The sequence below is a fragment of the Mustela nivalis genome, assembly GCF_964662115.1.
Source record: "Mustela nivalis genome assembly, chromosome: 2".
NCBI lineage: Eukaryota > Metazoa > Chordata > Mammalia > Carnivora > Mustelidae > Mustela > Mustela nivalis.
This window is the reverse complement of record NC_139021.1, coordinates 33,789,141-33,861,056: the sequence shown is the minus strand read 5'-3', so window position 1 is coordinate 33,861,056 and position 71,916 is coordinate 33,789,141. Positions and strand designations below refer to the sequence as shown.

The window sequence follows — 71,916 nt, the reverse complement described above, 5'->3', positions numbered from 1 at the left end:
TCCAGGCTCAGCAGGGAGTCTTGCTTAAGATTCTCTCTCTCTACCCCTCCTCCCACTCATATGCGCTCTCTCTCCCTCTCCCTCTCTCTGAAATAAACAAATATTAAAAAAAAAAAAAACTCCACAGTCCAAATTATAATCATAAAGCTTTTTTTTTTTTTTAAAGGTTTATTATTTTAGAGAGAGAGAGGAGAAAACAAACAAGCCCCTGGCAGGGAGGGGGAGTAGGGAGTGGTCCTAGGGGCAGGGAGGGCGGTTGAGGAGAGGGATGAAGAGAGAAGGAGAGAAACAGACATCCCCCTGAGTGGGGAGCCCAATATATGGTTTGATTCCCAAAACCCCGAGATCATGACATGAGCCAAAATCAAAGAGTTGGACACTTAACCAACTGAGCCACCCAGGAGCCCTTAATCATTAATCTTTTAACTCGGCCATCTTGTCTCCTGATAAACCACTGTTTATTCTTTAATTAAGAATTAACACCAGCATAATTTTCCTCTCTGGAAATTTCTATGACTTTTCCCTCGGAGTAAAACTGGGTTTTGCCTTCTTTGTGCCCCAACTGCGTCTGTGCCCAGCTCAGTGGATGCAATATTTATTAACGTGCCCAATTTAGGTAAAGTAGCTGCAAAAATAAATGAGCATGAGCATCTGTGAATGTAAGTGTTATCTGCTAAAACGGCCCCCAGTAACCCTGTCTTCTCTTGTTCATACCCTTGTGTAATCCTTTCCCCTCAAATGTGGGCTATACTTATTGACTTGTTTCTTTTTTTTATTATTAAAGATTCTATTTATTTGAGAGAGAGAGACAGAGAAAGCGAGCATGAGCAGGGAGAGGGGCAGAGGAAGAAGGAAAAACAGACTCCCTGCTGAACAGAGAACCCAATGTGGGACTCCATCCCAGGACCCCGGGATCGTGACCTGAGCAGATGCTTAACCAACTGAGCCACCCAGGTGCCCCATATTGACTCGTTTCTAATGAACGGAGTTTGGCAAAAGGGAAATATTACTTCTGAGGTCAGGTTGTAAGAAGACTGGGGCATCATCTTAAGCACCTTCTTTCCCTCACTCACTTGCCCAGAGAGAAGCCAGCTACCATGTTGTGAGTGCCCTTATGGAGAGGCCCACACAGTAACATACTGATGACTCCAGCCAACAGCCAGCAGAGATCAGAGGCCACAGTGAGCTTGGAAGCAGACCTTCCCCGATACCCACCAAGCCTTGATAAGACTACAGCCTGAGACCCAGAGGAAGTTAGTAAATTGTCAAATTCCTAGAGCTATCCAATAGCAAAGACCAAATTCCTGTCTCTTTTCCACTTCTTGATTCAATACTCTATCTTCTGTGTCCTCTGTCTTCTCCCCTTGCTCTATATTTTTTTTTCCTTCAGATAATTCCTTCATTCTTACAGAATTGTTTGATGAAACTATTCATGACTCAAAAATTGATATCACTAGTTTTGTTCTGTTCTAAAATGCAGCTATAAATGGCCAGCTACTTTTAAGATATCTTTTCTTCTTTTTTTTTTTTTTTTTTTTTTTTTAAGTTTTACTTAAGTTATCTCTACACCCAATGTGGGGCTTGAACTTATGACCCTAAGATCAAGAATCACTTGCTGTACCAACTAAGCCAGCCAGGAGCCCCTTGGACACCTTCTCTAGGATGTCCTGTGTCATCTCAAACTCAAGATTTCTTCGTCTATAAAATGTGATCGTTGCTCCACGTGGCCAGATGTAAAAGTCTCATTTGTCTGTAAGATTCAAACAAATCTAGGCCCCAAACTAAATCCATCATTGTCTACTCCTTCCCCATCAACTGATCCTATTCCTTTTTTCTCTCAATCAGCCAGGTTCAGAGTTTTGAAAAAAAAAATTTTTTTTTAAGGATTTTATTTATTTATCAGAGAGAGAGGGGGAGAGAGCGAGCACAGGCAGACAGAATGGCAGGCAGAGGCAGAGGGAGAAGCAGGCTCCCCGCTGAGCAAGGAGCCCGATGTGGGACTCGATCCCAGGAGGCTGGGATCATGACCTGAGCCGAAGGCAGCTGTTTAACCAACTGAGCCACCCAGGCGTCCCCAGAGTATTGAAAAATTTTAATCCTGTCTTTCCATCACCTTATCCATCTATAAAACAAGGGCTACTTGTTTGTTTGTTTGTTTGTTTGTTTAAATTATCTTCGTCTTCCTAGTCTAATCCTATACCACATCGTGCTTAGGCAAAAAAAGAATGTAGCAAGTCCAATTTTTCCAGCCCCTATTCACTTTGCATGGACATTTCTCGCACTAATCTTCCTTAAATGCTGCTTTCATCTGCCCTCCATGGGCAAAAGCCTGTAATGAACCTCTGTTTTTTATAAATCATGTCTCGACTCCTCTGCTGACTTATAAATCTCTCCAGATCCCAGCCCCACCCTTGGGAGATAGCCTTCTAATCCCAACCTAAACCTTCAGCTTTAGTCTGGTTTGCCCAAGGGCCCTCAAGCGATCCGCTACTGTCTGCTTCTGTGAGTCTGTACTGTTATTTTATTGCGTACCCAGATTCTACCACCCAGTGTCCCAGCTCAAGTCAAGCATCTTGTTCAGATCCCAGGAGGCCTGTTGTTCTGTTACTAAACTTGACCTCACAGGTCTCTCTGGGCCCTTCAGGCTGCTATTTCTCACCAAACCATCCTATTTGCATACTGTATAAGTGCTTAAAATGTAAATGTCTCCAACCATCCGTCTTATCCTCTACACTGGATCCCAGACTTCCCTGTGCTTTCCTGCATTCATTCCCCTGCCGCTCCTTTCTTTCTCATGCCCTTCTGCTGCTTCCTTTGGACCCCCATTTCATGGTGGACAAGCCCTTCCACATTGCAAGACTGTCTCCCATTGCTTGTCTTAACAGAAACCTGGTTATTTTATTAAAAAACAAAAAACATAGCTTCCCCTGCCTCAGTTTTGAATCGAGGGGTATTTGCTCTACCAAACCTTATATACTTTGGAGTCGGGAAGCAGAGTTGGCCTTTTCCCAGCTCCTCAGTCCTATGGCCAGACCATTACTCTGAAAATAAATAACAGATTAAGCCAGCTGGCATGCCCACTCCCTACCCATGCCTGTTTCATGTAACACATTCTTGCCACTCCCATGATAATTAGAAAAAAAAAAAAGGCATCTAGTTCATTATCTTCTTTTTCCTAAATTAAAGTTCCTATATTACAGCTTTAAGACAATCTTCATTATTCTTTCTCTTTAAGATGATACAGTAGTAGTAAAATTCCCCTATAATCCCATCTATCTCCACTGCATTCCAGTGATGACCACCCTTCCGCCTCACTTGTATCATTCTGAAACTGCAGTCTTGAATCTCCTTGTAAAAAAATACCTCCGGAGCACCTTGGGCTTCCAGCATTTTTACTGCTCAACTCCAGAGACCTTCACCTACCCTCTGCACTAGAGTTCTTCAACCCCTTCCAGCCACCTCTTGCCACCCCCATACCCGCTTTTCAGGTATAATTGCCCAATCTTTTTTTTTTTTTTAATGGACCTGAAATTCACACAACTTACAATTAACTATTTTAAAGTATACAATTCAGTGGCATTTCGTGTATTCAAAATGTTATTTAAATACTACCCAAAGTAATTTACAGATTCACGTGTAATTTCTATCAAAATCTAATGGCTTTTTTTTTTGTTTTGCAGAAATAGAAAATAGAATTTCTAAAATTTATATGGAATCTCGAGGGCCCCCAGATAGCCAAAATAACCTTGAAAAAGAACAAATTTGGGGGACTTACACCTCCTGATTTCAAAATGTATTACGCCGTAGAAATCAAAACAGTGTGGTATTGGCATAGGACAGAATATAGACCAATGAAAGAAAATAGCCCAGAAATAAACCCTCAATTATATGATTTTCAAATGATTTTTAAAAGGATGCCAACACTATGCAGTGAGGAAAAGATAGTCTTTTCAACAAATGGTGCCAGGGAAATGTATATCCACATGGAAAAGAATGAAGATGGACCCTTACTTGACGTCACAGACAAAAATTAACTTGAATGAATCAAAGACCTAACCAGAAGACCTAAAACTGTAAACGTCTTACCAAAGAAATAGGGGAATAGCTTCATGACATTGGATTTGGCAGTGATTTCTTAGCTATGAAACCAGAGCACAGGCAGAAGCAGTAAATAAATAGACTAATTTGATTTGATGAATATTAAATACTGTGTGCATCAAAAGACACTATAAACAGAACAAAATGGCAACTCACAGAATGGGAGAAAATCTTTGCCAATTATGTTCCTGATAAGAGATTAATATTTAGAATATAGAGATAATTTTTTTAAGATTTTATTTATTTATTTGACAGAGAGAAATCACAAGTAGGCAGAGCGGCAGGCAGAGAGAGAGAGGAGGAAGCAGGCTCCCTGTTAAGCAGGGAGCCTGATGCGGGACTCGAGCCCAGGATTCTGAGATCATGACCTGAGCCGAAGACAGAGGCTTAACCCACTGAGCCACCCAGGCGCCCATAGAGATAATTTTTAAAAGAAGAATGTCATCTTACTATTTTTGTGAGCTAAAAGATAATTAAAATGTAAAAGTTTACTATTGTCATATATGTGTACGTGTGTATTATCAAACAAAAGTATATATAAAGATCTATATTATATACATACACATAAAGAGAGACTGTAAACCTCATGAGATTTAGGATGGTGTCTGGCATGTAAAACAGTTTTTCCTAAGGCCTGGTGAAAAGGTCTTGGCCCACAGTAAGTTTTATGTGTATGTATTTTACAGAGAGGGACAGAGAGTACTCATGCGTGGTGGAGGAGAGGGAGAGAGACCCTGAAGTGGACTCCACACTGAGCTCAGGGCCCAACACAGGGCTCATTCTCACAGCTCAGATCACGGTCCCTGAGATCACGACCTGACGAAACCAAGAATCAGACTGAGCCACCCAGGTGCGCCTTGGTATATATTTTTAATTAAATGAATGAAAAGAGAGAATACTCTATTTAACCCCCCACATTACCACCGGCATTATTTTTCTATAATTCAGATCTGAGCGTGCTGTTCATGCTCAGAATTCTTTTTTTTTGTTTGTTTGTCTTGTTTTTAGTCTCTTCTTTTTTAGTGTATCAGGTGACTCCCCAAAGAGATTATTCTGTTACTATGGCATTCTGCCCCCTACCCCCACATTAGGGAATGGAGAAAGAGGGAGCATCAGGGACTGGCAGACAGATGGGGCATCTTGAGGTCTGGGAAGTATGGGTTTTCAAGTTTGTGGGTTAGGAACACTTTTCTGTAATGTGTTACTCCTGACAGTCTGGTCTCTGTTCTTTGCTTAGAATTCTTGCATGACTTCCTGCCCAGTGGTTTCAGAATCAAATGGGGACTTGGTGATTTTTTTTTTTTTTTGTCTTTTGGTGTTTTAAGATTTTATTTTTGAGTCATCACCATACCCAGAGAGGGGCTTGAACTTACAACCCCCAAATCAGAAGTCTTACATGCTACTGACTGAGCCAGCTAGCCACACCTCATGTGGGCTGGTTACAGAGCAGGCAGACCTCCTTCCTTCTGCCCTCGGTCACCCTCCACACCTCTCCTCATTATGGTCCAGGGGAGGGAATGGCCTCAGCCTTTGCACACTTGATGAAATGGGGACAATATGTGTGCCATCTGGAGGATTGTTGACAGGACTGAACAGGGCACATGTGGAAACGTCCAGCATATACCTGAGGCAGTCAGTTCCTGGTGGTTTCTTTTCCTCCCTTTGCACCCTGCTCTTCAGCCACACTATAGTTTTTTTGCCCTCTCAGAGCCGTAAGTTAACTTCACTCCCGTTTTTTTGCTCTTTCTTTTCCCACTACTTCACGTGTGTCCTGCTGATCTCCTACTTCTCTCTCTAAACACTAAATGAATACTTCAAGACAAACCTCAAATTGCACTTACTCAGTGAAACGGTTCTGCTCCCCAGGAGATGTAATCCTTTTTTATGCTTCCATATCATTTTGTAAAACAGCTTTTAAGAAACTTTAATGGACTGTCTTATATTATGGTTATTTGTGAACATGTCTTGTAGACGTATGTGTCTATCTTCAGAGCCCAACACAATATTTATTAACTTGAATTGATTTTTGGAGCAGGAAATTTGGGTCTTCCATTTCATAACTGAAATACATCATAAAATCATTCCAAGTACACTCCACCTATAAATAGTTCCTCTCTTTATGTGATAACAACCAGAGTGGTAGTTAGTACCCTTACCACCCCCACAGCTCTCTAGAAGCTGCACAAGATAATGTGAGATAATGTGATTTGTAGAGATGGGTGGTGATGATGGTGGGGGTAGAGAAGCCCCCAGCTGACTGGACCAGGTGGGCACACACCTGACGCAGGAGGAACCAATCAGTGGCTCAGAAATGACGCCCATGACCCAGGCTAATTCCCTCATCCCCGGAGAATTTCAGTGTGTGTTGCTGATTGTGGATGGGTGCTGGAGCTTGGTGGTCATGGGGTAGGTCCCGGATGAGCATTCATGTTGTGTGTCTCACAGGATGAATGAGTGAAGAAGGCAGGCAAGATGGAGGAAAGGCTGAGCTGACTCAGAATCAGAGACAGACACAGGGAAGAGCCACTCCGTTCCTGAGGGCTTCCCCTTCTCTGGCCAATCTGAATGAAGCCCAACACTTTGTTGTCCATCCTTGAATCCTGTGAGATCTGCATAGGCTCTCAGGAAATAACCTGTCATATGTTGAGGGACTGAGGTCTCTTATAGTCACATGCTTCCTGACTGCAAAAAAGAAATTGTTTGGCTGAATCAGCTCCAGCTATAATGGGTCCGGTCACCTGAATTTATGTCTCATCTTTGGCCCTCCCTTACTGGCTAATTATGACTTTGGGCAAATGCTTTGTTCACTTTGTGTCTTGGTTTCTTTAACAGGTAAAACACAGGAATTTCCTATAGTACTTTACCACTTGCCACTGATGCACCTTCCATACGTTATCTCAGATGAATTTTTTTAAGCTTCTTAGAATATAAGCAAAGAATTTTCGCCCACATTTTACCAACTTTCCCATGATCTCACAATTAAGTCCTAGTGAAAATGGGACTCAAACACCAGTCTTCCCGACTTTCTACCCAGATCACCATCAGCTGTACCTCAGAGAATATAAACAGTTTCTCAAAAGGATGATAGACTGCAGATTGACTGAATGAAAGACTAAACAAACAAGGAATAAACTGTAAGATCTCCCTCCTGAGAATTTTTGTTGGAAGTCTTTCAAGTCATCAAGGGTAACAGTGACTTCATATTTACATGAGTCCTATTTCAAAATATATTGCTACTGAGTTCAATAGTCGGACCTCTAGATGGACGACCTATGATTGTGATAAAGGGCTCTATTTCTAAAAATATGCATGATATTCCCACCCGTGCTTCATGAGGATTCCCGTTAATCTCTAGAAGTTTAAGTGCAAGGCTGTGGGCTCAAGACGGCAGGTAGACCCATGGGCACTACCTGACACTTCCCCCACTTGAAAATGCGCTAGCTCGGGTCACAAAAAACTTCCAGGACTAAGGATATACCGCCTGGTTCGGTGACCCAGATCTTTGCACTGTCCCCAAGCCCTCGGACCACAGCCTGACAGGTCCCACCGCAGGCAGCTCGCTTCCTTTCCTTCCCGTCGCCCAGGGCTGCCTGTGGGGCTGATTTTGCTCGGAGCACGCCGCTCCCTCGTGGCTCTGGCCGTGGCCGTGGCCCGGAGGAGGCCGATGTCTGCCGCTGCTCAGAGCTGCCTGCACCGTTCCGCGCGCACCGCGCTGCTGAGTCACACCGCTCTTCTTTCCCAGCTGCGGCCACCAGACCACGTGGCTTCTTTCTCAATTCAACCCGAAAGCACAGAGCACGTTATGCAAACGAGGTGCCAGCCGGGGGACCCGCAGCCCCTTCCCTCCCTCGCACCGAAAAACACCCTGGGGGTTCCTTGCGTAACGTAGGGATTGGCCAACGCTGGGCTTGCTTCAGCAGCAGGTATACTTAAAAAAAGGAGAGGGGGGATTGGCCAACACAGCATGTTGTAATACGCCTGTGTGAAAAGGAGGTGGAGGGAAACGGCAGGCGGGGGATGGGGGGAGGGGCTGGTTCCCTGCGGAAAGGGCTGACCCTCCGCTGACCTGGTCAGTACCACTCAGAGAAAAGCATGGAGTGTGTAGGTTGGAGAGATCATAACGTTATAAGCTCTTGGGCTGTAATGATAGCTACCATTACAGTGATCTATAATGATGTTAGTGACACTGATGCCTTTCCACCAGACCTCCTGTTAATTCCTTTCTGTGCTCTGTGTATATAATACACGTAGATCTTTTAACATAGTATCTGACACCGAGTTAGTGCTCAGCGAATGGCAGGTAGAGCAGTAGTATTATCTCACTTATCCCGAAAACCCCCAAATCTTTGCTAAGCCTTTGCTCTTTCATCAGGCATTTCCACAGGAAAGGTTACTGAGCACCTACTATGTAACAAGCCCTATATTAGGCTCCAGGGGCACACAGAAGACTAGGTCCATGCTCTTCCAGACCTGGGTTCCAATTTGGCCTAACCACTATCTTTCTGGGTGACATTGGGCTTTCTCCTTAAGCTTTCTGATCTTGAGGGGAGCCTGGGTGGCTCAGTCCTTAGGTGTCTGTCTTCAGCTCCCGTCATGATCTCAGGGTCCTGGGATGGAACCCCACCTCGGGCTCCCAGCTTAGTGGGGAGGCTGCTTCTCCCTCTCTTACTCCCCCTGCTCATGTTCTCTCTCTCACTCTCTCTCTCTGTCAATTAAATAAATAAAAATATTTTAAAAATAAAAATCATAAAGTAAAAAATTAAAAAAAAAAAAAGCTTTCTGAGCTTGAATTTGTTCAACTGTTAAATGAGTACACTAATTTCTATGCCAATAGGTTATTGATAGGATTCGAAATCCTAGCCAGGGAGCTTAGCCCAGCACGTTACTCCCACAAAGAGAGGCTTCTAAAATAATCTTAGCATCATTTAATATAGAACTTGTATATGTCATTCTTGAAAAAGAATACTAAGAGAAAATCGCTTTTCAGGCTTATGCAGTAATTAGCAGGACCTGAGATTTGAGCCCTAGGCTACTCGTAAGCCACAGGATGGGCCAATGCAATTCAAAATTTGATATCAGGATTTCTCGAGACACACTGGTGTGTCTAGATTCCACATCTCCCCCGGATGGATGAAGTACCAATGTACATGGAAAGGAGATGTTTAAAAATTGAGGAATCTGACTCGAGCGTAAATTCGAATCCTTTAGAAATCTTGATACGCTTGGCATGGCATGAAGTTAAACAACAGCAGCCCTGTTGATAAAAAAGTCAATAGCTGTAGAGCTAAAAGAACCTCAATAAAACCTCCTGAAAAGCAACATTTTTTGTTGTTGATTACCATCCAGAGATAACATTTTTGGAAACTGAACAGAATTAGTTTGCAAGAATGAAACCCTTGCTCTACCTAACCCTCCTCCCCCTTTCCGGATCTTGTACTCTGAGAACATTAAAGTCTTTGAATGGTTTGCAGTCCCAACAAAGAAACTAAAATCAAAACTGATTTGGGGAAAAGCTGTAACTTTCTGACCTCTTTGTACTCACTCTTCAGGGAATTTTTGTATCCTTGTTTATTTTCTTAATGTCTCTTAGTTATGAATTTTTTTTCCTTGTTTTGGTCTTATACATGAAATGTTCCATCTGTGTATTCATTTTCTGGATTTATTCCCTAGAATTTTGTGTACAAGAATGTTTAGAGCTGTGTTTCTCAGACTCTTTCCTCCCTCCAATCCACAGCAAGAAGTATATTTTATATTTTAACCTAAAGACACACATATTTACATATATATCGAGAACAAAAGTTTCAGGGTGCTTGGGTGACTCAGTTAAGCATCCAACTCTTGGTTTCAGCTTGAGTTATGATCTTAGGGTTGTGGGATTGAGCCCCGTGTTGGGCTCTGTGCTGGGAGTGGAACCTGCTTGAGATTCTCTTTCTGCTATGATAATATATGCACTATGATTTTAAAAATTCTATTCTTATATATTAAAAAATTGAGCCAGAGGTCCAGGAGGAGCAGGGGAGGAATGAACAGGTGGAGTACAGCACATTTTGAGGACACCAAGACTATTCTATATGATAGGATAGTGTTGGGCACATCATATAATGCATTTGTCAAAACCCAGAGAATGTACAACACAAATAGTGACCCTAAAATAAACTGTGGACTTTCATTAATAACCATGTATCAATATTGGTTCAGCCCTTGTAACATACTTACCTTCTGTGCAATTTTTATATTAACCAAAATACTCTCTGAAGAATGAAGTCTATTAAAAAGATCTTTTAAAATCAAATACAATTAAAAATAGGTAAGAGCCTGTGATATTGATTTCACTACTCACTAATGGCTCGCTCTCTGCACTTGGAAAACGGGTGGCTTAGAGAGAATGCTCTGGCTTTCTAACCAGCTCAGTCAGTCCTTAGAGCCTGGCCTTAGACAAACCACATGATACTGCATCTCACCTTTCTTATCTGAAGAATGAAGGGTTCGATCAGATAAACACCAAGGTTCTTCCCAGCTCCAAAATATTATAAATTCTCATTTCAAAATGTCTTGGGATGAAAGAAAAATTTATTAAGCATGAATTGTAAAATTATGTATATGCCATTTAGGCCAACTCTATTTTTATAGGCATTTCATGGGCACTCTTATCTCTCCGATTTAAGATAAATAAAATGAGGGGCACCTGCAGGGTTCAGTCAGTAAAAGGTCCAACTCTTGACTTTGGCTCAGATCATGATCTGATGGGTAGTGAGATTAAGACACATAGGCAGGGCTCTGTGCTCACTGGGAGTCTGCCTGAGATTCTCTCTCTCTCTTTCTCTCTCCCCAACTCCATCCCTCCCCCCACTCACTCACGTGGTCACACATGCACTCTCTAGCTCCCAAATCAATCAATCAATCAATCAATCAGTAGAGTGAAAAGTAATGGTTTCTGCACAAAATATATAGTTACACTTCTCCTTGGGTTCCTGATTCAACATCCCCGTGGAAGAAGCAAATAAAGGGCATTTGAGAATGATGCAAATGGTACTTCCTGCCCTACTCCCATGGTCTGGCAAGAGCCCATCTGAACTCAGTTCTCACTGGCTCCATTTGGGGTTTGCCAAGAGCCTACCATGGGCCAGGCCCTATGCTGGGGGTGAGCCCCAGTGGCCCCACTGCCTGTAGCTTGGGTCAGGACATGTAAATCAGGCTACCTCATCTCAGATCTTTCTTGCTTTCCTTACCCCAGGACCACCTTGGGGAACACAGCAAGCTGGGAAGAATGCATGCAGGCTCCGGCTCTGGCAGCCCGGGAGCGAATCCCAGCGCTCAGTGCGGCTTCTCAACAACCGTTGAACCCCATGTAAGTTATCTCGCCACTCCCTTTTGTGTTCCCAACTGAAAATGGAGTAATAAAACCCCATCTCATAGGACTTTCTGAGGATGAAGTAAGGAATGGAGCAGACATCCTGGTCCTGCCCAATACTGCAAAGCAGATGAACACGGTGGAACCCCTTTCCCACCTTTCATATTTGCTCTGTACACTTTGCACTGCACCCCCACTTCTGCAACCAATGATGTGATAGCCCCTTCCCAAACACCTAGTGCTTCCCCCACCCATTTGATTTATTTGCCTTATTTTCAAAGAACAGGTGACCCTAAGTGAGTATGGAACAAATCACCTTGTGTGTTTCCCCTCCTATGCCAAGAAGTCCCCCACAGGAACCCAACTGACATTGAACTTCAGAGGCAGCCTAGGAGAGAAAAGCATATCACAATCAGATGGCAGCTCTCTGGGAGGTGTAGTCCCAGTCTTCCAGCTTGGTTTGAGTGCAACTGCGTGGAGGCTGACTGCATAACTAATCATGGCGATAGCATCTGAGTTATTATTTAATGAAAGTCCGTAATATCTGGGCATGCGCTAAACAGTGAACACAAATACCCCTGTGCCTCACAACCATCTTGAAGAAGACTAGGTTTTCCTTTTACAGATGCAGAAATTGAGTCTCAGAGTCATTTATTCGTTGAGCAAAAAAAAAAAAAAAATTAGATTTTATTTCTTTGAGAGAGAGACTGAGTAAGAGAGAGAGAGCACACAAGCCAGAGCAGAGGGAGAGGGAGAAGCAGATTTTCTGCAGAGCAGGGAGCGGGACATATGTGGACTCCATCCCAGGACCCTGCGACCCTCAGATCTGAGCAGAAGGCAGACACACTAACTGAGCCCCCCCCAGGTGCCCCCAGGGAAGATTTTTAATGAATGCTTATTATGTGACAAACATGAATTCAGACACTGGGGATAGAAAGCTGATTAACATGGAGTCCTTGTCCCTAGGAGGCTGATGGTCTGGAGAATCTGGCAGATCAATAGACAACTGTCATCCTGGAGTCACCCAGGAAAGGTCAGAAAACTCAGAGTGGCACCTAACCAGACTGGGGTTGGCAGGGAAGGTGAGGATAGAAGCCTCAGGTCTTTTCTTAAGCCCAGTTGATCTGAACTCTCTCCCCTCTTTCATCTCCTTTCTGCCTGCCCTTTTTGCCCCCCACCAAAGGAACAAACCTAGAGCCATACCCTGAATTCCTCCCATTCCTCCCCTGCTTTCTGTACCTTGGACTAGGGAATACAAGTGCCCAGGGACCATGGGCTCTTCATGGGAGTCCCCCAGAGAACATACTGAAACTAGGAGGACCAGATACTTTATGCCCCAACCAAGACACTTTTGAGAATGAAAGGGGACAAGTATCCAGGGTTAACAGGTGTAAGCTGGGTGTGTCCTAGCAACCCAGAGCACAGGTTTAGCTTAAATACAACCTAAAATAATGCCTGTAAAGAAGAGGATCTCAGGCTGGAAGGTTGATCAGTGGGGAAGATATTTGGGGTGGTAGTTCTCCGATGTTCCTTGAGCCCTTCCACTAAGCAATGATATGGGCCCAAGTTTTGGGTTTATTTCTCTGAGCTCAGGGAGGCACTGCCTGGCTGGGTGTGGGGGGTAGGGCATGATTGCTTTAGCAACAATCACAGAAGTCCCTGGGGAACAGTTACCAGGGTGAGGGTACCAGCCAGGGGAATACCCCAGAAGGAGCAGCCCCCGGCAGGGCGGCCCCCCCTCCCACACTGGTAACTGGAATCCAACAATCCCACTGATCAGCAGTGGTGAGCCAAACCCACGTCGAGCCTTGCTGATGCATGGCTGGGCTGAAGAAAGAGCTCATTGAATTGTTCATGGAAAAGAGCGGTGCCCAGAAGGCCAGGGCTGGAGAATGCAGCCGCCTCGAGCACAGTGCTTGGCAGGACATCAGGGCTGAAAGGTACAGCAAAGGCCTCCCAGAATTGGTTCTCCTGGCACAGTTTTGCGTCACAAGCTGGTCATGGCAGGGACAGAAGGGATCTCGCAGGTCTGGTCTGTCTGTGAGTTGCTGCTGCTGAAGGTGCCAGATGGCGTTTGCGCTGCAGCTTAGCCTTCACCTAGACCTGGGTGAGCCTATAGACCCCTGAAGCAGGAGAGGCAAGGCCATGCCCTGGGGCTTGGTCAGCAGCTCCCTGCTTCTTGCTTCCTAGAAGATACCCGCACAGCCTGGAGCCAGAGGCCCTGGAGGCCAGATAACTTGGATCTAATCTTCAGATCTGATCTTGGCTCTATAGCCTCTGAGCTGGATGGACAAGGTCGCAGTGATAAAATGGCAGTTTGCTACAAGCGTGGCACTGATCGCAGCACTTGGTGTCTCTTACCATCCCCATTTTTCAGATGAGGAAACTGAGGCATGGGATAGTTGGGGAGTTTGCTTACAGTCCCATGGCCAGATAGCGGTGGTGTGAGGATTTGAACCTCGAGGTGTGACTCTAGGAACGGAGCGTTGGGCCGCTATCCTACACTGAAGAATTGTCACATGGGGTTGGATGGGATGCCTCCTTCCTTTGGTGCTGTGACATTAAAGTGGGATGATCAGCATACAGCATGGGCATGGTGCCTGCATGCAAACGGGGTGAGCTACCGTTGGTGTGACTCGTCCCCACCTCTCTGCCAGCCTGCAGCTCTGGTACTTCTCAGCCCCCTTCAGACAACTTTCTGAGTGGACTTTTAAAGACTTGCAGCTTCCTGGGTCAGGACACATTGTCTGCTGGGCGTGTGTGGAGGGGCTGTGCCGCCAGGATCAAAAACCCTGTGGGGGGCCACCTGGGTGGCTCAGTGGGTTGAGCCTCTGCCTCTGCTCAGGTCATGATCTCAGGGTTCTGGGATCAAGTCCACATCGGGCTCTCTGCTTGGTGGGGAGCCTGCTTCCCCCTCTCTCTGCCTGCCTCTCTGCCTACTTGTGATCTCTCTCTCTCTGTCAAATAAATAAAGTTTTTAAACAAACAAACAAACAAACAAACAAAACCCTGTGGGATAGGTGGGGGGTTCTCTGCTCCCCTAAACAGTAGTGCAGGACTCCTTCAAGGACTGAGAGTTATGCTGACCCCTTCCAAGCAACAAGTTTCGAGATTCTTCTACAACTTGAACTGTTTATAAGAAAAAAAAAAATCTCCGTAGCAGTAACAACCCTCCTGGGTCTGTTTTCTTCCATGGCTCCCTTGCACACAAGAAAGAACAAAGAACAGATCAGCTAACACCACTTATGCCCAAGGCTCCCATATGCAAGGGAAGGAAAGCTTTTTCCTTCTTGGGCAGAGGCAGCTCTGTAGGGGGGGTGCAGGTTTCCCACCATCCTGGTGCCTCCCTTCAATTCCAAAGCTGAGGTAAAACTGAGTGACCCACGGGAAGCCCCAGGGAGAGTCCAGGTCTGGCCTCCCTGCATACCAAATGGACTCTGGCATCTCCTCCCAAGGGAGGCGGCCCCTTGATGCAGCTCGGCCCCTCTGCATCAAAGGAAATTAGGAGCTTGTTGATGAGACTTCGGGGTTCCTTTTTTTGGTTTTTGTTTCCTTTTCCAGTCCTTTGGGGTTCAGATGTGTGTTTGGTCATTAGGGAGCTGCAGGGCCCAGGACCTCATCTGCTCATACTTGGTTTTAGCCGCTCGGGTGTTCACGTTAGCACTTCAGGACACTCTGGGGGCTGCAGACCCCTGTGGGAGGGATGGGACAGAGAGGGCTGGGACAAGGGGGCCACTTCTGAGATCCCCCCCGAGAGACCTGCAGAACTGGTGGGCGTGAGGATTAAAGACAAGAAGAGAGTCTACAGCCAGTGATTCAAGACTTCTCTGGCTGTTCTGGGACAGCTCTGTTCAGAGGCACCCGCTGCTAGAGGATTTTGTGCAAGACTGGAAAGCTGTGGCACCGTTTGCTGGTCCCACCGTCCCGACTTCCATTTTCAAGCTCTGCAGGGACTGACAGAGCTGATGTGCCTTCCTCCAGAAATGTCCAGAGAGGAGAAGAAGGGGCTAGGAAAAATGAGGGGAAAGGGAGAGGAGGAGATAAACCAACTGCAAGTATTCTCGTAGGAGATTTTTTTCAGGGAAGTTTAATCTGCACCCCCCAAAAAACCACAAGTTTTGTCTTTAGAGCAGATAACTTATCTGTGTGTGTATCATTACAGCCCCACTTAGAAATGCCACAGGGAACTCTGTGTTTTCCTAGTTGTCCCATTTCCCTTTCATTCACCAGAAAGTTCCAGTCTGGACTGCACAAAGTCAACAGAGAAGGACTATGGAGTCTCTCTGGCCACATTACTTCAGGTTTCTTTCACGAAGCCAGGAGGACTGCGCGTGATCCTTCCTGGTAGGAAAACAGACCTCTGAGGGCCTTGGGGCCCCAAGGGCTGCAGCCCCAGGGAACACCAGAAGGATCTGGTTCCCTGAAATGCCTGTCTTAAAAGCTTGCTTTCGGCAAAGAAAGCCTGGATTTGGCTAAGAGATAAGCCTGGGCACGTTTGACCCTTTTGTGTCCTTCATTTGATATTAATATAACCAGACAAGAAGGGAGGAGGCTGACCTCAAAGAGATAAAGACTGTTTTCCTTTCAGCCAAAGGACCCAAGATCTCTTTGTTCTGTTTCTCTCTGGAAGACACTTTGAGCTCATTCCAGCCCTGTAAAAGGTCACCGTATATACCTCTTGTAGTAACTCTTCGAACTCCCTTCAAAGGACAACAGCCTGCTTAATATTAGCCAAAGACACCTGGGTTTGTTGCTGTTTGTTTTGTTTTTGTTTTGCAAGAGTGGGTATAACAAGCACTTTAGAGTCTGGTTACCCCGGTGCCAAAGACAAATCCTAGTACCTCCTGCTTCTGGCTCAGTTGTCCCCAGCCCTTGCCTGTCACGCAGTTCGAACACAGAGAACAGAGGGACTGACTCCCCCCTTCCTGTGGGTGGGCTCCATTAGAGCTCTTCCCAGATCAGACCACATCAGAGCCCAGTATCTGGGACCCAGCCCAGCCCCGCCCACCCCCTGCCTTCCTCACTCCCACCCCCAATTCAAATTACTTCACAAAACAGCCACACTTAGCTGCCTGGGGCAAAGGGTGCCCCACAATCCGGACAGCTGGATTGGGACAGTTGGTCCCAAACTGGTTTGTAATTTTATTCCTTTATGGACATATTTTTGAGGTTGTGATTTTAGATATATACCTGCACCCCACTCTGTTTTCAACACGTTAGTAATTATCCTGCTCCTTACACTGGGAGACTGGGAAGAAGGAGGGAGCAGGGATTCCCGAGAGCAGCTGCAGGGCCTCGCTGTGCTTTCCTCTACGGGCTAATAATAGCTCCCAGTTATCCAGCACCAGCCCAGCCCTGGTATGCGCTAAGCACGGCTCACTTATCGCCTGTAATCCTCACAGCAGCTCTGGAAGGCGCAGGTGAGCCCCGTCTTGACCATGGGGAAACTAAGGCCCTAAGAGATGGAGTGATCAGCTTCCACTCCTGCAGCCAGGAAGTACTGAAAGCGGGTAAAACGGCCCTGGATTCTGTGCTTTGAAGCATCGGGCTGTACGCCTGCTTCAAGCGGATGAATTTAACGGGAGTGGGTGCCAGGAAATGCCAGTTGAGCCAGGAAGGGAGCTATTGCCAAAATGCCAAACCAAGACGAGTTTGAAACCTGAGAATTTGCAGTTTACTCCTGGGAAACCGCAGAGCCAGTGGAGGTGTTTTTGGGACACCAAGTTGGGGGTGGGGGGCAGCACGGCAGCCCCTGCATGCCTGTCTAGAAGCACCCTTGGGTGGCGCCTGAGTGGCTCAGTGGGTTAAGCCGCTGCCTGCGGATCAGGTCATGATCTCAGGGTCCGGAGATCAAAGCCCCCATCGGGCTCCTTGCTCAGCAGGGAGCCTGCTTCTCCCTTTCCCTCTGCTGCTCCCCCTGCATGTGCTCATTCTTTCTCCAACAAATAAAATCTTTTTTTTTTAAGATTTTATTTATTTATTTGACAGAGAGAGATCACAAGAAGGCAGAGAGGCAGGCAGAGAGAGAGAGAGGGAAGCAGGCTCCCCGCTGAGCAGAGAGCCTGATTCGGGACTCGATCCCAGGACCCTGAGATCATGACCTGAGCCGAAGGCAGCGGCTTAACCCACTGAGCCACCCAGGCGCCCACCAACAAATAAAATCTTTAAGGAAAAAAAAAAAAAATAGAAGCACCCTTGGCCTGATACTAACCCACTTTGCAAACTGCAGAGGTATAGAGAGCCATGGAAAGGGTTTACAACTTATTTTAATGTAATCTCACAGCTAAGGGCTGGTGGGAAAAAAAAATAATGAAGCTGGTGTTGCTTAAGTCATATGCAAATATAAACTGGTCGTCTTCCAAGAGATTTTGAATGGAATGAATGCCCCTGCCCTGGGTACCTCCCAATACCTGCCCCCAAAAAGCCCCTGTGAGGCTTCTTCATCCTTCTTGCCTTCAGCTTCCTCTCCCCACCCGGCTGGCTGCAGGTGTCTCTGTGTGATAAGGAGGGCGGCCACTCCATTGAGTGCCAAACACCAAGGCAAGGCGACAAGCTATCTTCTCCTTCACCACATAGCCTGACATGCTGCTTGGAGGACCTGGGGTCACCCTCTCCATCTGTCTCTCTTTGATATCCATTACTGTGTGTTTGCTCACTGGTTGATGAATCCAGAGTGTTACACGTATTTTTAAGAGAAGGCTTCCTCTATGCCAGCCACTGTTCCGAGTCCTATACATGTATTAGTTCTTTTTAGCCTCACAAAATAGCGTGAAGTGGGCAGTACCATTACCCCCATTTTACAGGTGGTAATAGTTGAGGCCCAGAGAGGTTAAGCGACTTGCCCATGTTACACAGCAGATGTATAGCCGAGCCGGGGGGTTTGGAAGGGGGTGGTGTTGAGGACTCCTGACTCTAGTACTCACACTCTTAGCTGCTCTGCCATGGGGATCTTGGCCTGAGCCAGGCGTTCATTCATGCGTCTCTTCCTTGGCATTCCATGGTTGGGTTTCCTAAATGATGCTCGGCTGCAGCGGTGAAATGATAACCACATTCCCAGGAGAATGCAATGGGATTTGGGGTAGTCAAGGAAAATATCACAGTGTTTTCGTTGCTCTCTGTAGGGTAGTTATGAGTGATTCACCTTCCTCTGGGACAAATGCCTCTTCTCTTTGTTATCTGGGCACTGTGACTCAGTTTCTAATGTTATTGACTATGATGCTGGACGTCGTTGGCTGCATCATTACCTATTCGTAGACCATGCAGTCAGCCACCTGGGAAAGGCAGCCAGTAGAACATCAGAGGAGGAGCAATGTGTGGGGTCACTCGCGGGAACGTGCCAATTCCAGAACTTAAGAAGCACCTTGGATGCAGGGAAGATAATAATAGCTAATGCTTATGAAGCCCTCACAACGTGCCATCCCTGGTCTAAGCACATTCCAGGAAGTATCTCATTTAATCCTCACTGCAGCCCTCTGATGTGGGTCCTATTATTATCCCTGTTTGGCAGATGAAACAAATGAGATGCAGAGAAGTGATTTCCCAAGATCACAGGGCTCGTAAACAGGGATTCCAGGATCCAGACAGCCAATGGCTTCAAAGACAGAGCTTGACCATGGGGCTCCAGCCGATGCCTCTTTGTTTTGTTTTGTTTTGTTTTGTTTTTAAGATTTTATTTATTTATTTGACAGACAGAGATCACAATCAGGCAAAGAGGCAGGCAGAAAGAGAGGGTGAAGCAGGCTCCCCACTGAGTAGAGAGCCTGATGTGGGGCTCGATCCCAGGATCCTGAGATCATGACCGAGCTAAAGACAGAGGCTTTTAACCCACTGAGCCACCCAGGTGCCCCCTGATGCCCCTTTCTTAACCACAGCTCTGCTTTGGGGAGATGGGAACTTTCAGCTATCTTCTAATCAGCTGCATTGTCAGCCTTGAATGAATGAGGCCCCAGAAACAAAGTGAAAAGAAAGCCTGGCCTAAAATAACATGGGACTCTCAGTGGGTGATGAGGGTAGGGAGGGGAGAAGTTGGGGCAGGATATCCTCAGGTGGGCACTGGGAGGAGGAATCAGAAGAGGCTTGCTCAGTCAACATCTGAGGCAGCTGGGGAGATGGGGAGGGGCAACTCTGGGGTCTTTCCCTTGACCCTCTGAGTTCTGGTCATCCTTCCCCTTGGGCCTTGACCCCACTGGGCTCTCATTCTTGCCACCTATTGCTGTTGGTTGCTTGCCCCCAGTTCTTAGGTGCTGGCAGGAAGGGACCGAGTCTCCCAGCTGGCAACATAGTTTTCATTTTAGCATTCAGAAGGCTGGGCATCACCACTTTGATGGCTACTGAATATAATATTACTGCTCCCTCCTGAATGGAGTTTAAAAATTATCTCTGCAAATCACTTATCTGATAAAGGATTAGTATCCAGAATATATTAGGAACTCCTACACCTCAATAAGAAAAAGATAATAACCTGATTAAAACATGAGGCAAGAGGGCACATGGGTAGCTCAGTAGGTTAAGGATCTGCCTTGGGCTCAGGTCATGATCCCAGGGTCCTGGGATCGAGTCCCACCTGAGTCCAGCTTCCTGCTCAGCGGGGAGTCTTCTTCTCCCTCTTCCTCTGCCCCTTCTCCCCACTCGTGCTCTCTCTCTCTCAATAAATAAAATTCTTAAAAACAAACAAACAAACAAACAAACAAACCATGAAGCAAGGACTTGAACAGACATTTCTCCATAGATCTATAAGTGGTCAGTAAGCACGTAAAAAAGCTGCTCATCACTAGTCATTAGGGAAATGTAAAGGGAAACTACAAAACCCATTAGGATGGTTATTTCAAAAAAAAGGGGGGGGAGGGCAGAAAAAATGTTGGTAGGGGTGCAGAGAAAGTGAACTCTTGTGCATTGTTTGTGGGAATGTGAATTGGTGGAGCGGCCGTAGAAATCCGTCCACTTCTAGGTATATACCCCAAAACAATGAACAACAAGGACTCACTTACTTGTACACCATTGTTCATAGCATCATTTTTCACAATAGCCAAAAGGTAGAAACCACCCAAATGTCTACCAGTGGGTGGACAGAGGAACAAAATGTGGTATATCCATACAATGACATATTACTCAGCCATAAAAAGGAATGACGGTCTGGCACCTGCTACAACATGGATGAACGTTGAAAATATTACGCTAAGTGAAATAAACCAAAAAGAAAAGGACAAATACTGTATGACTGCACTTGTAGGAGGTACCTAGAGGAGGCAAAGTCATAGAGAGAGGAAGGAGAATGGAGGTTATCAGGAACTGGAGGAAAGGGGGCAGACATGGAGAAGAGACAAAGCTTCTGTTTAGGATAATGAACAAGTCGAAATGGACAGTGGCTGTGCAACATTGTAAATGTAGTCAATGCCACTGAAGCTTACTCCCTAAATGGTTACAATGGCAAATTCTGTATATTTTACCAGAGTGAAAAAAAATCACAAAAAAAGTGTTCTGCACAAAGTTCTGTGGGGTTTAGTTTTTCAACAGTTTAGAATTCCATTAACATTCACCTCACCTACCCTACGGAGAGAAGTACCATGTGAGAACCACACTTGGCTCTCCAAGCTGGAACTAAAAACACCCCTACTCTACTCCTTGGAGTTCCCCCAAAGTGAATCTGTCCACACATGGTTGCTCTTGGACCCTACCTGTTGCTACAGTATCACTGTGCTGTTACTAAGGAATGTGACACGTCCCGACTTTCCAAAGCATTCATGTGGTGCCTAAAACCACACTGCTCCTTGGTATCAGGCCACATCTCCTTCAAGTACTTAATCACTAAGGGAAAAAAAGTAAGCTAAGGATTTATCTGGCTATAATTTAAACTCCAGCCATTGTTTAGTCAGGGACAGAGCCAACTGTAGTGTTTAAACTTCATTATTATTTAGACAAGGACAGAGCCAAATTTACAGAATTCTGGAAGGCAAGTTTAACCTTAGGGTACCTTCTGCAGTTGCTCTCTGTGGCCAATCCTGAGAATGTCATTTGGAGCAAACTGTTCATCAATTTATAATTTTTCTTCTGTGTATTGGAAGTATAAAGATAAATAGAAAAGTACAGCATAGGGAATATAGTCAATAATATTGTAATGACATTGTATGGTGGGGGCACCTGGCTAGCTCAGTCAGGAGAGCATGCGATTCTCAAACTTGTCCATTTGAGCCGCATGTTGGGCATAGAGATTACTTAATATCTTTTTAAAAATATATAATGTTGTGGGATGCCTGGTTGACTCAGACAGTTGAGCGACTGCCTTCATCTCAGGTCCTGATCCCGGGGTCCTAGGATCGAGCCCCACATCGGGCTCCTTGCTCAGTGGGGAGTCTGCTTCTCCCTCTGCCTCTTGTTCCCCCTGCCTGTTTGTGCTCTTTCTCTCTCTGGCAAATAAATAAAATCTTTAAAATGTATATGTAATGTTATATGGTGACTGACAGATGGTAACTACTTTGTCACAGTAAGCATTGAGTAATGTATAGAACCGTCAGATCACTACGTTGTACGCCTGAAACTAGTATAACATTGTGCCTAAACTGTACTTAAACAATAAAAAAGTATTTAAGATGAATTAAGGCATGACTCCTGCTCTTATGAGGCTGAGAGTCTAATGAAACTATAGAAATAGAGCTAAGAGAATGAAGTAAAAGTTAATAGGCACGTGTCCAGAGTGTTGTGGGGTGATGGGTCAGGGTTGGGGATGAGAAAAGGGGCCATGATGGGTCACAGAGAAGATGGCATTTGAGCCAAATCCTGACAGAAGAATGGAGCTTTCTAGGGTGACAAAACATGAAGGGGGACTTCAGGGTGAAGGAACGGCATATGCAAAGCCACAGAGCATGACAGGATGGGCCATTCAGAAAACCACCAGCAGCCATGTGTGGGTAGAGCAGGGTGAGTGGGAGTGTGGCAAGATCCTGGAAGGATGTAGAAGGAATTTAGATGTTATCATACGTTCAGTGGGCAACTACAAAGGACTTTAAGCATGGAGAGAGCCTGGAGGGGTGCAATCAGGTTTTCATTTCCAAAAAGAAATTTAAAGTTTTGTGGATGGCTTCGAGGGATTAGAAGTTTGGCACAAGGAGGCCTGTTGGAAGGCTGTCAGAGTAATGAAGGGGAGAGACAAAGAAAGCCCAGATCTAAGAGCAAGTTCAGAGGTAGCTGAGACAAGATTATAACTGTAACTATTTTTCAAAAATATTTATTTATTTATTTGACAGAGAGAGAGAGAGAGAGAGAGATAGCACAAGTAGGCAGAGAGAGGGGAGGAAGCAGGCTCCCCGCTGAGCAGAGAGCCCGATGCGGGGCTCAATCCTAGGCCCCTGAGATCATGACCTGAGCAGAGGCAGAGGCTCAGCCCACGGAGCCACCCAGGTGCCCTATAACTGTAACTGTTTTAATAGATGAAGGTCCAAAATGAGGCAACGTTTCCTTGCATCTTGGCCTTCCATTATATTGAGGTGGAGCCTGGCCTAGGAACAGGGTCTGTAACTGCTACTGCTACATTCCCCCTCCTTCCTCTTCTCACATCCTACTCAACCTCCCTAAATTATCTGAAGACATAGTTTTTATTTATTGCTTTTCATTTATTCTATTTTAATTTTTTGACTCAGTTTCCCAGATGCTTCCAAAAATCCAGAAAGTATAAGAAGACAGGGAAGTCTCACCTGTTCCCCATCCACTCAATTCTACCCCAACCCTCAAAAGGTAACCACTGTTTCTAGTTCCTTATGTATCCTTCCAGAGATCTTTTTAAATGCATATCCAAGAAAACAGGAAGATAATTTCTTCCTTCCTCCTTTTCTTTCTTCGCCTTCTTGAGGTTCCTTCTTAGGATAAGTTTAGGAATTCCAAGAGAACCCGTTCCATCTTAAGGAGTCAGTCTAGGCTATCATTATGCAGTCTAGGCTATCATTATGCTTACTGATAAGCCCTTCCTTCTCCTCTGTGGCACCTAAAGATATAAGAGCCCCAAGGCAGAAAGGCACCCAGCAGGGTGAGGCCTTATCTCATCAGGAGGCCCCATCCATTCCTGAACATTCTGTAGTCATTGAGGCATGCCTGCTGGTCAGCCCCGGGCAGTCCAGGTGAGCCCCTGAACACAGTAGAAGACACAGGCTTCACGAGAGAGGAGCCCTGCATTATGCTTGGATATGACTGCTCCACAGCCAAGGGGACCCACATTCGCAGTGACCATTAGCCATTTTCCCTGGGCCCACCCGTAATGTCACATGGCTAGACCAGAGAAGATCAGCTCTGGACACTGCTCCCATAGTTAACTTTCCAAAAGAGAACCCTCCTCTGACCCTGAGCCTTCACGGGGGCACTGCTGGCTGTTCTTTCCTGACATCTGACCTCAGCCTAAGCCAACTGGGGCTGCACCCTGTATCCAGCAGGAATATCACATTAACTTTGGAAAGTAAAAGAAGAGGCTGGGGGCACCTGGGTGGCTCAGTCAGTTAAGTGTCAGGCTCTTGATTTTGGCTCTGTGCTGGGTGTGGGGCCTGCTTAAGATTCTCCCTCTCCCTCTACCCCCCTCCCCCCGCAATAAAGAAGAGGCGCTAGGTCTTACTGTTTCCTTCCAGAAAGTTCTTACAGGTTGCAAACCTGGGTACCTTTGGGAGGAGCACCACTTGAGGGGGGAACCACCTCACTTCACACACAAGAGCAGCTCAGCCCCCAGGTCTTAGGGACCCGAGAGGTTTTTTTTTTTTTTCCTCACATGCTTGGGGCCGAGTTCTCTTCAGAGTGTAAAGTTTGTGGTAATAAAGGAGGGGAGGGGGACTGAGTTTGGGGAAGGCCAAGGAGGTGAAATCAGTTGAACATGTTGAGTTTATCCCTGTGAACTCTCAGCCTCCTAATATAAACATAAATCCGGGCTTCAGTGGGGCTTCAAAGCTGCCCATCCCAGAATTTTCTCAAGTCTGTATATTTCATGGTTAACTTTAAGCTTCTTCTGGATTTTCTTAACTAAGAAAGGCACATTCTGGAATTTATTTATACAGGATGTGCAAAACAATACTCTATATGATGCTCACGGCATACAACTTGATACCCACCCACCAAGTACCATGTAAGAGTGTTTAGTAAATTTACACAGATATTTAAATGCCAGTGAGAAGAGGATGTCTGAGGAGATCATGAGCTTAGAACTACCAGAGACTACTGTCATGCTACGTATGTAATATAAATACCATTCAATAACTCAACCTCGATATTCCTAGTAGCTAACATGTATGAGTACTTACTAGGTGCCAGGAATTGGTCTCAACATTTTACATGCCCTATCCCTAGGAGGAAGATACTATTACGGCTGCTGTATTTACTGTTAACTGTATTTTCCACAATTTGCAGATGAGAGAAGGGAGGCCCATAGAGGTTAAGCGACTTGTTTTTCATCAGTTACTCTGTTAGGATGTCAGTTCTGCTGCTAACAACGCCCAAAGTAACAATGGCTTAGACAAGATAGAAGTTTAATTCTCTCTTATGTTAGTCTCATCATGGCAGTCCAAGGCTGAGAAGCCTGCTCGACCCTGTTGGGGTGGCAGACTTCTTTCATTTCGCTCTGCCTTCCTTAGGGGCTATGTGATTCCTCTTTGTCAAGGATGGAGGAACATCTCTGCTGTATTTCCTACAGAGGAAGAAAGGAAAAGTGCGATCATCCGGCTGGCCCCTTCAAGGGCTGGACCTGGCGATTGTGTTCAGATCCCATTGGCCAGAATGTGATCACATGACCATGCCTAGTAGCAAAGCAGGCTAGGAAATGTAGTATTTATTCTTGAAGGTCACAGGTCCAGTTAAAATTCAGGGGAAAGGGGGAGAATGGATACTGGAGGACAGAAGGTGATCTCTACCACAGTCAGAAGTAGAAGTGGGATTTCAACCCAGCAGTTTGACTTCCAAGCCAGAACTCTTAACCATTACGCTCATCACACTGTTGTCGGGAAACAATTAAATGAGGGTCTGGCATTGGTTTGGTCTTTCTGATCCTTCTCTACAGTATGAGACTTTCTTTTAATATCCTACTTTGTGTGTGTGTGCACACGAGGATACACAAGTGTGGGTGTGCACACATGATACAGCTTATACCTCTTCCAGTGAAAAAGTTTTTCAGTATGGTTGTCTGTTGGAGGGGGGGCAAGTAATGTTTCCTTTCACTCTGTCCTTGTAGACATTCAGTTATTAGTTTCCTTCCTTCCTCTGTTCTTCCTCCCTCCCTCCCTCTTCCTTCCTTCCACCACCTCTCTCTCTTTCTTCCTTGGCATTTGCCAAATGCCTCACACTCTGTGATGCTTGGTGTATTATGCTATCATCAGTTTAATGATTTTCTCTTCTACCAGACTTCAGGATTGGGCTTAGAAATCACTTTCCACAAATGAAAATACCCAGTCTTTCATTAGCAAGTGGGGCAAGCTAGCCTAATTTTTTAAAACACTTGGAAACTAGGGGCGCCTGGGTGGCTCAACAGGTTAAAGCCTTTGCCTTTGGCGCGGGTCATGATCCCAGGGTCCTGGGATCGAGCCCCTCATCGGGCTCTCTGCTCAGTAGGGAGCCTGCTTTCTCTTCTCTCTCTGCCTGCCTCTCTGCCTACTTGTGATCTCTGTCAAGTAAATAAATAAAATCTTTAAAAAAAAAAAAAACCACTTGGAAACTGAGTGAGAACATTCAAAATTAAGATATGTCCAACCTCATGAGTTTGCCACAGTTTTATAATTTTCATTAAAAGACCAGTTTTACTCATTCCCAAGTGCTCTATTTGAGGCATCCCTCAACAGGATACTATTGAAATCAGAAAGCTTCATAAAGGCCCATGTATGTCCAACTGCACCCCAATGCCTCTGTTTGCTCACCCCTGGTAAAAAGCAACTTTGCCTGAACCTCTCAGAACACTTGAGATACATTTTACAAAATCAATTTTAAGTAAGTATTAATTCAATGGAGCATTCCTGGTGTGGCTCTTTCAGCTGTGCAGAATGCCACAGCAATGAGGAAATTGTTTGCTTCAGAGCAGGAGATGCCAATGCAATGACAGACACTTTTGTAAGGCATGTAGCTGTTGGTTGTTAAATCTACATTTCCTGACATTCATAATGGCCCATTAGCCACTGGACGTGAGCAGAGAGTTAGTTCATACTCAGGCTTTCTTTTTCCTAGTGTGTTTAACAATGCCAAGTGCTTTTAAATAATTATTTCATCCAATCTTAACAATAACTCTATGAGATCGGCAGGGACATCTTGGCAACCTAAGAACATCCTAAACGTCATTCTCATAAGACAAAGCCCTACTCTTCCTACTTTAGAACACGGGTACTCCCTAATAAGTAGAAAGCACACTCAAATTCTATTCTATTCTATTCTATTCTATTCTATTCTATTCTCCTTCTTTTTTTCTTTTTTTTGCGGAGATACTAGGGATCAAACCTGGGTCTTCATACAATTAAATTATAATTGTTTTTTAAACAAATATTCATTGAGCCCATCCTGTGGGCCAGGGTGCTATGAAATGTTGGGTTGTTACAGATGAACAAGACACAGTTGTCTCTCTCAAGGAATTCTGCCCGTCGAGGGAGAGATGAGAACACTACCCTCTATCATCTGATGCTCAAAGTGCCGTAATCGAGGTCTTCTGGGGAAACAGGGAAGGGGAGACGAGGATTCAGAGAATTGGAGGGAACATTTTTTGCTGAGTCCTGAAATTAAGTAGGATTCTGCTTGGCAGGGAAGCATAAGGAGGACATTCTAGGGAGTGGTCAGAGCATGTGTGGGGGACAGAGGCTCAGACTAGGTGATTTCAGAAAATGGAGAGAAGTGGGTGGCCAGAGCATGGCTGTGGGAGGAGGGATACAAGTGATTAGGCAGGTGGAGGAGGGCCTTTTTTGCGAGAACTACCTGGTCTGGATTAGTCCTGCAAACCAGGGACGCGGTAAAGAGTAGATCTAGTTGGGTGTAAGTCCAGACTCCAAGAGCTTGCTGACTTGGGGAAGTTACTTAACCATCATCTGTAAAAAGGAGGTGACACTCATACTAATGGATTAGTTTTGAATATTAATGACTCCTGCAGGTTAAAGTGCTTAGCACATAGTAGGTGTTGAGTTTACCAGTATTTCCTTACTTTTTTTGAAGCAGACTTCCTTGAGAATGGATGAATCATCTCCCTACAATATTTTGAGCATAGGGGCGCCTGGGTGGCTCAGTGGATTAAACTTCTGCCTTTGGCTCAGGTAGTGATCTCAGGGTCCTGGGATCGAGCCCTGTATGGGGCCCTCTGCTCAGCAGGGAATCTGCTCTCCCTCTCCCCCCACCTCCCTACCCCCTCCCCCAGCCCACCTCTCTGCCTACTTGTGATCTCTGTTAAATAAATCTTTTAAAAAATGTTTTGAGTATAATTTAATGGAGTTCACAGACCCCCTGAAACTGGGTCCTGAGTTTAAAATCTTGCTATAAGATATAGGGAGTCATCTGAAGATTTAAAACAGAAGAGATATGATTTTCTTGGAGGGAAATACTGGATAACTAGAGAGGGAAAGTATCTGTGGTTCTTAAATCTGACTGCATACTGTAATCAATTGTGGAGCTTTTTAGAAATACACGTGCTCACACTTCACCCCTCAGACATCCAGGTTTAGCCTAGGTGAGCCTGGATGTCTTTTAAGATCTTCCAGGTGATTCTAATGTGTAGTCAGCTTTGAGAGCCACCGAGGTAGGCTCCCGTTGGTCACCTGGAGAAAAGGAAATAACAGCAGAGTAGGAACAGAAAAGAATAAAGCAGTAAGATTCCAGAAACATTCTGGAGATAGAATCTACAAGCCTGGGTGACCAATTAGATGCAATGAGAGAGGAGGGTGTGAGGTCACTCCATTAACACAGATAGAAGGGGAAGAGATGTTTGTGTTCTGTGTATTGCTTATTGCCTTTTCTTTAATCAGGTAGAAGATGGGCATGAACCAGAAACAACAACAACAACAAAACCAGTTCATTCATCAAATATGGATTTAATATATGTTTCTTAAGTGCAAACTGTGGCCCTAGGTTTTGCTTTGGATATCTCTGACATGCGGAACATGGAAATATCAAACAGGAAGCTGCGAATGGCAGTGTCACCAGCCATCAGTTCATGGCCAAGTGATTGTGCAAGGGTATGGCTGAGATCATCCAGGAGAGGGCAGAGAAGGAGACCAGACCACCAGTGGTGGGTCTCAGAGGGTCCTGGACCCCAAGGTCACACTGTGGGAGAAGAAAGCATTTGTATGGAATGGTAGAGGCAAGAGTTTCTAGAAGGAGGGGGTGATCCCTGTGGGAAATGCAGCACAGACACTGCTGAGCCAAGGACCTACAGGAGCAGACCCTGGATTTGATAGTTAGGAGGTGGCTGTGGCTTTGGAGACAGTGGCAGGGACAGAAGCCAAATTCCAGGCGGTGCAGACGAGAAAGAAAGTAAGGAAGCATGAGCATCATTGTAGGAAGTTTGGGGTAAAAGCAATGAGAGCAGTATGTAGGGGAGGAAGGGTGGAGGAACAGAGCTTTATTTGAGGTTAGAGTGGCATTATTGTAGTCTGAGGGGAAGGAGCCAGGCCAGAGGAAGCCATCAAAAATGCAGACAAGGGAGGAGACCTCCGTGGAGCCAGGGTTCAGCTCAGAAGCCCAGCGCTCACAAACACCAGGTGAAGAATTAATTGCCCTTGGAGAGAGGAGCAGGAATGCTTGTTCTTCGAAGTGAACGTGAAGAAGTTTCCAGAATGGTATAGGCCTTCCATCTGAGAAGCCATCCATGGTCATTTCTGAAGCCCTACTCTCCTTTCCAGGCCCAACTCTCAGAACTCAGTCTATTTCTTTCTCTCAAATGCTGCCGCCACTCCAGGACTCGAGGCCGGCTGGAGAGGGAGCTGTAATCGCTGGAATTTCCACCTTCCTCACTTTCCCAGAAGAAAAGCATTTGGAGGTGATGGTTGCTCAGGATGCTTGAAGAACCTAGCGGCGGTTACGGTTCCAGAGTCTCACAGCATCCTGCCCTCCCTTTCACTGGTTCTTCTTTTCCCTTCCCAGATGGTGGGTGCTCTCCTTTGCAGTCTGGCCTCTCACCCTGCACCTTGCTTCCAGCTGTGTGGCCTGCCCACGGGTTCCCCTGTTCTTCCTGAACCTCGACATGTTGGATGCCCAGGGGTCTACCCTACGCTCCTCCTCCCCAAGGACACACTCTCCCCGGGCCCCCTCCTCCCGTGCTGTCACTTTAAATCACATCCCAGGCCCCTCCTCTCACCCCAGCACCAGAAGTCACTACCCCATGACGGACATTTCCACATGCCCGCAGTAGAACTCCAGATTCTACCCCCCTTCTATCTGCTCCTGCTTGCGTTCTCCCCTCTCAGGACACACCCCCATGGGATTGTTTCCTCTGTGGCTTAACCAAAACCCCAAAGTCACCCTTGATTCTCCACTTTCCTGCAATCCATTACTAAGTCCTGCGGACTCTACTTCCAAGATATGCCGAAATCTGTCCACTGCTTCCCTCTCGGGTCTCGTCAATGCCTCTCGCCATGTGATTTGCAGACCAGCAGGGTCAGGAGACCATCTGGGAGCTGGTTAGAAATGCAAAAATCCTCGAGTCCTCTCCAGAATCAGGAACAGTGGGGTAGGGACCCCCAGAGGATTCTGAAGCCCTAAAGCTTGAGAAGCACCGCTCTGGTCCAAGCCTTCATGGTCTCTGCCTGTCCAAGCCACTTCCATAGCCTCCAGCTGGTCTCCGTGTTTGCTCCCTTGCCTCACTATCATCTGCTGTCCTCCTAGCAGCCAAAGGGATTGTTTCTCAAAACAATTAAATCAGATTAGGTCACACACAGACCCATGTTCCCATCCCCCCACAGCAGTTTAAGACTTCAGAGCTTCCCACTGGGCATAGCAATTCCCCAGGTTCTCATTTCCGCTCCTAGGAGCCCTGAGGCAAGTTCTGGCCACATCTCTCGCAGAACCACGCTGCTCCCTTTCTCTGGGCTCCAGGTACACCAGCCTCTCCCTTCAGCAGATCTGCTCAGCCTGTTCATGACTTGGGACCTTTGCAGTGGCTGTTCCTCTGCCGCAATGCTCTTCCCTGAACCACAGTAGCTGCTTTCCTCCCCACATAATTTACTTCTCAGTGTACCTGCCGCCTCCTTTGGAGAGGCCTTCCCCACCTTGCCAGCCCGAAGATGCCCCTCTTTACCAAACTACAAGTTTTAGCCCTCTGCATCGTGCTTATTACTATCAATGTTTTTCTTATTTATTTATTGCCCAATGTAATATCATTTTTAGAGAACAGGAACCTGGTTCGACTTGTTCATTGCTGTGTCCCAGTGCCTGGCGCATAACAGATGTTCAGTAAATGTTTGACAAATGAACTTTACTTCTTCTTTCCTGTAGGTCTGCGGTTGCTGTCCATGAGCTGATGTCCACTCAGATGCTCAATTATTCTTCTCACGTGGCTGCATTTCTGGGAGCTTTGGGTCCCTGAGATAGTGTGGTCCCTAAAGAGCACATCTCGACAGGAGACTAGAACCTGAGAAGACAATAACCTCAAAAGGAGGTAAGAGCGTGAGAGAACGTTAGTCAGCTACTGTTGTGGAATATCAGGGAGGGAATCTGGGAGTTGATGCCTGACAGCCCCTATTGCTGTGGTGTGGTTGTTGATCAGTGTGTGTAGCCACCTCATTTCTATGATCATGGACTCTGTGGTCAGGAAGCCTGGTTCCAACCCCTGGCACTGCTGTTTATTGCTCTGAGACCCTGAGCAAGTTACTTCCACTCCCTATACCTCAGTTTCCGCATTTGTGAATCAGCAATAGTAATGATACCTACAACAGAACTCTTGGGGCCCCTGGGTGGCTCAGTCGATTAAGCATCTGCCTTTGGCTCAGGTCATGATCCCTGGGGTCCTGGGATCGAGTCCCACGTTGGGGCTCCCTGCTCAACAGAGAGCCTACTTCTCACTCTCTCTCTGCTGCTCCCCCTGCTTGTGTGCTCTCTCACCATTAAATAAATAAATAAAATCTTTAAAAGAAAAAAAAACAACAACAGAACTGTTGAGAGATGTAAATGAGATGCCTGTAATGTACTAGGCAGATGGTAAGACACTCCATAAGTGTTAGCTATTATTATTATGGTGGTTGTGGTGGTTGTTTTATAACAAGAGGGGCAAATATGCATAGCCCTGAGAAATAAAAGGAGAAGAAGGAGGAGGAGGAGGAGGAGTAGGAGGAGGAGGAGTAGGAGGAGGAGGAGTAGGAGGAGGAGGAGGAGGGAAGAAAAAGTATAGCCATACTCAAATTAAGAAAAATACAAGCTAGAGGTATATGGAGATGTTATTCATCACCTTCCAGATTGGCAAAGCCTAGAAAGTCAGCTAACACTGTCGTTGGAGATCTAAGAAGGCAGGCGGGAGGGCGAAATAGTACAATCACCTCCCTGGAGAGAACATTGGCAAGAGCTAAGGAAATTACACATGAACATTCCCCATGGCTTAGCTAATCCACTTCTAGGAATTTAAGCGACTGATACCTGGGTACATGTGCAAAATGATGGATGTAAAGATTATTTATTACAACATTATTTGAGCATCAAAATATTAGAAGCAAACTATATGCCTGTGAGCAGGGAAATGGTTAAATAAATCATGGGGTATCTATAGCATGTAACCAATCAAATAAGAAAGTTCCTTCATGTACTCATTGTTAGGTGAAAAAAGTAAGGTTCGAGAACCAGTGTATAGTTGGATATAGCAAAAAGCAGACAGCAGGGAGAAAATGTACATGTTTATATGTCCTTTTGTCTAAACAGATCTCTGAAAGGACAGATGAGAAGAAAAATTTTGTATTGTACACTCCTTTGCATCTTTTGAATTCTGAGCCGTGTGAATGCACTGTTAAAAAGACGAAGTTTTGATTTTCACAAGCTTAATTGTTAGCATTAATGCCCAATGCCTCTAGCTGATGACTAGTTTTAGGAATGGTGAATTTCTCTTCATTCCTGGTGAATCTGCCTTCATGTCGGAGGAAAATCACTGGTAACAAAGTTACTAAATATCCAGACATTCTTTGGGTTCTGTGCTTGATGGTGTAATAGCCGGCTTGCAAAGGAGATGCCCACAAGCAGATAATAAACTGTGCCTGTGGGAATGTATATCAGCTTGCCAAGAATGTTCTGAATTTCTCCTAAGTTTTTGAAAACAAATTTTTCTTTCTTGCCTTTCTTTCTTTCTATCCTTTAAAACAAATAGCATGTATCTGGAAGAAACAAATAGCATGTACCCAGAAGTTTTCAAGCATTATCATTTTAAGTGTGCTCTTTTGGAAAGAAGCAAGCAAGAAAGGGAATATCCTTTTCTTTACCTGTCTTCTGCATTCTTTTCAGCTAGTGATTTTCTGTGAGAACCTGAGAGCTTAAAGGAAGGGGAAGTCAGCTTTCCAAAGCATGCTGCCTCTCCATGTTGAGAATTTATCTACCTGATAGCCTCCTCCGTCCTGCCAAACTGCCCATCTCTGCCAACTTTCTTACCACACGTGGTCAAACCTTATGCCTTTTCTTTTTTTAAGATTTTATTTATTCATTTGAGAGAGAATGAGAGAGAGAAAGAGAGTGCATGAGGAGGGGGAGGGGGAGGCGGAGGGAGAAGCAGACTCCCCTCTGAGCAAGGAGCCTGATGTTGGGCTTGATCCTGGGACTCCAGAATCATGACCTGAGCCAAAGGCAGATGCTTAACCAATTGAGCCACTCAGATGCCCCTTATGCATTTTTTAAAAATTCTTTTTTTATTTTAAAAGACTTTATTTTTAAGTAATCTCTACACCCAACATGGGACTTGAACCTACAACCCCAAGATCAAGAGTTGCATGCTCTACCAGCAAAGCCAGCCAGGAGCTCCCAGCCTGTTCTTTTCCTTGCCACTGACTTCTTCTAAACCCTTGACTCCTGGCAAGTCGTGTCATTCTGCATCTAATACCTAAGACTTAGGGGATATAGATGGAGGTTGGTACTAATTAGTTGATTACTTAATTCCATGGACATTGACTGGGTTCCTACTATGTATCTCACACCCTATCAAGTGCTAGAAACTAAGAGAGGAATCTGAAATGATTCTGTTAGTTTTGCCAGGTAGCTCACAGTCATTTGGGGAGACAGAATGATAACACAGCATGAGAAGTGCACGAGTGATACATGAGCACCAGGAAAGGACGCCCAACCCAGCTTTGGTGGGAAAAGAGTGTTAAGGAGGGATTCCAGGGGAAGCAAGGTCTGAGAGGAATCTTGAAGGATCGGTGGAAGTTAACCTGAGGAAGGCATGAGGGAAAGAAACTCTGGAGGGTGAGGGGTTGGGCGCTGATGGCGGTGGTATAGTTTCACAAGAGCAAAGGTTTGAAGGTGAGCGTGTGTGCACATGGGTGTGTGCGTGTATGGACGCATGCGTGCGTGCACACACTCAGTTTAACTAGGGCATGATGACATGGGTACGCGGCAGGATATGGCAAGAGATGAGGGAATAGAGAGTTTCAGGAAGGAGGAAATAACCAGTAATGTCAAATGCAACAGAGGGCCATTGACTAACAAGTAGTAGGTCACGGGTGACCTTTTCCGAGAAGTGTCTCAGGAGTGGTGAATCCTGAGCCAGGTTCTGGTACACTGAAGAATGAAAGGGAGAATGGGGGACTCAGATCATAGTTAACGTTGATCACCTTCTGTATAACGAGGCTCTGCATTGATGCATTAATTCTCACAACAACCTGACAGGTGGATGGGAATTGTAGCCTTCTTTTACAGAGGAGGAAACTGAGGCACAGGAAGGTGAGGCAAAAGGTCCTACAGTTACCAATGGCAGACATGGGAGCTGAAGTTTCCAGAATTGAAACTCTTGACCACGAAGAAGCTGGAATTCCAGAAATGTGGCGGTTGCCACAGAGCGACACGAGGCCAAGGTTATTAATTTTTTATTTATTTTTTTAAGCTGCCGGAGCTTGGAGAATATTTATAGACTGAAAGAAAGGTGCCTGGAGACATGGAGAGAGTGATGATTGATAGAGCAAGGTCCAGGAAGATAAGGCTGAACCCTGGATGTGGCAAGAAGAATGTCACTGGTAACCCTCCAGACCGCAATTTCTGCAGCGTTGGGGGTGGGGAGGAATCCAGATGGAAGCAGAGAGACGACTTGAGCAAGGCCTTAACAGCCGCTATTAGAGCAGGAGGGGTGGGGATGGCCGTGGGTAGAATGGAAACAGCCAGGCCGCAGACACAGCAGAAAGGCACACGAGGGTGTGACTCACACAAATCTGTGTTTTGGAAAATGGAAAGTTCAGAAGCTGGGAAGCCAGGGCTTAGGGTGACTGCCTGTCCCAAGGAACATACATGCATTGAACTAGAAACTAGACTTCAACCGACCTCAGCAGGATCCCCGAATTCAGCCTGACCTTTTCCATCCCTCAAACGTCTTCACAGAAGTGGACACTTAATTCTAATTAACAAATTATTTATAATCCTTATGATTAGCCAAAAGGTGCTGGTTTGGGGATTGGAACATAACAATTCTGAGTTATGTTCTGATGACGATTGCTTCTGGCTAACTATGGTCGTTGGCTTATATTAAGCACCTGTATACGTGTGTTCAGCCCTGCAAAAGGATCAGCCCCTGGACCTTTCAAATGAGCATGCATGAGGCTGGGCCATTCAGTAACCTGTCTGACATCTATGTCACAGCTAGAATCTAAACCCACATCCATTACCCTCTAACACCAATAGGTCGGCCACCAGGCAAACACACCTGTAATCCAGACTTTCCATCAGATTTCTTTTTTTTTTAATTTAAAGATTTTATGTATTTCTTTGACAGAAAGAGACAGCAAGAGCAGGAATACAAAGGGAGTGGGAGAGGGAGAAGCAGGCTTCCCGCGGAGCAGGGAGCACAATGCGGGGCTCCATCCCAGGGCCCTGGGTCATGACCTGAGCCGAAGGCAGACACTTAATGACTGAGTCACCCAGGCGCCCCTCAGGTTTCTTTGTGAAAGATCTTACAGGAGGAATTTCAAATGAAGGGCTTGCAAGACTCGTCAAGAAAATAGGATAGAGCTGCTGTTTTATACTGTCTTTGCTTTAAAATATATAAAATGCCTTATCTTTAAAATTTAAGAAATTTTTGTTAGAAAAAATTCAAATGTGTCTTTCAGATAAATAAACACACACAGAATTAACTGTCACAAGTTGCTACATTTTCCCTTAGACTTTCTGTAGGCCTCCTTCTACAGCACGTATGTGTATATATATGTGTATATATGTGTGCACAGATATATTTCTTTTTTTAAGCATATTCCTTTTTTTAAGATTTTATTTATTATTTGACAGACAGAGATCACAATTAGGCAGAGAGGCAGGCAGAGAGAGAGGAAGGGAAGCAAGCTCCCTGCTGAGCAGAGAGCCCAATGTGGGGCTCCATCCCTGGACCCTGGGATCGTTACCTGAGCCGAAGGCAGAGGCTTTAACCCACTGAGCCACCCAGGCGCCCTTGCAGATATATTTCTTTATGTAAAGAACCATGCAAACATACACACACATAAAAATATCGTTTCGACACCATTTTTGATGCTTGCCTTGAAATACTTTTATAACGAACTTACCTGTGCCGAAGCATGGTTGGGAAGATAAACGATCATGAGTAAGATTATTTTGCAATTTACTTGATAGATGCCAAGAGGAAGTCTGTTCAGATTTTTATAATTTGTATTGGAGGGCCTCGACTCTTCTATATAGATCGGAGCGTGGAAGGGGTAGGGGTTAAGCACACAGACTTTCAGAAGCCGGACTGTCCGGGCTGAATGCCAGCTCCCAGTTTCTGCATGACCTTGAGCAACTTGCTTAGCCTCTGAGTGCCTCAGTTTCCTGAGCCCCATGAAGGGGAATCACAGTACCTGAATGAGTTAGCCCATGCAACATGCTTAGAACGATGCCTGGCCCTCATAACGTTCAGCCAGTGTTTATGTTTCAAAGTAGGTTCATTTGTATTATGTAAACGTTCCAGCTGGTGAGTCATTTAGCCCAAAATCCCAGAGTCCGTTTGACACAGCTGAGGCAGATGTAGAAGTCTTTCAGGTTGATTCCGGCAGTGGGGACTGGGAGGCTGTATTTTCACAAACCTCTTCAGATGAGTGACTCTTAGGATCAGCCAGGTTCATAAGCCACTGGTCTAGAACCCTGGACACAGTGGAACGGAAGCTGGATGGTGGGTGAGATCAGAAAGATTCAGAACCACGACTTTGAGACCATCCCACCCAGACACACAGTGGCCCTTTGTTAGTCGGATGGCAAGGTGACGTAATATTTAAAGCTGGAATTTTGTCAGCCGAAAGCCAGTTGAGATAAAGAGCACCAAAATAATGAAAAGGTAGAAGAACTGTAGACAGAGTAGGTTTCTTTCTGAAGTTAATCAGTACTTTATTCGCAGGGATATTTTTTTCTACTTTCGGTTCTTTTGGTTTTGCCTAGCTTCTTTTTAGAAGTATTCAGACATACATTTGTCCTTCTTATGATACGGCTGAGGTTTATTTAGCATGTGCCGGGCACTGTGCTAGCAGTTTTTAGGCTTTATTTCATGTAACCTTCCAGTTAGCTGTAGGAGATAAGTACCATTGTTCCCACTGTACAAATGAAAAAAAAGAAAAAGAAACTAAACTAAAATTTGGGGGGGGGGAGTTAAATAACTTGCACAAGGTGCAATATCCATTCTCTCTTTCTTCTTCAGAACACAAGGCCAATTTTACTTGGGATGGCAATGTGCCCTGTGAAAACTGCATTTTCCTGTGCCCCTTCCAGCTATGTGTGTCCATGTTGTCTGGTTCTGGCCAGTGAGAACACTGTGTGGGTCCTCTGGGAAGGTTCTTTAATGAGAGTTGACTCTGCCACGAGGTCCTTCCTCAGCCTTCTTCCTGATGCCTGGAATGCAGACGTGGTGACAGGAGCTTCAGGAGCCATCTTGTGCTTTGAGGCTATAACTTATGTATTAGATGGTAGTGAAGAAAGAAGGAATTTCGGTCCTCGATTACTGTGAAACGGCTACATCAGCCCTGGGTTGCCTACCTCTAACATATACAAGACATCAATAAATTTCTATCTTGGCCAAGTTTCTTTTCTCAACCAACAGATACAATCTTAGCTGTAATAATAGCTCATGCTTATATGGTAATTTATCAAAGCACATATGCCAGACACTTTTCTAAGTCAACTCTATATAGTGACTGATTTTGTCCTGACAACAACCCTATAATGTAGGTGCTGTTATTATTCCCTTTTTGCAAACGTGGAAGTTGAAGCAAAGAGAGATTCAGTGACTTATTCATGGTCACCCAGCTAAAGTGGCAGAGCCAACAACACACAGCTAATAAGAATTAGATGTGGGAGCAGTACTCAGGTGCATGTGACACAAATTCGTGCAACAATTGTATATCCTTGTAACAGTTGTAACTGTACAGCCTCTTGCACACTCAGTATGAATAAGGTGCACTTTGTGGTTTTCCCTACCTCAATTTTTCCTTCTACTTTAATTGTTAGAACGGAGGACTACAAGCTGGTGGTCATCAGAAGGAAACCCATGGTTTCTCCAGAAGATCAAAACAGACTTTTTAGGACCTACCTAAGATCCCTAACTCCTTAGTAAAACCTCCAAAAGAAATGTCATGGATGGATCCCAGAAAGTTAATGATTTTAAAAAGCATTCGTGGGATTCCATTTTCCATTGCTTCCATTATGAAACTGTTTTGCTTCTTTCCTCATTGAGGAGAGCTCCATCCTAAACAGACTCATGCTATCCAGCCATCCACGCATTCATTCAACAAACATTCAGCACCTGTTCCACACCAGGCATGCTCCCCAGTGCCCGGGGAGACTGCAGCAATGACAGACAAGGTAGGAGTCACCTTCTGCAGAAAGCAAGGCAGAAAATGAACAAACTAACAAAAAAACACACAAGAAGATATCAGGGCAAACCTGGTATTTCACTGAGGAGGTGTTTGAGCTGAGACTTAGTAGTGAAAAGGAGGTCCCTTAGAAAGATCAGCGAAGGGCCTTCCAGACTGAAGGCTGGAATGAGTGTGGCATGTTCAAAGACAGACAGAAAGCCCATGTGATGGGAGCACGAGCCAGCGAGAATGGCGTGGGGTGAGGTCCGAAAGCTTGATGGGCCAGATCGTGCCAGCCGTGAAGGCTCAGTTAGGGGATTTTGCTCTAAGTGGCAGGGGAAGCCATTGGAGGGTTTTAGGCAGCCTGGCAGATGTTTGTCACTGCCTGGCCAGCATACCAAGCCCTTTTTCTTTGTGGTAACCACTAAATAATGGAAGGCAGGGTCCGAGTTCTTGCTATAGAAGCCAAGGCTTCGAAGGGATGAGAAGGCCTCGCCTAACATTTAGAAGAAGGCTGATCTGGTGCCCTAGTGTGGGACTTTGAATCATCAGAGTGTGTCTCAAAGATGCAAGGCCAGTCAGAAACTATTAGGGCAACCTCAGTGCTGTCAGGAAGGTGCAGGGATGCAGGGCAGCAGAGTCCGGCATAGGGTGATGGATCGCTGCCGCCCCAGCGGCCCCAAGCCTCCCATGGAAAGGAAGCAGGGGGTGCCTTCTCAGGAAACCATTCCAGCAGCTTCACCCTGCAAGCCTTCCTCTGCACTTTGGTCTCCCGTCTTCCTCTTCATTCTCTCCAAGTTCCCCAGTTTCAATAAATTCCTCTTCTGTTCAGCAGTCAGCCGGCACTGGTTTCCGGTGTCCACTGTTTGAAACTAAGCACCTTGACGGGCAGGGCTGGAGAGTGATGCGATCGGAGGCACCATTTCAGAAGATAACTGGCTGATAAGTGGAAAGTTGCTTAAAAAGTGCATTAGCCAAGGGCCAATCAGAAACATCACGGTACGTATTTCAAAGAGGGGCTGTAATAGAATTGCTTTTCACAGGCCTTAGAAGGCTGAAAGTAAAAGGAAAAGTACAAGAAAAAAAGGAAGAGAGTAATAAGCCAGGGATTGGTAAGTGCAAGCCGCAGCTCCTATGGTCTCCTAGGAGCTTGGAAGAGGGGCTTCCTAGAGCTGGTGCAGGGATGAGGGTCCCAGAGGGAAGCCAACCACTCAGAGCTCCGAAGATGGGCTGCTCTCTGGCTTTCACCCAGGGAGCGTGGCTCTGCATGTTCTCGGATCTCTCAGCGGCCTGCTCAGCAGGTGAGGGAGTGGGCAGGACTGGCCCCTGGGGTGCTGGAAGTACTCCAAGTCCCTGGAGCCAATTACCTGCTGCCACTGGGGCAATACCATAAAACAGGAAAAAAGTTCCTTCTCCCTTCTTCCCACTTTTCTGTCTCCTTCTAATGCTTCACAGGGCCAGACCCAGCAGGAGGCCGGCTAGCTGCCAGGTAAGAGCCAGGAAGAGGGGAATGAAATTTGCATCATCCCAAATCCATATTACAGAGAAGAGCTTAGAAGGGGATCTCGGAGACCATAGATAAATCCCTGGTACAGGAGCATCAGGGCCAGTTGCAGTCCCCCAGGAGACAGATGGTGGCATGGACTCGGGTACCAGCAGTGGAGATGGCAAGCAATAGCTCAGGAAGACCGCAGCCCCGGGCACAAAGCCACAGTTCCTTGTGCAGTAGTTGCTGTTATTAAAGGATCTATCGCAGGCTCCGTTCTCCTGGTCAGTGGGGGCCTCAGTAGCGTAGGCTTGTCACCCAGCCACTACCCGCCATCCCCTGCACCAAGTGGCGTGAGCCCAGGGCCCACAGAGCATGCGCAGGTGGTCCTCGAGACCCCAGAGGAGACAGCCCTCCGGGAGCCGGCTGAGACCCTGCCACCGAACCCGAAAACCTGTGGCTGGGGACTGTCACCACTAGTGCTCAAGCTCTGCCTACCCCAAGAAGTGACCCAGTATTTGAAGAAGTTATGATATGCAAATGCGTACTATTATCAGGAGCTTTAATATATATGCACCCCACCTGTCCCTTAGCATCAAGCACTCCTGGCAAAGGTGGCTCACTCTTCCCTTTGTGTTATGACAGTTTCTTCAGGGTCAAACATATGAAAGTGGTGATTATTAAAAGAAAAAAATGGCACGAATTGATTTGAGATTAGAGATAGAATTAATAAGAATGTCCTCTGAGAGCTCAGGGATGAATTTAATATTAATATCTATCAAGACGGTTACTGGGTACCTGCTCTTTGAGAGGGTAAGAGCCTAACCAGAGGTGGAGAAGCACCCAGAAGCTCAAGCAGAGGGAAGCTGTTAGCTCTAGGCCTGATAGAGCAGGGGAGGGAGCTGTAGCCAGGAAGAGTGGGGACACCAGCAGGACCTAAGCCTCCCATGAGAGCCCAACCTTTGTCTCCTCTGGTTCCTGGTCTTCTGTTCTGTCTCCCAGCCAGACACCAGAGACTCAGGGAGTCCATGTACTGCTCCTGGCAGAGACAAGCCTTCCACACCCAGGGCAGGAGAGGCAATGGATTTATAGGAGAATATCCAACAGTAGCTTACAAGCAATGAATTCTTTCTCCGCTTACTATACTATATTTGCAGGGCCCTTGAACTGTCTAAGGTAGTTTCAAATCAGTTATTTCATTTTATACTCGCAAGTCCTGTGATGGTTAATTTTATATGTGAATTCGACTGGATCACAGGGTGTCCAGATATTTGGTCCAACATTATTCCGGATGCTTCCATGAAGATGTTTCTGGATGAGATTAACATCTGATTCCACAGCGTGAGTAAAACAAATTGCTCTCCCTACAGTGGGTGGGACCTCATCTAATCTGTTGGAGGCCTGAATAGAACAAAAGGGCTGACTTTTCTTCAACCAAGTCCTGTGCCTGACTGCCCTGGAGATGGGACACTGGGCTTTTTCCTGCATTTGGACTTGATCTGAAAGATGGGCTGTCTTGTGTCTTGAGCCTGCTGGCTTTTGGACCAGAAATACACCATTGATTTCCCTGGGTCTCCAGCCTGCTGATCCGGGGCCTTGTCAGCCTCTGTGCTCATGTGAACCTATCCTTAGAATAAACCTCTCTCTCTCTACTTCGCTCTATATACTCCTGTTGGTTTTGTTTCTCGGAAGCAGCCTGACTAATCCTTGTGAACTAGGCAGGGCTGGTAATATCCCCAGAAAGAGACGAATAGGACTGTTTGGATGGCTCAGTAAGAGGACAGAAATGAAAAGGTAGGTCCTAACTTGTGTTTTTTTGCATCATCTGTTGAAGCCATGCTCACTTTGTTTATGGAACTCTCGATAGTGGCAAAGGTCCCAGTGACCAGTTTTTTCCTAAAACAGCATCTACCTACTATCCCAAATAAGACCTTGAAATTTCCCCACTCTTTTCTTTCCCAGCTCAATTTTTACCAAACTTTCCAAATATTCCTTTACTCTGTTCTCTTCCATCCTTTTTTTTTTTTTTTTAAGATTTTATTTGTTTATTTGACAGAGAGAAAGATCACAAGTAGGCAGAGAGGCAGGCAGAGAGGGGGGGGGGAAAGCAGGCTCCCCGCTGAGCGGAGATCCCGATGTGCAGCTCAATCCCAGGACCCTGAGATTATGACCTGAGCAGAAGGCAGAGGCTTAACCCACTTAGACACCCAGGTGCCCCGGTCCTCTTCCCTCTTTAGCCATAATGTAGGCCCTCCCCTTTCTCTCTTCCCTGGAGTAAGTTCACAGTGAGTACTCACACATACATGTGATTGTTCATTCAATCTGCCTCCTGCACCGAGCTTAGGGTCCACAACCCAATATTGTGATGCCACCTCTTGTCACACCACAAGTCTCAGCAGATTTGTTGAATAAACCATCTTCCTGTCTCATCTCTTTCTCTAATCATACTGCCATGAGTGAACTTTTTTTTTCTTTTTTTAGATTTTATTCATTTATTTGACAGGCAGAGATCACAAGCAGGCAGAAAGGCAGGCAGAGAGAGAAGGAAGCAGGCTCCCTGCCGAGCAGACAGCCCGACACAGGGCTGGATTCCAGGACCCTGGGATCATGACCTGAGCCAAAGGCAGAGGCTTCAACCCACTGAGCCACCCAGCTACCCCAAGAGTGAACTCTTATTATGAGATATGATCTTTCCACTTATCTGATCTTCATTCTAACAGAAGTCCTGAGCGAGAGGCCTGTGGGCAAATCTAAAGATGTTTTATCTAACTCCTACAACTTTTTAAAAAAGTATTTTTTTTTTTAATTGCCAACTTAAGAAATCGGAGTCTGTCTGATAAAAGTCAGGAACTGCAGCTTTTCTAGACAAGATGTGGTAACCTGGACAAGTTGCAGTGTCTTGTCCTGGCTTCTAGGCCTTCTGTTGTCTCACCCTGTCTCCAATTACTGCTTTGGATCCTCTTGGGTTCCAAATCCACACAGATTATGCACGGACGCAGTATGCCTTCCCGCCTCTGTGCTTTTGTCCTGGGAAGTCTTGGATGCCCTTCTGACCAATGGCCGCCTCTCTTCATTCATCTGCTGACTCCTGCTCAGCCTACCACACTTGGCTTGCTTCTTTTCCTCTAGGAAGGCTTTCTCTCTGGAAGCAGGCATTCCTCATCCTAAAATACTCCTCACATTGTTTTGGAATTACGTGCCACCAGTACAGCCCCTTTTACGAGGTTAAAGTACCAATACAACTGGATTTCTTCTGGGTGTGAAAGAAATTGCTCACAGCCTCCCTTCCCCGATTAGTGGGACTCCGGTTGCCTGAATTCGAAAATGAGAGCTACGAAATGTCATCGGCCCCCTAGTAGGCCCCAATTTTACTCTGTGATTGACTCTGTTACTATTCTATAGGGTCAGTATCAAAAGTTGGTTTTGTACAATAGTATGTGTGCGTACTACAGGGATGAACAGCCTCGCATGTCGTATTCCTCATCGTCCTCTGACAGAAGATCCCTCAGAGTCGTCCTGAGTTAGAAATGTTTCTCTTTGACTCTTTAACTTGCAGTCTTGGGCTCATCTTTTCTGTCACAGCCCACCCTGCATACCAGGGTGCCCACGACAGGAGGGGCTTTCCAGGGACTCTCCCTTTGCTCTGGTTAAGTTCCTCTTTGGGGCCTTTTCCTCCTCTCTCACCAGGGGACCTGAGTAGGGACCATCCTATTTATCACAGGGGTTTATGATAACAATGACCCTCACAGGGGAGAGGGTCCAAGTCTCTTTTCCTCCCTTCCTGGGAAGCTCCTGGTCTGCTAGGCAACATATCCCTTTTTCTCCTTAGCAGACCAGCTGCATAGGCTGGAATGATTGAGAGGGGCAAGCTTTCTCATGCTGCAAAAATGTTCTATTACTCTCTTCCTTTAAAGCAAAGGGTACCTTCTTTCTTATATTTACAAAAACAAAACAAAACAACAGAGGGAGTATCCAGGTGATTCTTCAAGCAAAGACTTGCTCCAAGGTGACTAGCGTTTTCTATCTGGAAAGCAGGCTCTGGCAATATGAGAATATGGCAGCTTTACCTGATGAGAATTTTCTGAGTTGTCCCTTATCTTAGGTGGGGTTTTCTGTAAAAGACTCAAGAGAGGAGACTTGCATGCAGACTGTTTTGGAGAGAGTATTCTCAGGAACAACACCTGTAAGCGAGGGAGAGGAACCAGTTTGGGCCAAGGAAGGAGCTGGACAGCGATACGGTCGTAACAGAGGCCTCCACTGATCCCACAAGGAGCTCTGGGACCAGGATGACTCTTCAGTGCTGTCTCCAGGGGAAGCAAGGAGACTGGCCATCAGACCCTCTCAGTGACCAGTCATTGACCAGTCATAGGATGTGGTCTGCCCCAGCTCTAGAGGTCAGGACCTTGGGGGAAGCACCTCCCATCAGCCAAGGGCAGTTCCTGAGGGTGGGCTCATCTGTGAGCCTTTAACATGAGCACACACTCTATAAGTGGGAGCAAAAGAGTCTCAGGTTTTTTAAAATTTATTTAAGTAATCTCTACACCCAACATGGGCCTCGAACTCACAACCCCGAGATCAAGAGTCATATGCTGCAACAAATGAGCCAGCCAGGTGCCCCAAAGTGTCTCAGTCTTGAAGGAAAGACCTGGCAGTGCTCCACAGTGTCCACTATATACCTATCCAGGCACAATTCATAGCTGTCTCCTCCCCTGTACTCTAAGTGCCTTGAAGGCAGAAAAACAGGTGTGCCCAACACAGTACCTGAAATACAGTCTCCACTCCATTAGTGACTAACAGGTAAATGAATAAATACATGCATGAAAGAATTAACATAAGCTCAATGACTCAATAATAAATTATTATTGGTTGCATTTCTGCAGAACTTTACATATGCAAATTATTCTGCTAAAAATACGTTATAAATATGTAAGTGCTGCAAGCAATAACTTCTAATAAAACCTGTCATCAAAATGAATTAGTAGTTAGTGGGCACGAACTAGGAGCATGCCCCTGCAATTAGTTAATTCTCCCACAATGCACCTGCCTTAATAATAGAACAATTTAGAGGTTTCAGAGCTGACATCCTAATTCATCTCTTAAATTGCCTTTTAGACCCTCTACTTTGTTAGATAAATTTCCTCTCATCATGCCTAAATCCCCTTTTCATTATATACTCTTTCCAAAGTTTATCGAGCATTTTATCCTTGCTGTCAACTATTTTATCTTGGCTGTTTTTGCATCTCTTCTGATGTTTGTAATCTTCTTGCCGGGTGTCCGATTTCTCATAGAAATTGTTGGTTTTCACTCTCAGCAGAACAGCAGCTCCCTCCTTCTGGGAAAAGCTCTGTCACAGCCCCGTTGCAAACCTAGTGATGGGGGCTGACAATCACAGAAGCCTGCCCCCAGGGCCACAGTGATTGGCCCACGGTTGAGCACATGACCCAAGCTGGACCAATTACAGTTCTGCCCTGGGATCTTTTTTTTTTTTTTTAACCTTTGGGAAAAAGGGAAAGAAGTTGGGAAAGAGGTTTTTTGTTTTGTTTTGTTCTTATTTTTTCTCTTTCTGCTTGTGGGGTTTCTTGTCAGGGGACGTGCACATAGCCACTGAGGCCACCTCACCACCACCTCCCTTGAAGGAACCCTTCCCCAATAGGAGAAAATGAAGTCAGCTCAAGGAGAGAAGCAGGGTGACTGGTAGGAGAGTCCCAAGACCTCTCACACCCCTAATTCTGGGGGCTGAAATCTCAGAGACTCCCTGTTTCCTGAGCTCCCAAGCCTTAACTATCAGATTCTTCCTTCAACCTGGAAATCACCTCAGTCTGCTGCCAAAAGTCTCCCTTTGGGTTTAGCTGTGTTTCTAGTGCTTTCAATCCAGAGACTCCTCCCCCAAGTCCCAACCTTTTGCTTAAGATCACTTTGTATCTCTTTGCATTGAAACCTTAGTCTGAACTCTCTCTGATAAACCTTTGTTGTCAAGGCAGACCACCTACAGCAGGGGACTGAGCCACACAGGTTAAGAGCATTGGCTCAAGAGCCCTGGGCTCACCTCCTGTCTTCACACCAGCTCACTGACTGACCTTGAATAAGGTCCCGAAATTGTGCCTTAGCTTCTCATCTGTACAGTTTACAAAACTCTTAAAGTGTCATTGTGCACGTGAATGGGATTATATCTTTCCAGCCCTAGGACGAGCCCCTGGCATGTTAGCAAGAACTCAGTAAATGCCACTGTTGGGATCTTTGCCCTCTTGCGTCATGGATGTCTCTCATGGCACAATCGCCCCGTGGGATTGAGTACCCACTGATTCAAGACCGAACCTCACAGTGTTTTTCATTCTTACTTTCAGATTGTTAAGTAAATGTCCACCTTTGACGTTTCATGGCCTTTCTCTTGGACCATGTTCTCTGTCTTTTTCTTTCTGCCTGTGGTTCCATCCTGAGTTTTCCTCCTTGCTATCCCCTCTAGGTTCTTTTTCACATCATTCTCCTCCTTCTTTACAAAATGCGTCTTATTTGTACTCACACAATGGAACATTCCTACTGCAAGGAGCAATCTGCTGTTGTTTATTTTCTCTGGAAGCCTCTCTTCTTTATGGAACAGGGTTATTTATCGACCTATGATTGAGCTCTTCTCAGTTGGGTTCAGGCACGCTGCAAACTGCCCCTCTAATTACAAGGCCCTGCGATAATGCTTTTTTTGGCCACGACACAAACCACAGTCAAAAAGGTCTTCCTGAGTTCCAGGAGTCAAGCAATTAGAATTTTCTCAGGCTTTTAGAAGAGTAGAAGCAAGGCCTTTCCTCAGGGTGCATTTGCCGATCATTCTTTAAAGAGGTACAGGGCATCTGGGTTCTAATCCTGGCTCTGCACTTCCGCCCGGGGTGCCTGACCTGGGGGAGCCTCAGTTTCCTCATCTGTTACATGGGTTTACAGCAGAACACCTTGATGTTGCATGAAAATTAAAACAATTTGATCACTTATGAATTGTAAGGTGCTGCATAAATGGGGGATGCTACCGATGCAAACTTTAGTAGGAGCCCTGTGACAGATGTAAAACAGGGTTGAGTTCTCTTTAATTTGCTTTATACAGCGCCATGCGCAAACGGGACAAATCCAGGATACTTTGGTGAAAAGCCATACTTTGGACCTTCTTGAGCAAGACAGACAAATGGGGTCAGATGCTCATGTCCACAGGCCCTTTAGAGACTCCAGAGAAAAGACACATCAAGGAGTAATTTCAGTTTGTAAACCTCATTTGGCAAAAGTCTTAGTAGCAGAATAAAATAACCCACATTATCGCCTCTCCAAGGAACCTTTCCTTAGTTGACCTGTCGTTCCTGGATCCTCCGTTCTCACCCAGTTAGGCCTGGAAGGGTCATCTGGAAACTTTCTTGCCCCATCTGGCTCGTGTGATATAGAATGTTCTTGTGCCCACCTCCAGCCCCACAGCTTTCCACCCTTACCCCACCTTCAGTTGCTGTAAAGGCTCCGATTTTCCCTGCCTGCAGGACGGGGATAGTTAAATCCATAGCACATGGGGTGCCTGGGTGGCTCAGTCATTAAGTGTCTGCCTTCAGTTCAGGTCATGATCCCAGGGTCCTGCGATCGAGCCCCGCATCAGGCTCTCTGCTCAGCAGAAAACCTGCTTCTCCCTCTCCCAGTCCCTCTGCTTCTGTTCCCTCTTTTGCTGTGTCTCTCTCTGTCAAAAAAATAAATAAAGTCTTTTTTTAAAAAGTCCATAGCTCGTGCCTCAGCAGGACACTGTAGGAATACAGAGGTGACTAATGTTGCCTGGGGAAGTAGAGAAGACTTCACAAAACAGCTAATTTTAGAGCTAAGCCCTAAAGGCGAATGAATTGTTGCCACAAGGTGTAAAAGGTTGGGAAGGATCCCCGCTCTCCGCTCTCCGCTTCCTGTCCCCCAGCAGAAAACAGCTGACTTCCACAGAGGCATGATGAAGCTTGCCTGCCCCAGCAGGAAACCGCAGGGAGCTGCTCCTGGCCAGAGTCATACCTGCATGGTCCGAGAGGGGCCTGGGAAGCTAAGGCTGATGGGTGGGGAAGGGTCTGCTGAGTCCAGGGCAGTACTAGCCAGCAACTGCCACCGCCCCATAGCTTCCCCCAAAGCTGCAAAGGGGCATCCCTTTTCTGTCCCAAATGGTAGGTGATTTTGTGAGATGCTCTTCCCGCCAACCTTTCATAGAAGTCAAGAAAACTTCCCAGGAGCTCCCTGATTGGTCTCATGGGGGGTTAGGGTGGTTTCATCTCCCCCTCTCTTCTAACCTCAGCATCTCCCATCCAAGTATGAACCAGGCCCGACCCTCTAACCTCAGCATCTATCATAAGCCCTTTTCAGTCTTTCTCTCTGGGGGCAGAGGGCCTCTTATGCAAATAAGACTCTGGGAGCCTGCTGTGACTGCCAGGGTTGCCAAGGTCAGTATTCAGAGCCAGGTTTCACTTCTCCTGTGCTGTACAAGCTGTGAACTACAGCTAGACACTTCTCCCTGCCTGCTTCCATATCAGGTAAAGGGCTCTTACAAGAATTAGATGATGTGTGGGCTTCTCTAGTCCCAGTCCTTTCCCGGTGAGCCCTATCTTTTTTTTTTTTTTTTTTGACAGAGAGAGAGATCATAGGTAGGCAGAGAGGCAGGCAGAAAGAGGAGGAAGCAGGCTCCCCTCTGAGCAGAGAGCCTGACGCGGGGCTCCATCCCACGATCCTGGGATCATGACCTGCACTGAAGGCAGAGGCTTTAACCCACTGAGCCACTCAGGTGCCCCATCAGTGAGCCCTATCTTGATGAAAGGCATCCATATTTGCCCGATTGCTAAAATCAGAAACCTGAGACTCCCTCTTAATCCCTCTTGCTAATACCCGTCAGCTGTTCGCGACAATCCTACCTCCAAAATACACACCTTTTCTCTCTCCTCTCTCCACCTCTACTTCCTTAGTCACAACTGAGACCACCTGTTATGTGAATACTATTGTCATAGCATCCCAACCACTTTTCTGCCTTTCGTGACCTCTCCAAGGTCGCCCTCACCATCCTCTTAAAATGTGAATCATGTGTATCACTTCCCAGCTGAAAACTCTCCAGTGGTTTTCCATCTCACCGATAGGAAACACCAAAGGCCTTATCATGGCCTTCGAGGTCCTGTATGGGCTGGCATCTGCCTTCCTGTCCGCCATCCCCATCACAACTTGTTACCATCTCCGTCAGCCTTCAGACAATTCCTAGAACATGCCAAACACCAAGCTCTTTCATGCCTTGAGAACTTCCCATTTCCCCCTCTTGAAATACTCCTCCCCTGGCTTTTCGTCTATCTGGTTCCTCCCTGGCTGAAATGTCTCCCACTTCGGGAGCCTTTCCTGTCCTCCTAGTCTACAGTAGGTCCTTCTATCCCCATACTCATTTCTTCATAGACCGATAACAGCTTATCATTACTTATTTATTTACCTGCTGTTTTAAGTCAGACTTACTAGGATTAGAGCTTGAGAAGAGGACTCAGGTACAAGTGACTTATCAAAGGGCTATTTCCAAGGGAGACAGCTAAGGAAGTAGGGAGTAGCAGAACACGGATGGGGAAGAGGACACATAAGGATGGGATTTCAGGTTAAGTCCCAGCCTTGACCTGATCCCATAGGGCACCTCACAGTATAAATCCTGCCTGAATTTATCCCAGCATGAAGCAAATGAGCTGCATTTTCCTATTTTCGTACTCCTGCACCAGGATACTCTCTCTCCCTCTGCCTCTCCCTCACCCTGGCTCAAGCACTTTCTTTCTCTTTCTACAAATAAATAAGGAAGTAAGGAAGTAAGTTAGGGGCACCTGGCTGGCTGGCTCAGTTGGTAAAGCATGAGACTCTTGATCTTGGCTTTGAGACTTCAAGCCCCACGAAGGGTGCAGAAATTATTTTAAAATAAAATTTTTAAAAAAGGAAAAAGGTAAAGTCCTTCCTGGAAAGAGATTGACCCTGGAGAAGACATCTGAGCTATTAATCAAAAAACATCTCAAGTATAATTGGAGGTAATAGAAGTGGGTGGGGGTTGGGTAGACCAATCCTGCAGTTAAAACAGGGGGAGTCTAGCCTCCAGACAATTGTCCACATCAGGAAGTAACAGCCTCAGTGTTCCAGGGAGCACAGAAGCTGATCTCCTGTGATAGAAGGCAGGATCTCAGAGCCTCAGTGGAACAGGCTTGGATTCAGTACAAAGATTTGTTTGCGGCAGGACATGGGAGAACTGGGATCAGAGAATAAAGCAAGAGCCAGGCCCACATGCAGGGCCCTCAGAGGGCAAGCAGCAGTGACTGTCTGGTCATCCAAGCCATGAGGAGTTCTATTTGTTAGAATTCCTGGTTGCAAGGTAGGATCATTGACTCATCCATCTGAGGACCCTCCCAGCTGTAGGCAAACCAGGACAGCTGGTCACCCTATTGCGAGGAAGAGACATGTCACAGGTCGGGTTTCCTGGGGAGCAGACTCTGAGACAGAGGTCAACTTGCAGCAGCTATTCCGGAGGGTGGGGTTGGGGTCACCACCTAAGGAAAGGAAAAGAAGAGACGGAAGCAGGCATGCACAGAGACAGGAGATGAGCTGAAATGCTGCCTCAGCCAAGCCCACAGAATGCTCTGAAGCTGGGATGGAACTGTGGAGTTGCCCTGAGTTTAGCGTTGCCAGAGTTAGCAAATAATAATACAGGATGGCCCGTTAAATTTGGATGTCAGATAAATAATGGATAACTTTGTGCCATAAGTATCTTTATATAGTACTTTTAATACTCTTTTACTGAAAGAATGTTTCATTGTTTATCTGAAAGGATCTGAGCATTGTGTTTTTCATGGGGCAATCCCACTTGAATTGGGCTAAGGGGGCTAGGTCTTTCTGTTGACCAGTCTCTGGATCCAGATTGGTCCAGTAAAGCAGGTGTGATCTTGGGTAATAAGACTCTCTTTGGCTGAGGCCATTCCAAAGAGGGCTGCCTGCCAGCTGCCCACTCAACAGCTGAGAAAATAAGTTCTTCAGACTTGAAAGGGATCTTGGAGAGTCCATCACAGTGTCTACTACAGAGGCAGATTCTTGATAACTTGTTTACTGGAATGTACTAGAAGGGTATTGTGTTCACAGAATCAATGGGAGGGTGGAAAATGGGGCTCAGAAAATAGCCATGAGAACTGAGCAGCAGGAAAAACATGGCCAGGTCACACCATAGGAAAAACAACACAGCGTTGTGGAGTTACTGCTGAAGAAACCACCACCTGCTTTCACCTTCCAGTGGCCAGTAAACCCCGCTGCTGCCATATTGAATAGTGTCCCCGCACTGGACTATTGTGTCAGTCCCTAGAGATGACAAGGCTTGGTGTGAGCATCCGATTGGCTGTTTTGGATCACATGTCTACCCTCCCCCTCCTGTAGTCCCACTTTCCATTTAGTCTTTCACAAATGTGAATTCTAAAAAAATAAAAAGTGTACATCAGGGCCTGGTGCTAGGGGCAATATTAGGAACTGGTGATATCTCTAGGGAAGCCTGGGTGGCTCAGTTGGTTAAGCAACAGCCTTCGGCTCAGGTTATGATCCCAGGGTTCTGGGATCAAGTCCCACATCTGCTCAATGGGGAGCCAGCTTCTCCCTCTACCTGCTGCTCCCCCTGCTTCTGCGCTCTCTCTCACTGACAAATAAATAAAATCTTTTTAAAAGAAAATGTCTCGGGGCACCTGGGTGGCTCAGTGGGTTAAGGCCTCTGCCTTCAGCTCAGGTCATGATCTCAGGGTCCTGGGGTCGAAACCCGCATCAGGCTCTCTGCTCAGAAGGGAGCCTGCTTCCCTCTCTCTCTCTGCCTGCTTGTGATCTCTGTCAAATAAATAAATATAATCTTAAAAAAATAAAAAATAAATGTCTCTAAGATCACCTCATGGTTTGGTTTAATCCTCGACCATTGGCCCTAAGGAATGTTAATTATAAGACATGGGAGAGAAAATCATGTGTGATCACAGAATATATGATATTCTCAAATATAATATGCGAAGAGCAGTGGGTAACCCTAAGAACTCTAGGACCAGGAATAAATCTAATTATGTAGGTACCTTACCCAATCACCAATGTGACTTATCAATGCAGAGAAAAGCGCCTTTCTTGGGTAGAATTTACCTTCTGTTGCTATAGGACCTGCCTTGCTGTATTTTATATTTGGAAGCTAGAGTAGGCAGAGCATTCCTTCAAATGATAGATGATTTTCATCCCATGTTTAAGAAATATTCTTAGGGGGCACTTGGGTGGCTAAGTACATTAAGTTTGGCTCAGGTCATGATCCCAGGGGCCTGGGATTGAGCCTCACAAGGGGGTTCCCTCCCCAGCGGGGAGCCTGTTTCCCCCTCTCCTCCCTGCTCATGTTCTTTCTCGCTATCTCTGCCTCTCCCAAATAAATAAAATCTTTTAAAAAAATAAAAAGGATAAATATTCTTAGGTTTGTATGCTGATATAGTATATTAGCAAGGAATATAAAAAATAGAACATTTTACAAATAAATGAGTTTGGAAGCAGATCATAGCCAAGGTGTATAGAGGCTTTTCTAGGATAGGTTTTAGTGGGTAGATATGACCTGGTCGGGTCACCAGACCTGCAGATTCAGAAACTTTATTTTTGTCTTTGTTCATCCCTGCCTCTATCTACACATCCATCTTTACACCATCTACGCATCCAGCCAAACATCCATTCAACAAGTGTTTATTGAGCATCTAGTATGTGTTATGTATTGTGGTTGGTACAGGGACACGAAAGTAAACAAGAGAGTCAGGGTTGTTACCTTGTGTAGTTTACATTCTACGGGGGAGACAGACAAAAGAGCAAGTAATCAGACAAATTAATTTGCCTGTTCTCATCTGCGACGAAAGAAACAAGTAAGAGGCTGGAGCAGAAAATAAAGGGTGGGGAGGCGAAGACACTTCCATGCAGAGAGTTTAAGAACCTTAGTCAAGACCACATGCTGGCAGGCGGAGAGCTGGAATGGGAGCCAGGCAGGCTGACTTTGCGTCCACCCTCTACATTACCAAGCCACACCACCTCATACAAAAATCTCTCCACGTCTGATTTCTCGTTTGTGAGAGAAGACCTGCACGTGTCCCCCCAGGCTGCTGGTTCTTTTCTGTCCTTGTCTTTCCGCCTGGTGGATGAAACCCATCCAGTTAACAGAATTTGTCCCGAGTTAATGCCCACCACCCACCACACGTGTTTAGCCTCACTATCTCCGTGCCTACAGTATGCCTGACAATACTCGTCAGAACTATCGGGGTCATCATGAACATGGGCAGCTGACAGACGCACCTAGACATTTGTGCTGAGCATAGCCTAACATACAGAGTTGAGGAATCCCTGGGTTGTACACCGGCAAGGAATGTAACATTGTTATGTGACGTTGCTAATGTTACATTACTAATGTAACAACTATACTTCAATGAACAACAACAAGGAAAGCCTGAGAAACTGTAGCAGAGAAGTCAAGGAGACATGGCAATTAAATAAATGTACTGTGGCATCCTGGATGGGATCCCAAAACAGAAACAGAGCCTGGGGTAAAAGCTAAGGAAGTCTGAAGAAACTATAGTCTCGAGTTAATAATAGTGTTTGAAATATTAGTGGATTAATCGTAACACATGTCCCATCCTAATGTCACATGCTTTTAACAGGGCTGATGTATATGGTAAATCTGTACTAGCCGCTCAGTTTTTCCATACTCTAATTATTTCTCTGTAATCTCAAACCATTTTTAAAAACAAAATCTAGGGGTGGCTGGGTGGCTCAGAGGGTTAAGCCTCTGCCTTCAGCTCAGGCCATGGTCTCAGGGTTCTAGGATTGAGCCCCGCATCGGGCTCTCTGCTCAGCGGGGAGCCTGCTTCCTCTGCTCTCTCTGCCTGCCTCTCTGTCTACTTGTGATCTCTCTCTCTGTATGTCAAATTAACAAATAAGTAAAATCTTTTAAAAAAATCTATTTTCAAAAAAGTCCATTATGATGCTTGCTTCAGAATGAGCAGAAGAATCAGATTAATCCCCCTCCCCTATTTCCCCACAAATCAATGTTAACTGCTTTGTGTATGTTCATCCCTCATTTCTCAGTGCCATAGCATCTGATAGAGACATTCAATGTATTTGTACTGGGGAATTTTTATGTTGTTTTTTAATGAAATTATATATCTTCTCGACATCTCATTCAATAACAAATACGGAAATCTTTCCAAGTTCATATAATTCATTCTTTTTTAGAGATGTAATGTATTCTTTTTAATAGGTGAATACTATTCCGCACAAAGGTGTGCTGCAAGTACTACATTAATGGGCTTTCATGATGTTTCCAAATTTTGTCACTATAAACGTTTAAATAAACATCCCACTTCTATGGAAGCTCTTCCCTTGGAAAAGGATTCCTGGATCAGAGGGTATATTTTTATTGTCTACAACTTGCTAAAATATACATACAGGAGCAATACACATTAAAATATAACTTATATAAGTCATACAGCTTGCTGAATTTTACAGACTGAATGCCCCTGTGTAACCAAAGCCTGGATCAAGAAATGGAAGGTTACCAATCCCCTAAAAGCTCCCCTCATGCTGAAAGGATCTGTGTATTTTAAACTTTAATAGAATTGCTTGGTCGCTTTTAAAAACCTTCACATTTCCCATCTGAGAGCTGAGAACGTCCTTTTCCCCACCAGCACTGGGCTACCGCAGGGGATGTCCAAGTGCACTGGAGGTTGTGGGATGCAGAACCTAAAAGCCATTTGTGGTGGCCCACAAGCGCTGTCTCTATCACTTTTTAACTTCTATTTGTGGAATTGCATTGTACTCCTTTGTGTGGCTTCCTCCTAGCCTCTGGAACACAGTAAGGCCTCAAGAAATATTTGCCAATAAAGAACAACGTGTCTCTTCTTCTCAAAACACTTCTACGACGTTACCTGTTGTGTCCAGTAGTGGTTTTGTTGCCTGCGGAGCCAGAAGAGGGTGGACTCTGGAACCGAGGAGACTTGAACTCAAGCTTCAACTGTGTGATATCTGAAAATCAATGTGATCTCTGCAGGTCACAAATTGCTTAATGTGTAATATAGAGAAAAAAAGAAAATCAATAATATTTATAAAAGTGAGTTTCAAGGGGCACCTGGGTGGCTCAGTCGGTTAAGCCTCTGCCTTCGGCTCTGGTCATGATCCCAGAGTAGCAGGATCAAGTCCTGAGCCCTGCAACAGTGGGCTGCTCAGTGGGGAGTCTGCTTCTCCCTCTCCTTCTACAGCATCCCCCACTTGTGCTCTCTAGCTCTCTCTCTGTCAAACAAAAAATAAGACCTTTTTTAAAAAAAGTGAACATCAAAAATGTGTTTGAAAAGCTGTTTGTATAATAGCTTTTAGAATTTTAGGAAGCCACACAAAGTTAATATAATATCTACTAATCTCTCTCTTTTTTAAAAGATTTTGTTTATTTATTTGACAGACAGAGATCACAAGTAGAGAGGCAGGCAGAGAGAGGGGGGAAGCAGGCTCCCCGCTGAGCAGAGAGCTAGAAGCAGGGCTCCATAGATCCCAGGACTCTGGGATCATGACCCTTAGCCAAAGGCAGAGGCTTTAACCCACTGAGCCACCCAGGTGCCCTCTACTAATCTTTTGATATGTATTTAATGGTTAATTATCAAGATGCTTTACAAATTTTATTTCTAATTCCACACTTAAACCCATATTTTGTTCCTTGAACATATATTGCCTTCCTCTTATTGATTTGAAAAGAAACTATAAAATATCTTTCTTTGTTACTTTTCTCTCTTGAAATAGCAACTACACTAGGAGAAGAGGCCCCTAAACGCTTAATAGTTTTTGTGAGCAACTAAAGAGTTAAGTTTCAGTGGCCTTCTGATTGGACTGGAGAAAAGACAAAGAGTATTGACCTCTCAACCCTGCCCAGCTCCTCCTCCTGGTGGTCTTCTTTATCTTCCCACTACCTCCTTTGAAAGGCTGTTGGAGCCTCTAGGTTCTTTCAGCTGTTTGACCTTGAGCTGCATTAGCCTCTGGTTCCTTCTTCCCCATATTTCAGTTATTCTCATACCATGTCACAATTTGTGATATGTACATACCTGCTGTACATATAGATATGTAATATTCACATGATGTTTACCTTTATTTTTTATTTTGAGTTATAATTGACATGTAACATTGTAGAACTTTAATTGTTGATTTGATACATTTATATTTGCAACTTGATTACCTTAGTGTGAGCTCATACCTCCATCTCATCAAATTATTCCTTTTTTGCGGTGCCCATAATTTTTTATTTAAATCAGTTTGCTTTTATAAGCGTAAATATATTTGTACCATGATTACATCAGTTCATTTCGAGAACTCTATTTCACTCCTTTAAATGGATAGTTCAGTTAGAGCTAACTATAAAGATAAGTAGTACAATAATGATAAAATGATGTCATTGAATTCCAGCTGAATACCATTGCTGACCATAGGCCCTGAGTTTGCTAAGACTGTTTTATGTTTTTAAAAAAATATAGCGGGGTGCCTGGCTGGCTCAGTCGGTGAAGCATGTTACTCTTGATCTCTGGGGTCAGAGTTCTAGCCCCACATTGGGGGTAAAGATTATTAAGAAAAAAATTAAAATTTTATTTAAAAAGTAGCAAGTGTTACTTATCTCTTGAATTCTCCCCTCCTGGTCCAGTGCAACATGGGGGCTTAAGGGGGTAGGAGAAGAATCAATGAAACAAGATGGGATTGGGAGGGAGACAAACCATAAGTGACTCTTAATCTCACAAAACAAACTGAGGGTTTCTGGGGGGAGGGGGGGTTGGGAGAAGGGGGGTGGGGTTATGGACATTGGGGAGGGTATGTGCTTTGGTGAGTGCTGTGAAGTGTGTAAACCTGGCGATTCACAGACCTGTACCCCTGGGGATAAAAATATGTTTATAAAAAATAAAAAATTTTAATAAAAAAGAAAAAAGTAGCAAGAGTTAGAGAAGTCTTAAAGGCAATTAGTAGCTAACTGAGACTTCCTTCATGAAGTCATCAGAAAAGGGTTAAAAGGAAAGTTAGAAAGAGCCGGTTGAGGCAGCCTACAGAAAGGTCAGGGACGGAAGCTAGTGGGGCCCCGCTACTGTCCGGCTGCTCCTCTGCTGCGGCCGGGGATCACAGCGGAGACGGGGCCGGGAGTGGGAACAATGGCAGGGCACTTCTAAATCTTAAAGGGAAAGGAAATGCTAAATGATACACCTCAGTTTTTAAATCATTCCGAAAGCAGATGTGCGCGCACACACAAAAACACAGCACCGCGGCTGAATCAAGAGAGAAAATTAAATGACCCTTATTCCCCCTGACGGCTGTGTAAGTCTATGAATCACTTCTTTAGAAAACCGGCATGAATATATCCAATTAAAGCTCATTGCTAATCTGATAGAGGACCATGGTCCAGAGGCTCACTTAACCGTTTCCCTATTTAGAATGAAAATGCCAGCAAGAAAAAATAAATATAATTGATTATATGTCCAGCTTCCTACAGCATCTTTTGTCTTCTCACCCATTACCTTTCAAGACCTTCAAGGACAGAAATTTAACTTTCTTTAGTTCCTCTGAAACTCCTTCACGCAACCAATGAATTGTCCTGCGGGCAACGAGCCTGGATTGATGCTGAGCTGTGTGAACCCAAATCTTCAAAACAAAGTGAGCAGGGGCAGCTGGGTGGGAGAACTCCCGTTTAGGTTTTCGCTGGTCACCTGGGGTCATCCCAGAAGCACTAAGGTGTCCAGGGCAGAGGGAGCATTCAGATCAAGCTCCCGGCATTAGAATGCTAATTAGTATTTGGTGGCTGGCTGTTAGGCTTATGCATCCGCCTAAATTAAAGTGAAAGTCTTCAGGGCTTTTTCCTCCCTTTGGTAAGAAAGTGACCTAGTTAAGGGATGGTCAAACTGGGGCTGGAGGGCAAAATCTCACCCTGCCACCTGTTTTTGTCTGACCTTCAAACTGAGAGTGGTTTTTGTGTGCTTAAATTGTTGACACAATACCAAAAAAAAAAAAAAAAAGGTTTTTTTTTCCATGACACATGATATTATGTGAAATTCACATATCAGCGACCGGCTTCAGCTTTACCTGAATACAGCCATAATCATTCATTTATATGTTGTCTTTGGGTACTCTCCTGCTACAATGGCCGAGAAATTGTGATTAAAATAGTTCGGCCCATGAAACCTATAATATTTACTATCTGATTCTCTGCAGAAAAAGTTTGCTGATACCTGACCCAGAACCATTCATTTTTGTTTTGGCTGTGCTTTGGAATCCTTGGGGAAACTTTAAAAATATTGATGCTACTGGTCCCTGGTCTGATTCTGATTAATTGGTCTAGAGACTGGAACTTTTAGAAGTTTCCCAAGTAGTTAGAATGTGCAGCCAAGTTCAACAACAATTGACCTGGACTAGTGCTTCTCAAGCTTGAATGTGATATGAATCACCTGGCACCTGGTTAAAGTACAGGTTCTGATGTTGTAGTTCTGGGGAGAGGCCTGAGATCCTGCATTTTTTAACAAGCCCCCTTGCCAAGGCTGCTGGTCCGCAGACACCAGCTTTGAGTAACAAGGACCTGTTCTAGCTTCTTCCAGAAAAAGGCAAAAAAAAAGAAAAAACAACCCCACCTTTCCATGTGTCTATCTTCCCTTAAAAGTAGGTTAAAAGATGCCACAGAACAAATGTGGCTTATCTGACAGAAATATGTATATTTAAAATATATATTTATAAATATGTAGATATGTATATGTGTGTATATGTATGTACACACATATATATGTATATATATATAAAGTGTGTGTGTGTGTATATATATATATATATATACACACATACATATATACACACACTTTTTTTTTTTTAAGAGGGAGAGAGAGAGAGTGGGGTGGGGGGAATCTTAAGCAGGCTCCCAACCCAGCCCAGAGTGCAGGGCTCAGTCTCAGGACCCTGAGATCATGACCAAAGCCAAAATCAAGAGTCGGACACTTAACTGACTGAGCCACCCAGGCGCCCCTATCTTGCAGACTTCTTAAGCAACCTCAGTGGATGGGAAATTCATCCTGTAAACTGAAAGGGATTTTGGTCCTTTCCCAAAAAATAAATGGTTTTGAATACCTGCCTTCACATCAATCTATTAAGACTTCCCATTTTCACTGGAGCAATGAAAGAAAAATTACAGCCCTCTTTCACCCTCAGATTCCTAAGAGAAAGGTTTTGAAGAGGGTGTATAAAGAAATCCTCTGTTGGTTAATGGCCTTGAAATTGTGTGTGGATTAACAATTAGTCTAAGTCCAGTGACTGAAGGAACAGCTCCCCGACTGTCTAGAGTTGAGCTTTAGGAATTAACTGGTAGAATAGAAGGTCTTTCAGGGTATGGAATGCTCTGGAATCTTAGTGGGTCTGAGTCATTTGAAACCCCTTTTGGGTAAAATTAAAAAAGGAGACTCTATCAGATCCCATGAAGATATTTCCCCCTAACATCTCCACTCTTTGCTGTGAAGAGGATTAAGAATGTGAAATTTCAGGATCTCTTTCCCTTATTTTTGTGTTAAATCCTTACCCTTTTAAATACTTTGCCTACCAGTTATGAACAGATTGCTGAGTGTTTATCACCCTAAACCTATCTATTACTGGGATCTACTTAATCTTCTGGAATATAAATATGCTTGCAGCATAGATATGTTAAAATGATGGTGATAAGTTCCATGGGAAAAAAGTTTCACTTCCTATTTCCTGGTTTTCTGAAGTGTAAAGCCATCTCCAGGAAATCATTTTATGGCAGCCCTCATTTGCATAGGAGAACAGTCTTTCTTTCCCTAAGTCTGAGAGGTTTGCTCTTGAGATGCCTGTGACCTGAAACTTTGATGACTCAACCCCAAATTTCACCCTGCAACTGAAAGCCCGTTCAGAATGAAGACCCCAGGATGCCTTAAAATTATGGTAGTTAATGAGGCCCGGGGAGGAAAAGCTCAGCTAGAAACACCCCTGAATTAGCCCGCATTCAAGCAGGTGCCAGCCTCTTTATATACACCCTGCCCCGCCCCCCCTTCTCTACCTCCAGCCGCTGCTATTGTTAGAATTTCTTTAATCAGATAAGGAAAATGAAAGTGAGGGGAAGCAGACGTTTAGAAAGTGTGTTATAGCCTGGTGGTGGGTAATGTGGAGGGCAGGTATTGCATGGAGCACTGGGTGTGGTGCATAAACAATGAATTCTGGTACACTGAAAAGTAATTAAAAAAATAAAAAAAAATTAAAAAAACAAAACAAACAAACAAAGTATGCTATAGGGGCGCCTGGGTGGCTCAGTGGGTTAAAGCCTCTGCCTTGGGCTCAGGTCATGATCCCAGGGTCCTGGGACCCAACCCCATATCAGGCTCCCTGCTCAGTGGGGAGCCTGCCTCCTCTTCTCTTTCTGCCTACTTGTGCTCTCTGTCTGTCAAATAAATAGATAAAATCTTAAAAAAAAAAAAAAAAGGAAAAGGAAAAAAGAAAGTGTGTTATATAGTTTTACTGAGGTCTAATTCACATACTATAAAATTTACCCATTTCGAGTGCACCCCCCAGTGGCATTTAGAACATTTACAGAGTTCTGCAGCCATCACCACGGGCTAATTTTAGAACATTCCCATCACCCCAAAAGAAGCCCTGTGTCCATTAGCCGTCACTTCCCATTTCCTTCCTCTCTCTGGCCCCGGCGACTGCTAATCTACTTTTCTGTCTCAATGGAAGAGGAAGAGGAAGAAGGTTTTGTGGGGGTTGCAGGTTTCAAAGCATCAGACCCTTTGCCGGCTCTCTTACTACTTCATCTCTATGTGCCTCACTTTCCCGGCTGCCAGATGGGAGGGTCTCAATCTTGGCTGCACATTAGAATCAGTTGGTGAACTTTGGAAAAAATGCTGATGCTCAGAGATTCTGATTCACTAGGTCTGGGGTGGGGCTTAGGCACCAGAAATTTTTAAAAGCTCCATGAGGCAGATTTACCCCAAGGCCTTGCATTCAAAATGTGGTCCGGGACCAGCTGGGAGCTTATTGGAAATGCATACTTCCAGGGCCCTCCCCAGACCCACTGAGTTGGCAGGTGGACATTGACAAGACCCCAGGTGATTTGTGTGCCCATTCAACAGCTCTGCTCCAGCGTCCCCCAACCCATCCAGCTCTAACAGTCTCCAGTTTTGTGATCTGGGCCAGCAGGTGATTTTAGTAATCAGTACCCACAGACCAGAGTTTACCCCACACTGGAAAATTGGCTCTCCATGGGCTCACCAAACAGGATATAGGAATATGCCATTGGCAAAGCCTTGCAAGAAGTTTGTTCAGTGATAGTTAATTACACAGCAATTTGGAAGAACATCAAGTCATTTTAGAGTTGTTTTATCTACTGTCCAGGAGCAAAAAAAAAAAAAAAAAAAAAAAAAAGAGAGAGAGAAAAGAAAAAAGAAAAAGAAATGGTATTTAGGTCTCAACCTGTTGCCAATTCAGTTTTCTGCCCTTACCAAAAATCACATGTCAGGCAGGCTGTTGGTTTCCATTTAAAGCAGTATTAGCAGAGACAGCTGCCCATTTAAGTCACCTGGGGAACTTTCAAAACTCCAGACAGCTGGGCTCCCTGACCCACACCAACTAAATTGGAATCTTGGTAGTTTTGAAAGCTCTTTAGATGATTATAATATTAAGTCCAAGTTGGTTTCACTGGTCTAGAGGTTTTACTGTTGTTATCCTGTTCCGATGTACCCAAATCTCTGTTTTTGTCCCTTCTTAAGGGACTAAGGCTGTTTCCAATGCACTGTCACTGATCTGTTCAGTACCTGTGTGCTAATCATCTTCATGTCTTAAGCCTCACCAGCAGGATTTGAGAGGAAGAGCCTACCAGTGCCAGAGACTTGGAGAGGACAAGTAACGAATGTAGCAGTTTGCTTGACCGAGCTCACGATAGTGGTAGCTCTGACACTTTGATTGGTTTCTGCAGGGTTCCACACATGGGAGAGAGTCTGCACAGTCCATCTCAGGAAGTAGATCATCGGAGATGCAGGCTTGACTCCTTCTTTTGGTCCTCACATCCATGACGATGGCACAAAAAAATTAATCAGTCAAAAGATAGGTACCAAAAATGGTGCCCAGCATAGAAGGCAGCAGTTAGAAGAAGAGGCCTCCAGGATCTGACCGGTGAGATAAGGCATCCGTGAGCGGGACAGTTAGCAAACAGTGCATGATGAAATATAGTCAAGGGTTCAGCTGACGGTAAAATCAGCAAGGAGCAGAAATTTAGAGGGAGTGAAATCAGTGCCTGTTGGAATAGGATGGAAAAGATGCATGGCACAGGTGCCTCACAGAGGGGAGACTCACTGGCTCAGCTGGTAGAGCATGTGACTCTTTTTTATTTTTATTTTTATTTATTTTTTATTTTTTAAAAAGATTTTATTTATTTATTTATTTGACACACAGAGAGAGATCACAAGTAGGCAGAGAGGCAGGTGGGGGGGGCAGGCCCCCTGCTGAGCAGAGAGCCCCATGTGGGACTTGATCCCAGGACCCTGAGATCATGACCTGAACTGAAGGCCGAGGCTTAACCCACTGAGGCACCCAGGTGCCCAAACATGTGATTCTTGATCTCGGGGTTGTGAGTTCAAGCCCCATGTCGGGAATAAAGCTTACATGAAAAGAAAAAAGATGGCTCATGGAGGAAGTGAGGATGGTGTTCTTATGACTATATAATACATAGGATACTATTAATTGCATTTACTATGAACCAGGCATTGTGCTAAATAATTTCCATGTATAGTCTTATTTACTCCTCTCAACAACATGAGGACTTTATCCCCATTCTGCAGATGATGAGACTGAGGTGCAAAGAAGTGTAACTTGCCTAAAGTCACATTGAACCTTGTCTTACACAATTCCCAAGTCCATGCATTCCACCGTACCATATTGAATATCCACATAACATTTCTTAGTGTGGGCCAGTAGACAGGTTCCTAACATTTTCTATATATTATCTCATTTAATCCTCAAAGTAACAGTCCTTTCTGGTAGGCAGCTCATTATTCTCAAGTTCTGGACCAGGAAATTTGGACAAGAGAAGTGAAGGAACTTACCTGAGATCTAGGATTGCCAAATCCAATACAGAATAGTCAGTTACATTTGATAATTAACAAATGATAGGTTAGTATAAATATTGCCTGGAAGGTACTTAGACTAGAAAGAGTTCATTGCTTATCTGACAAATTTAAATGAGTCTCCTGTTTGCACTTGTTTGTTTTTGCTCAACCTGGCAGTCCTATTGAGGTCATGCTGCAGGCAGGTGATAGGACAAGGTTTGCCTCAGGTGGCCAGACCCCGGGATCCTCAAGTTCAACCCCTGCATTCCAGTGTGGCAGAGACCCTGGGGTAGCGTTCGTGAGAGGTATGAGCAGACTTGCCTCGTTGGCTCAGAGGTGGGGTTGAGAGGGAGTGAGAAGCAGCAGCGGACTTTTCCACTGGTCCCTCATCTCCTGAGCTCTCCTCTTACCTCTGCCATCTCCACCTGAGCTCTCCTCTTCCTGCTGGTGGTACCAAAGTTAAGGGAGCTGGGCAATGCAGCCTTTGGTCATAAATGCTTGGTTCTGATGCCAAATTCAGAAGGAAAATTAAAACAGGGGAAAAAAATGAGAAAGAACGAGAGAGAAAGAAAAAGAAAGAGATGGTATTGGGTTCTGCAGACACCGTCACACTCTCCCCTCCCTTTGTAAATCAGAGGACCACCCACGAGGCTAACTGCCAGTCCCTGGATAGCATCACAGTAATGTGTGGCAGTGGCTGCAGTTAGGTGACCATCTGATGGACCACTCTTGACCAGGGAACTAGTCAGGGAGCCTTCCAGCCAGGCAGCTGACATAGACCCAGGGCCACGAGGCTGGTCCACACAGCTGGCCGTGCAGCTGCGGGCTGGGAGTGTGGCTTCGGCTGGAGGCCTGAGAAAGTCTGATATCTCCAGGGTAGATGCTGAGCTCAGCAACAGAACTTCCCACCTAGGAAATCTGGCCCAGCGTAATGAGCAGTAGGGGCACTGCAGCTGCGAAAACAAACTCTTCTGAGCTTCGAGGGGGTGAGCACTTGCATAATTGAACATCAAGCAAATCTATCACCAATATGGGAGCTTAATGGGGCCAGTTTGATACTCAGGAAGAGGCAATAAGAATTTGTAATAAGAAGATAAGCAGAAGCAGATAAAGCATTCCCTGTTGCGGAGGAACAGGGATTCATAAAAGAATTTACTGTATATAAAAATATACGCGAACATTTCTGTTTGAAAGAGCCATGCACTCTATTGTATAGTTTATATTTAGCCGTGTTTTAAAAATTATTTTTATTTTCTTTTGTTGTTTTCCAGAGACCTGAGTTAATGAACCCCACGAGATGGGATATATATGAGTATGACTGAAATGGCTGAGTTGTGTGGTCCAAAGGCTCCAAGCATTGGCAGTTTAGTTCTTTTCAAGACTATTTTGAAAATTTACTAACCAGTCCCCTTCCTCCCAATCTCCCTGTCCTCTGGTAATTCCTCAGCCCTGCCACTAGAGTTTAGAGGTAAATCCTGGATGGTTTCCGTCGTCGCTGTCAGTTGCGCAAAGGAGAAAATTGCAAAAGTTGAATGCCTTTTGTAATCTCTTCCCAAACCACTTTCCTCGTTCTTTCATGATTCTCCTCACACAGGCTACACCTATCTAGCCTTTAGGGGTTATCTGATTCAGACTGTGTGAGCTTCCCCATGTCCATCTCTTTTCCAGACCCTAACTCACACCCTTCGGGACAAGAGCCAACTGATCACCAGCTGTTTCAGACCTCCACGCCTTAGCACATGCTGTTCCTTCCATCTGGTTCTCCAGTGGTGCCCTGGAGCTGGCGCTTACTAGCTCAGGCACCTCTCTGGCCCCAACTCTGTTCAGTGGCTGGTACCTTGAAATCTGCCACAGTAAAATGTATATCATGGAAATTAGCAAATCCTACACATCGGGGCCTCCCCCGCCCTCTTCCTGGCATTCTGGTTGTTCAACATTCACTAGCACACCATTGTCATCTCCTACTCTCTGCCTGGAAGATTCCTACTTAGCCTCTAAGGCAGAATGCTTCTCTGTGATACTGTCTTTGACTCTCACAGGGAAACAGGGAGAAAAAAGCAACTCCTCTGTGCTGAGCATCTGGGCTGGGTGGTTTCCATACATAATTCTCGTGTCTTTATTAAAGCACTTTATCATATTATAATTATTGATGATTGCCTCCTTGATAAGTCCTAAGTGCAAAGATTGCAATCTATATTGATCTTTAAAACTCCAGGGACCTTGAAAGTATCTTTTATAAATAGTGAGTTCTTAGTGAATGTCAATTATTTAATTAAGTACAAATTGGGAGGAAAAACTGGATTGCTTTGTTTCATCTGTCTCTGTTCTCCCAAAGAGTACTCCCTCACACCATAATCAGAGTTGAATGTTTGAACAATGTCTTCTGCTGGGTGACTTTTTTTTTTTTTAAAGATTCTTATTTATTTATTTGACAGACAGAGATCACAAGAAGGCAGAGAGGCAGGCAGAGAGAGGAAGGGAAGCAGGCTACCCACCAGAGAGCCTGATGCGGGGCTCAATCTCAGGACCCTGGGATCATGACCTGAGCCGAAAGCAGAGGCTTTAACCCACTGAGCCACCCAGGTGCCCTGCTGGGTGACTTTTAAAAATCCATAATAAACAGGGGCTCCTGGGTGGCTCAGTCAGTTAAGTGTCTCACTTCAGCTCAGATCATGATCTTAGGGTCCTGGGATCGAGTCCCGCATGGGGCTCCCCACTTGGTAGGGAGTCTGCTTGTCCCTCTTTCCCTTTCCCCACTCATACTCTCTCTCTCTCTCCCTCTCTGAAATAAATAGAATCTTTTTAAAAAAAGTAAATAAAATCCACAAGAAACAAATTTATACAAAGGTATCACCAAGAATAATACTTGTGACATTTTTACAAATGTAGAAGGGGCTACAGAAACTGGTATATAAAGATGGAATTTTAGGTCTCTAGGAGTCAGGTGGGGAAGGTGGTTTTGGTAAAGGCACTGTTTAGTGACCTCTCTTATTAAACCTGTGAAGGTAGCAGATGTGCTTAGCATGGCAGCTGCCTAAAGTATGGACTTTATAAGGTAGCTACCACACCACCTCCAGCCTCCTCCTCTTCTTCATCACCATCATCATCATTGAATACTAGTGATGATGGACAGAGCTAGGCAAAACTAAGAAACCATCTGACTGACTTGAAGCCATGTTTGGAAGCTTGCAAGCACCTTGTTTTGCCCTCTCACTTTTGTTTAAATTTATTAAAGCTTTAAAACACTGTGAAGAAAGCTCCCCCACCCACCCACGTGGTTGTTAGGATGCTTTGTAAGTATGACTCACCCATCCTCACCCGCCAGTGGGAGAAACAGGCAGTAAATATTACTGTGATCTGATTTGAATAGATGGGGTAAAATGATTGGTTGAAAGGACCTTCCCTGTAATTTATTCAAGCCAACTTAACCAAAAGCTAGGATGTAGAAGAACGATAACGTCCCATTCATTCTTAAGAAAGCAAACAGACCATGCAGGAGCAGCAGTGAAGTTTCCTGCTGTATTCTGATCTTAGTGCCGCAGTAGTAAGTATTTTGCAGCAACAGTGAAGTATTCTGATCTGATGGCTCATTGGTCTCAGTCTGAAGGCCAGAGAGTTGCAGCAATAAAAATCAGAATACAGATTCCTGTGGGTTGCAAGGGGTTCTTCATGGCAGAGATGAGGCCTGGAGCTCAGGTAGGGATAGATTATAAAACTTGTCCTGAGGGAAGAAAGTTAACTGGGGTAAATGTTTAGAAGAGCATTTCCTACTCTGTGCTTTGCAAAAATGGCCTTTGGCAAAGAGTATTCTAAGACTAAAGATGTTTAGGAAATACTGCATATATTCATCTTGGATTACACTACGCATTATACGCTCCAAGAGCACCCAAAGTGAAGAACCCTGATTAGCTTTGTCTAACCTAAGTTTCCCAAATGTGCTTGATCATAGAATCTGCTTTTGGGGAATACCTATTAACACCTTTCAGAATGTTCAAGTACCATGGAACCTTGTTGGGAAACACTAACTTACAGGATGATTTCTCTGAAAACTCTTATTTATTGATGCCTTTTTTGAAACCTCAAAAGTGTCCATCTCATCCTCAATTCACACCACCTTATGATCACAATTTCAACAAGGCTTCTCACGTATTTTATTTTTTCCCTTTTATCACCACAACCCACACCCCATCTTAAGTATCCACTTTCATGTGTTTCCTGTGTTCCTGAAATATGCCTTCATCGTATAAATATAGTGTTTTGTGTATATACACTTATTGTTTTATTTTTTCCCCACTGTTTTATTCCTTACCCAGTACTATGTTTTTTAAAGAGCTAAGAATTGTTGTCTGTCATCTCATTTGTTGTTTTATCTGCAGCACAGGATCCCACAAGATGCAGCCCACCTACTTATTCATCCATCTCTCCACAAATGGACACCAAGTTTGATGGCACTGGAGGACTTGAGTCTGGGACACCAGTACAGACAGAGAGTAGTGATATCTACTAGATAAACAGTTTGAACAGTTCTCTTTTATTTAATAAGCTAAAAACCTGGCCGATTTTAGCCAGCTGACCTGATCAAGTCCTGGTAATTATGAAGAGTGAGTTTCAGAAGAAGCAGTCTTCAGATAATTTGCTAGAGCAGGGGTTGCAAATTGCGTGGCTCAGATTGTCCAAACTGGCCTTTCAAAACTGTCAACTTCATGCAGTTTTCAGGACTGTGCCCTTGACCTTAAATATGACTGTTGAAAACAAAACATTTTCTTAAAAATGCATAAAGGAAAAGAAACAGCCCATTATAGACTTGTGGCAAGTGGGCTTGAGCTGGAGCTTAAACGGTCTGCCCAGCTGAGCAGGTCAGGGGAGCAGGGGAGATTGGCATAAGATCCCGAAGAGTCTCATGGAAAGTTCATAATGAGAAACCTTGACCTTCTCTCGATGACCATCCCTGGACCATCTAGTTCCTGTTTAGTGCACTAAACAAGGTATTAATATTAACAACCTCCTACTTCAGGTAGAACTATGGAAGGGAAACATGGCCATTTGGGGCAGTCAGAAGAATGCCAACTGTAGAGGAAGCTCCTGATGATGTTGAACAGGAAGGATCATCTAGTTCAAGAACTTCTTAGCAACAGAGGGAACGCTACCAGGTAATGAAAGTACCTGGAATTTGTTCTCAACTTAGAAGCTTTTCAGTTCCTTCAGAGAGTGAATGATTGTGAAACCCCTCTCAGTACTCTACCAAAGTTCGGAGGGACCGTGAGAACTGCATTTCCAGAGCAGAGCAGGTGACAGGACACATGGTTTCAAACTGAACTGTGAAAAATACATATTGAAAGAGTAGAGATTTTCTAAATTATGTGGATTTAGCAGTATGTGGATTCCTGCCACAATGCATATTCATAAATATTATTGCCAAAGAGATGGCTGAACTTAGAGGATGAACTTTACATACAAGTGGAGAGAGAATTTTCTGCAGTTGGGGTTAACAGCTATGGACAGAACAGACTCGAGTGAGGCAGGAAAGGTTCCCTGGACGACAGAAGGAAAGGAGTTGAGTTGAACCACAGAGAGAGACTTCTGGATCAGAATATCGAAGGGTTTCTACCAATTCACTTCACAGGGATGACGGGTTCATATAAAAACAATTGTGTACTATTTGAGGTGTTGCTTCCTGCCCTTGGATGAGTAGCCCTGCGCCTAGAATGTAGGAAACACTCAGTAATAGTTTTAGAATGAATGGATACGTGTAAGCAGCTTCAATTTAACTGGTGGCTGTTGCATAGAGTTCATTTTGTTTATTTGTATTATTAAGATCTTATCTTTTCAGAGCATGTTTAGCTTCACAGAAAAATTGAGGGGAAGGTACAGAGATTTCCCATATACCTCCTGTCCCCATTACCAATATCCCCCACCGGAGTGATACATTTGTTACAACTGATGAACCTATGTTGACACATCATCACCCAGAGTCCATAGTTTATCTCTGTATTCACTCTTGGTGTTGTACATTCTGTGGGTTTAGACAAAGGTATAATAATATATATCCACCATGGTAGTATCGTGCAGAGTATCTTCACCATATCCCCAAATCCTCTGTGCTCCATCTGTTCACCCCCAGCCTTGTCCCAGGCAACCACTGATCTTATGATTCTGGATGGAATCATCCCCCATAGAGCCTTAGATTGGCCTCTTTTCCTTAATAATATGCATTGAAGTTTCCTCCATATCTTTCCAAGGCTTGACAGTTCATTTCTTTAGTGCTGAATAATATTCTATTGTCTGGGTGAACCACAGTTTTTTTATCCATTCATCTACTGAAACAGATCGTGGTTGCTTCCACATTTTGGTGATTGTGAATAAAGCTGCTAGAAACATCCATGTGCAAGTTTTGGTGTGGACATAAGCTTTGGGTTCCTTTGGGTAGAGTACCAAGAAGCACAATTGCTCGATGGTGTAGCAAGGGTATGTTTAGTTTATAAGGAACTGCCAACCTGTCTTCTGAAACGGCTGTACCAAGTTCATTTTATTATATACATTTATAAAGCTATAAGTCAGGGTGCCTGGGTGACTCAGTTGGTGAAGTGTCCGATTCTTGGTATCAGCTTGGGCCCTGATCTCAGGGTTGTGGGATCTAGCCCCGATCAGAGGGAAGTCCGCTTGGCCTTCTCTCTCTCTCTTCCTCTCCTCCTCCTAAAATAAAATAAATAAATATTTTTTTTGTTTGTTTAAAGATTTATTTATTTATTTGACAGACAGAGATCACAAGTAGGCAGAGAGGCAGGCAGAGAGAGAGGGGGAAGCAGGCTCCCTGCTGAGCAGAGAGCCTGATGTGAGGCTTGATCCCAGGACCCTGGGATCATGACCTGAGCCGAAGGCAGAGGCTTTTACCCACTAAGCCACCCAGGCGCCCCTAAAATAAATAAATCTTTAAAAAAAAAAGCGTTAAGTCAAAGAACCCCTTTAGATACTTATGTGATCCATACCTAAAGACTGTAGCCAAGACTAGTGGCCACAGTGAAACGTCCAGGGGAGCAGCCAACTTACAGAAGAAGGTCTTAACAAGGCTTATTTTTGGTAGGATGTGTTGCATGTTGGATTATCTGAAGAGAAAAAAGAAAAAAGCCAAATGTTGGGCCTAGTACTCCTTTTGGATTATTGGATCAGATTCATCTGAAGTCTCTTAAATCAGAGGAACAAACATCCTGCTGTCTCAAGTGTGAGATTTCCATGTTCACGGTCTCAGATCGGGGCCTTTTCCTCTGTCTCGGTATGATATCATCCAACGAGCAGTGTCTAGATGAGCCTCCAGTGGAACGCAGTGCCGGGCCACATCGGTGATGGTAGCCAATCCCAGCCCAAGCTCGCCAGATGTTCCAGCAGAGCACTTGGCCCTTCACTGATGCGTATGGGAAAGGGGACAGATGTGAGAGCCTGGCTTCCAGCCCCAACAGCGATAGTGATGACTTAAAAGGAATATTTATTTTGTATATTTACTCAGATGTTTGGAAATGAGCTTCAGAAAAATCAATAAAAATAACACAGACTGTGGGGGAACTTGGAGATAATCAATTCCTTCTCCCTGGTGTTGAATTATAATTATCCTATAACTCCATGCATTTTGAAGCGGGGGGAAAAACCCTTTACTTAACTGTTTCTACTCAGGCATGAGCCTAAGATACAATCAAACTCTCTTTTTCTCTCTCTCTTGTCATGTATACACACACACACATGCATGCACACACACACACACACTATATATATATATATATATATATATATATATATATACCCACATACAGAGATCTATGCAGTATCTACATAGAGACAAATACATATAAATCTATGTGTTCCCCACGTGCATATACAGACATCTACCTCATCTTGTTGCACATATGGGGAGATAGAGAAAGTGTAAGTTATAATCTTTGTCCTTTCTTGAAGAAGATTTTTATATTAGCGCACTCAGGAAGTTCTACTAGTTAACCTCTTCTCTTTCTTTTTTAAAAAGATTTTATTTATTTGACAGGCAGAGATTGCAAGTAGGCAGAGAGGCAGGCAGAGGGAGAGGGAGAAGCAGACTCCACTGGGCAGGGAGCCTGACTTGGGGCTCCATCCCAGGACCCTGGGATCATGACCTGAGCTGAAGGCAGAAGCTTTAATCCACTGAGCCATGCAGGCACCCCTAGTTAACCTCTTTTGCCAGGGGTACTCAGTGAAGGGGTCTTCATGAAAGATCAGAACACCTGGACGTTCCCACTCCCAACCAACCGCTACTAAGAAGTGGCAGCCTTGTGTGACATCATTAATGTTTCTGGATTCAGCCTCTTTAGTTGCACAAAAAAGGGGTTGGACTAAAGAGTCCCTGAGGACACGGCTGCTTCTAACATCCTGGGACTGACTCCCTTCTTGCCAATATCTCCCCTCTGGGACATCTGAGTGAAGAGCGTGTGGACATCAGTGGTCTTCTTGCCATCTAGCCGTCTACGTGGGAAGGAGTGCAGAGACAACCCCATATTCACGCCCCCTACCCCTTCCGTTGGTAATACTCTGAGTTCCTTTAGGGATGCCACCCCTGCCCTTACTCTCTGTCCCTGTGCTCTGAGTGGGCCTCTGGCTCAGATTCCAGGACAGGGCTGGACATCAGTGTCCCAAACCCTTCAGGAGCCATAACCAGTCCAGTCAGAATGAGTCCCAGGAATTTGCCTTTCTACCGGAAACTCTCTTTTTCACGTCCTTCCAGGTTCCAGGATCGGAACCTGGAAGGACGTGACGCTGGAAGAGTTGCCCCAGTCTCACCAGCACAGGGGAGCACCTGTCTCAGAAGGAAGCCAACACAGAAGCAGCAGAGCCCAGCGTTGGGGGAACTTGGAGATCCTGATGACATAGTGTGAGTGCCTGAAGCCTTGGACTTCTCAGTTCCTTGAACCAACAGAC

At 45.1% G+C, this 71,916-nt stretch overlaps 3 long non-coding RNA genes across 3 annotated transcripts in view; 2 read left to right on the top strand and 1 right to left on the bottom strand.

Moving 5' to 3' along the window:
• The first annotated feature begins 28,409 nt into the window (after positions 1-28,409).
• Positions 28,410-34,897, top strand: LOC309858974. Its single transcript, XR_014308468.1, has 3 exons — positions 28,410-29,515; positions 30,863-31,025; positions 34,437-34,897. It is a non-coding gene; the product is annotated as an uncharacterized lncRNA (long non-coding RNA).
• Positions 34,898-39,216: 4,319 nt separating this feature from the next.
• On the top strand, positions 39,217-55,032 carry LOC309858971. The gene is made up of 4 exons (XR_014308465.1): positions 39,217-39,369; positions 39,826-39,859; positions 41,115-41,197; positions 54,713-55,032. It is a non-coding gene; the product is annotated as an uncharacterized lncRNA (long non-coding RNA).
• Positions 55,033-67,943: 12,911 nt separating this feature from the next.
• Positions 67,944-71,916, bottom strand: part of LOC309858972 — a 12,652-nt gene continuing 8,679 nt past the window's right edge. The window contains exons 3-4 of the long non-coding RNA XR_014308466.1: positions 69,966-70,082; positions 67,944-69,672 (exon numbers count right to left, since the gene is read on the bottom strand). This is a non-coding gene — a long non-coding RNA (uncharacterized lncRNA). The remainder of the gene's footprint in view (positions 69,673-69,965; positions 70,083-71,916) is intronic.